General features: G+C 42.0%; 2 protein-coding genes and 1 pseudogene across 2 annotated transcripts; 1 reads left to right on the forward strand and 2 right to left on the reverse strand.

Annotated features, from left to right (window-relative positions):
- Positions 1–4,508: 4,508 nt before the first annotated feature.
- LOC104846978 (histo-blood group ABO system transferase-like) lies at positions 4,509–5,676 on the reverse strand. Its single transcript, XM_064293478.1, is given in 3 exon segments — positions 4,509–4,646; positions 4,648–5,229; positions 5,231–5,676. Coding segments are annotated over 3 exon segments (1,152 nt in total). The 5' UTR covers positions 5,663–5,676.
- Positions 5,677–22,232: 16,556 nt separating this feature from the next.
- On the reverse strand, positions 22,233–35,616 carry LOC100675325 (WD repeat-containing protein 87-like). Its single transcript, XM_023539828.2, has 7 exons — positions 35,334–35,616; positions 32,811–32,981; positions 29,540–32,406; positions 28,869–29,113; positions 28,257–28,511; positions 23,410–27,827; positions 22,233–23,124 (listed from the first exon to the last, which is right to left on the reverse strand). Exons 1-7 carry the CDS (start codon positions 35,439–35,441, stop codon positions 22,414–22,416), a joined length of 8,775 nt encoding a protein of 2,924 aa, XP_023395596.2. The 5' UTR covers positions 35,442–35,616; the 3' UTR covers positions 22,233–22,413.
- A 1,307-nt stretch (positions 35,617–36,923) lies between these two features.
- LOC100675608 (histone H2A.Z-like) lies at positions 36,924–37,925 on the forward strand (annotated as a pseudogene).
- Positions 37,926–72,089: the final 34,164 nt, after the last annotated feature.

Below are 72,089 nucleotides of genomic sequence, written 5' to 3' on the forward strand. Positions count from 1 at the left end.
ACCTACATCATCCTGAGACCAGAAGAACTAGTTGGTGCCCGGCCACAATCGATGACTGCCCTGACAGGGAGCACAGCAGAGAACCCCTGAGGGAGCAGGAGATCAGTGGGATGCAGACTCCAAATTCTCATAAAAAGACCAAACTTAATGGTCTGACTGAGACTAGAGGAATCCCGGCGGCCATGGTCCCCAGACCTTCTGTTGGCACAGGACAGGAACCATCCCCGAAGACAACCCATCAGACATGAAAGGGACTGGTCAGCAGATGGGAGAGAGACGCTGATGAAGAGTGAGCTAATTATATCAGGTGGACACTTGAGATTGTGTTGGCAACTCTTGTCTGGAGGGGGGATGGGAGGATAGAGAGAGAGGGAAGCCGGCAAAATTCTTACGAAAGGAGAGACTGAAATGGCTGACTCAAGAGGGGGAGAGCAAGTGGGAGTACAGAGTAAGATGTATGTAAACTTATATGTGACAGACTGATTGGATTTGTAAACGTTCACCTGAAGCTTAATAAAAGTTAAAAAAAAAAGAGATTGACTCAAGATACACTCTATACTAATCCTGCCTCATTAACATAACAAACAAACCCATTCCAAAATGGGATTATAACCACAGGCATTGTTGTTGTTAGGTGCCTTCCAGTCAGTTCTGATTCGTAGCGACCCTATGAACAACAGAACAAAACGCTGCTTGGTCCTCAGCCACTCTCACGATTATTGCTATGCTTGAGCCTATCATTGCAGCCACTGTTAATCCATCTCGTTGAGAGTCTTCCTCTCTTTCACTGATCCGCTACTTAGCATGCATGATGTCCTTCTCCAGGGACTGGTCCCACATGATAACATGTTCAAAGTACCTGAGACAAAGTCTTGCCATCCTTGCTTCTAAGGAGCATTCTGGCTGTACTTTTTCCAAAACAGATTTGTTCGTTCTTCTGGTAGCATATTCAATATTCTTTCCCAACATCATAATTCAAAGGCGTCAGCTCTTCTTCAGTCTTCCTTATACATTTTCTAGCTTTCATGTGCATATGAGGTGGTTGAAAATACCATGACTTGGGTCAGGCCCACCTTAGTCCTCAGAGTGACATCTTTGCTTTTTAAAGCTTTAAAGAGACCTTTCGCAGCAAATTTGCCCAATGTAATATGGGCATTTAATTTCTTGACTGCTGTTTCCATGGGCATTGATTGTGGATCCAAGTAAAAGGAAATCTTTGACAACTTCAATATTTTTGCCATTTATCATGATGTTGCTTATTGGTCCATTTGAGAGGATTTTGTTTTCTTTATGTTGAGGTGTGTAATCCATACTAAAGGCTGTAGTCTTTGAACTTCATCAGTAAGGCTTCAAGTCTTCTTCACTTTCAGCAAGCAGGTTGTGTCATCTGCCTATTGCAGGTGCTTAATGAGCCTTCCTCCAATTCTGATGCCGCATTCTTCTTCATACAGTTCAGCTTCTTAGATTATTTGCTCAGCATACAGGTTGGTGAAAGGATACAACCCTGACACACACCTTTTCCTTATTTTAAAACACATGGTATCCCCTTGTTCTGTTTGAACGACTGCCTCTTGATCTGTGTACAAGTTCCACATGAGTACAATTAAGTGTTCTGGAATTCCCATTCTTCCCAATGTTACTCATCATTTGTTGTGATTCACACAGTTGAGTGCCTTTGCATAGTCAATAAACACAGGTAGACATCTTTCTGGTATTCTCTGCTTATAGCCAAGATCCGTCTGATATCAGCAATGATATCCCTAGTTCCACATCCTCTTCTGAATCTGGTTTGAATTTCTGGCAGTTCCCTGTCAATGTACTGCTGCAGCCACCTTTGAATGACCTTAAGGAAAATTTTACTTGTGTGTAATATTAATAATACTGTTTGATAATTTCCACATTCTGTGGAGTCACCATTTTTTAGAATGGGCACAAATATGGATCTCTTCCAGTCGGTTGCCCAGGTAGCTGTCTTCTAAACTTCTTGACATAGATGAGTAAGCACTTCCAGCAGTGCATCCATTTCTTGAAACATCTTGGTTGGTATTTTGTCAATTCCTGGAGCCTTGTTTTTTGTCATTGCCTTCAGTGCAGTTTGGACTTCTTGATCATGTGCTACCTCTTGAAATGGTTGAATGTCAACCAATTCTTTTTGGTACCATGTCCCTGTATATTCCTTCCACCTGCTTTTGATGCTTCCTGCATCATTCAGTATTTTACCCACAGACTCCTTCAAAATTGCAACTCGAGGCTTGAATTTTTTCTTCAGGTCTTTCAACTTCATAAATGCTGAGCGTGTTTTTCCCTTTTGGTTTTCTAACTCCATGTCTTTGCACATATCCCTATAATACTTTACTTTGTCTACTGAAGCTGCCCGTTGAAATCTTCCATTCAGCTCTTTTACTCCATCATTTCCTTTTGCTTCAGCTACTCTACATTCATTCAATCAGAACAAGGGGATATTGCATGGTTTAAAGTCAGGAAAGGTGTGCGTCAGGGTTGTATCCTTTCACCATACTTATTTAATATGTATGCTGAGCAAATAATCCAAGAAGCTGAACTAAATGAAGAAGAACACAGCATCAAATTTGGAGGAAGACTCATTAACAACGTGCATTAGGCAGAAAGTGAAGAGGACTTGAAGCACTTACTGATGAAGATCAAAGAACACAGCCTTCAGTATGGATTACAGCTTAACACAAAGAAAACAAAAAGCCTCACAATGGACCAGTAAGCAACATGATAAACAAAGAAAAGATTGAAGTTGTCAAAGATTTTCTTTTACTTGGATCCACAGTGAACACCCGTGGAAGCAGCAGTCGAGAAATCAAAAGATGCATTGCCTTGGGCAAATCGGCTGCAAAAGACCTCTTTAAAGTGTTAAAAAGCAAAGATGTCACTTTGAAGATTACGGTGCACCTGACCCAAGCCATGGTGTTTTCAATCGCCTCATATGCATGCAAAACCTGGACAATGAATAAGGAAGACTAAAGAATTGACACCTTTGAATTGTGGTGTTGGTGAAGAATATTGAATATACAACGGACTGCCAAAAGAACAAACAAATCTGTCTTGGAAGAAGTACAACCAGAATGCTCCTTAGAGGAAAGGTAGGCGAGACTATGTCTCATATACTTTGAACATGTCGTCAGGAGGGATCAGTCCCTAGAGAAGGACATCATGCCTGGTAAAGTAGAGCGTCAGTGGAGAAGAGGAAGACCCTCAGTGAGATGGATTGACATGGTGGCTGCAACAATGGGCTTAAGCATAACAACGATTGTGAGGATATGGCGGGACTGGGCAGTGCTTCTTTCTGTTGTACTTAGGGTCTCTATGAGTTGGAACTGACTCGACAGCACCTAACAACAACAACAATCATTGAGGGGTGGGGTGGAGTGGGGCTTCATTGCTTTCAGTGCACAGCTGAAAATACTTTGGGTTGGACAAGAAGCCAAGTGCCAGGAAAGAGGGTTTTGATTTGGCACACGTGCTAGTTTGGGCGAACCTGGCTGTTAGAGAACTGGGTGGTCTGAAAATTGTAAAATTATCAAAGATAGCATATCCCCAGCCAGACCTGCATACACCCTCTAGGAAAGATATCCTTGTTTTGACCCCTTGGCTGGCTCCCGTTGTCTGGAAGGGGACCTTCAATATTGACATTCTGAACGAGCAGTTCCGACTCCAGAACGCTACCATTGGGTTAACTTGTATTAACTTGTGTCTTCCTCTTTTCCACTGATGCTCTACTTTACCAAGCATGATGTCCTTCTCTAGGGACTGATCCCTCCTGGTAACATGTCCAAAATATGTGAGACGTAGTCTCACCTACCTTTCTTCTAAGGAGCATTCTGGTTGTACTTCTTCCAAGACAGATTTGTTCTTTTGGCGGTCCGTTGTATTTTCAATATTCTTTGCCAACACACCACAATTCAAGAACACAATTCCAGAAGGCCAACATTGGGTTGACTGACTGCACGCTAAAGGGACCTCCCAACTTTGAAAAGGATTCTGGAAAGAGGAAGTAATTTGGCTTAAAGCTGAATACATGTATGCATCAGCTTGATTAAGTGCAACTGTGTGTCACAGAAGGCAGGAGACTGTGTGTCCAGGAGCTTCCTTCCTTGCTCTGGAAAAATTTTCATCTCTGATCCCTTGTTTGTCAGGACCGGCTGAGATCACCTGCCTCATCCATTGTGAATGAGTGTTAGGAGCACACTGTGAGAAGCTAAAGGTGGTGCCAACTCAAGGAACTTGTGCCTGAACCAAGGAATCAGGCCTGCCTAAATGTGCGAGGAGATGGGGTTGGGGGATGCTAGGCCTGCTACATTTGGGAGTGGGGAAGAGGAAGGGGCTAGGTCTCAGCAATTTTTCTCAACCATACAGGAAAAGGAAGCAGAGTTAAACCTTTTCTGCTAAAAGAGGCTTTAATTTATGATAGCATGCCAGGAGGAAGACTAGAGCTGCCTGTCCAGCATGCCTCTCTGAACCCTTTCTGGAAACCTCCGTCATCAGTACCACATTGCAGTGAGATTCTTTGGCAAGACCCTGAATCTCTTCTTCTTAAAGATTACGTGCCTGGCCAGCAGTGGCTTCTCCCAAGGATAGAATAGTGACACAACATCCCACATGTACTCTGGGGAGAGGACCTCTGGTAGGTTTGTAGTAAAGCAGGTACTTGTTCAAGTGGCTCTCCTCATGCCATATAGCTTCAATGTCATTGGCTTGGTCGACCATCATCACCTCGTGACAGGCCTTGGTGAGCCAGTAAACTTCCAGCACTGACCCCCCAAAAAGGGCCACTATATAGTAAAAGTCTCCTTCATCCTCGGAAATATAGGCTTGTGATTGAGGCCAGTGTTCATAGGTGAAGCCAAGCCTACTGATCCCAACGAAGCCAGGATGAAGGGTGCTGAACAAAGAGGAGAGGACCTCCACCCCCACGTGATCACTGGACTTCATGTCCACATCAGCACGCATCAGGTAGTCCACCTCACCAAGGAAGCGCTGCTTGGAGAAATTGCTAATCATTTCCATACGGTACATGGAGATGTCTTGCCAGCAGGTATAGCTCTGCACCTTGAGGATGACCACCTGTCTTCCTTCTTGGAGGGGAACTCGGAGCACACTGTCTGGCAGATCAGTGAAGATGTACTAGTTGACCCTGTGTCCCACCATGAAGTACTTCTCTGCCGTCTGCAGGAACAGCTTCAGAAAGATCACGTATTTTTTTTACGGCAAACACAGTTAACCCAATGGTGGCGTTCTGGAGTCGGAACTGCTCGTTCAGAATGTCAATATTGAAGGTCCCCTTCCAGACAACGGGAGCCAGCCAAGGGGTCAAAACGAGGTTATCTTTCCTAGAGGGTGTATGCAGGTCTGGCTGGGGATATGCTATCTTTGATAATTTTACAATTTTCAGACCACCCAGTTCTCTAACAGCCAGGTTCACCCAAACTAGCACGTTTTCCATTTTCTTGCTTCTTGGGTTCAGGTAACAATAGGTGAAGAAGGCCAAGACTAGACTTATAAGGAGGAAAAAGATCACATGAGGAAGTGGATAGCATTTTGGTTTCCTGGCTAGAGTTCCCAGTAGGTTGGCCATGGCTCTGCATGGGATGGAAGGGCTCCAGCCCCTCCTTGCCCTTTGGTCCCTTTCACCCATCCCAGTCGCTGGATGAGGCTGAATTCATGGCCAAAGACACTCACGCTCCTGCATACCCACCCACTTCTTCAGCCCCTGCTCTCAGGAGGCCTGACCCAGTGCAAGGGGGCAGCAGGGCACAGGGCTGCTCCAGGCTACCCCATGAAGGTAAACTCCAAATCCTATGGACACCAATAAATTCCTTTTCGGTATGAGGTGCTATCGAAGTAAGCAGGTGGCAGGACTCAGTAGACAGGCAGCTGTAACTTCAGGACCAGTGTGTTGGAGAGAAGTCAGGGCTTCAGAGAGTCAAGCTCAGGAGACTGGCTGAAGGAAGACCACTGAGCAGATCCAGGACAGGGATTGCCATGAAAACAGGGCAGGGCAGGGCAGGAGCCACTGGAGAGCGTGACCTAGATGTCAGAGGACTTGTGTCCTGGCTTTCCCCTTGAAACATACTAGCTGTGAGACCCTTGGCTAAGCATTAAGTTACCTAAAAATCGATAAAGTCAAGACCAGACTGTCCAAGTCACAGCCGGTGTGACAGGCAACAAGGACCATCATTCAGGGGGCCTGAGCTAGGAGCCCTGATAGAGGGGACAGAAAATACACAGATCAATTTTTGTTATCCTTTATTCCCCTAATAACCACTTAAAATCCACGGACTATTTACTAGTATTTACTAGTATCGAGCCTTATACCAAGGTAAGAATTAGGTCGACCGAGCCAATGACAGCCTTTATATGCCTTATCCTGTTCGATCCTCACAACAAGCCAGGAGATGGATGCTGCATCATCCTCATTTGACAGATGAGAAAGAGGCTCAGAGAGATGGGTGACTTGCCCATGACCACATGCTCGCTGGGAAGTACTGAAGCCAACTAGGCAGCCAGGCTCCAGGCTTGTCCTCCTGGCCTCCCGGTGTTCTAACCTGCTGTTCCACTTGCGCCTTTTTTGGAGTTCCTTTTCCTGGCCTCTTTTCTCAGTCAGGAGCCCTGGTAGCACAATGGTTAAGAGCTTGGATGCTAACCAAAAGGTCAGCAGTTTAAATCCACCAGCCACTCCTTGGAAACCCTATGGAGCAGTTCTACTCTGTCTTATAGGGTCACTATGAGTCAGAATCGACTCAATGGCAACAGGTTTTCTCAGTCAGGTTTCTTTGGTTCTCCTCTTTCGCCTTTCCATATCATCTATCTGTGGGACAGAGACCTCAAGATAAGGGAAGTGAATCCAGTGCCCTTTGTTGACTCAGGGACTTACCATCTTGCCAACACATACACCTTCTCCTTCTGCAGCTCCAGGGGTTTCCAAGCCGTGACCTCGGAGGGGCCTGGCTGTGCCTCGTGGAAAAGGAAACCTCCGACACAGGCTCCTCCTGCCCCACTGTGGGGCCAACAGCAGATACAAAGGGCCCACCACAGGTAGGGAGCATCTGATACCTGCACGGTGAAGCGGGCTGGTGCCCTTGTGCTGCTTTGTGCTGCCTTCCTTCTGTCCTCCCTGGAGGTGGGTGACTGGGGACGTGGGTGCCTGGGGACTGGATGTCTGGGGATATGGGCTCTCCAGGAGTTCTGAAACCTTCTGAGGACAGTCTGAGTGTGTTGGGAAGGGGAAGGGATGAGTATATTCTGCTGAACGTCTTTTAAGCAACTGCCTTGTCTTTGTGTTCCAGATTCTGACAGTTGTTCAGCCGCACTTAAGGATGTTAAGGTGTTCCTGGCTAGCGCTCCTGATCGATACGCTAACGTGGTGGCAAAGTACCAAGGCTGCTCTGTGGTGTGGCAACCGTCAGAAAACTGAAGAGCCGCCCTGATGAGAAAATGACGCTGGAGGATAAGGAGCACGCACGAGATGCGCCGATGAAGCTGTGGGCGTCTGTGCCACCAGTGCCTACTTATGGGAGTCTGCTCATTGTCTTCCCGAGTGTGGCCCTTCCCCAGAAACCTTGGAGGAGAAAGAACCTCACAGAATGAGGAGGTAGATAGGACGGGGAAGGACCAGGAAAGGAGACCCAGTTTAGGCCTTGAGCCCTGGGCAGGCCCTGATTGCTCAGCTTTGCTGCACCCCAGCCTGAGAGCCTCCAAGCTCTCCTGTCTCCATGGCACCACCTGGCCTCTCTGTCAGGCTCTGATCTCCTTGGCTCCTACCTGTTCAGCACACATACCTGGAACTTCTTTAAACCATTAACACCAGGTCCTTCCATTGTCCACACACCTGATCCTTTATCCTAACACCTCAAATCCTCTACCTCGTCCCTCCCCGAGACCCTCATTTTCCTCTTTCCCTGGTTCCAGAAAGTCATTCTATGGCTCACAAGCCAGGAAAAGAGGTAACCTCTAAAAGGGCCCCCTGCTTTCCCTAAGCCTGGAATGTCCAAGGTGAGAATCCACATGAATCCGTTCTCAGTTGTCCTCGTAGCTGGAGGGGATAAGCCCTACTTGAGTTACAAGTGTCCAAGAAGGCAGAGGTAGGAAGCAGACTGTGACCAATTCATTCCTGCAGGCTTGATCACAGCCCCTACCCTTTCCCACATGCCCACAGACTCATCTGAAAAACAACCAAACTCGCTGTTGAGTTGATTCCAACTTATAACAAACCTATAGGCCAGAGTAGAACTGCTTCATAAGGTTTCCAAGGAGTTACTGGTGGATTCAAACTACCAACATTTTGGTTAGTAGCTAAGCTCTTAACCACTATACCACCAGAACACTGGAAAGGCCTGCGGGAGAATGACCCAGCATTCTGCTTCCATAAACATTACAGCCAAGAAAACTCTATGGGGCAGTTCTACTCTGTCTCATGGGGTTGCTATGAGTCAAATGGACTCAACGGTACCCAAAACCAACAACAGCATTATCCTAATACCAAAGCCAGACAAAGACAACACAAAAAAAGAAAAGCACAGACTGAAATAGATTTAAAAAGATTAAAATAATCTTATGAATGTAGATGCAAAAATTCTCAACAAAATACTAGCAAACGAAATACGATAGCGTACTAAAAGGATTATACACCATGGTCAAGAGGGATTTCTCCCAGGAATGGGGGGCTAGTTCAACATTAGAAAATCAGTCAGTGTAATACACCACATTAATGGAACAAAGAAAAAGAACCACATGAGACAGAGACTGGAGAAACCCTGAGAGTATAGCCCCTGGACACCCTATCAGCCCAGTAATGAAGTCACTTCTGAGGTTCACCCTTCAGCCAAAGATTGGACAGGCCCATAAAACAAAACAAGACTAAAGGGGCACGCCAGCCCGGGGGCAAGGACTAGAAGGCAGGAAAGGACAGGAAAGCTGGTAACAGGGAACCTAAGATTGATAATGGAGAGTGTTGACATGTCTTGGGGTGGTTAACCAACGTCATAAAACAATATGTGTACTAACTGTTTAATGAGAAGCTAGTTTGTTCTGTAAACCTTCATCTAAAATACAACACAAAGAAAAAGATTTAAAAAAAAAAAAAAAACCACATGATCATTTCAATCAGTGCAGAGAAGGCATTGGACAAAATCCAACACTCTTTCATGGTAATAACACTCAAAAAGCTAGGAATAGAAAGAAATTTCCTCACTATGATAGAGGTCATTTATGAAAAACTCACAGTTAATATCATTCTCAACAGAGAAAGATCTTAAGCTTTCCCCTAGGATCAGAACAAGACAAGGGTGCCTGCTCTCACCACTACTGTTCAATATTGTCTTAGAAGTCCTAGCTAGAGAAATTTGGCAAGAAAAAGGGGGAAAAAAGGTATTCAATTGGGAAGGAAGTACTAAAACTGTCCCTTTTCACAGATGACATGATTCTATATAGAGAAAACTCCAAAGAATCCACAAGAAAGCTAATAGGGCTAATAAATGAATTTATCAAAGTCACAGAGTACGATATCAACACACAAAAATCAGATGAGTTTCTATACACAAGCAACGAACAATCTGAAAAGGAAATCAAGTGATCGATTCCATTTATGATAGCATGTAAGATAATAAAATACCTAGGAATAAATTTAGAAGACTTGTACACTGAAATCTATAAAACACTGCTGACAGACATTAACAACACCCACACAAATGGAAGGACATTCCATGTTTACGGATTGGAGGTAATATTGTTAAGATGGAAATACTACCCAAAGTGATCTAATAGATTTTATTCAATCCCTATCAAAATTCTAACAGTCTTCTTTGCAGAAATGGAAAAGTTCATTCTCAAATTTATATAGAGCTGGAAAACTTGTTGCCATCGAGTTGATTCCATATGTTTCACAGTAGAACTCTGCTCCCTAAGGTTTTCAAGGCTGTGAATTTTCGGGTGCAGATAATTAGGCTTTTCTTCTGAGTGGGTTTGAATCACCAACCTTTTGGTTAGTAGTTGAGCGCTTAACTGTTTGTGCCATCAAAGGACTACTATAGAACTGCAGGGAGCCCGTAAGAGCCGAAGAAATTTTGAAAAAGAATAGGAGGACTCACCTGATCTCAAAATACACTCTAAAGCTATAGTAATCAAAATGATCTGATACTGGTATAACGATAGACACATAGACCAATGGAATATAGAGTCCAGAAATAAAATCCATACAGCTATGGCAAATGATTTTTGACAAGGTGTCAAGTCCATTTAGTGGGGAAAGAAAAGTCTCTGCAATAAATGGTGTGAGAATAACTGGATTTCCACATGTAAAAGAATGAAGTTGGACCCATACATCACACCATATACAAAAATTAACTAAAAATTGATCAATGACCTAAATGTAAAAGCAAAAACCATAACATTTTTAGAAGAAAACAAATCCACCAGCTCCTCCTTGAAAACACTATGGGGCAACTCTACTCTGTCCTGTAGGGTCGCTATGAGTTGGAATCGACTCGACAGCAACAGGTTTGGTTTGGCTTGGTTTTAGTTACCTGGTGCTGCTATAACAAAAAATACCACAAGTGTGTGGCTTTAAAGAAGAGAATCTTATTTTCTCACAGTTTTGCAGGCTAAAATCCACTCTTCTCAGCTGCGTTGATGCCTTCTGTGGGCCTCTCTCCTAGTCTCTGATGTCCTCCAGCAATCCTTGACATTCCTTTCCTGATAGATGGGTCCTCACATGGTGTCTGTCTTCCTTGTGTGTGTGCGTCTCTGTGACCATTCTGCCCTTTTTATAAGACACCACTCAGACGTGATTAGGTTTGGGACCCATCCTACTCTGGTAAGACCTCATTAACATAAAAAAGAAAACCCCTGTATCCAAACAGGGTCATATTTGCAGATACAGGAGTTAGGACTTCAACACATATTTTGAGGGAACACAACTCAGTCCATGACAAGCATCTCCCCAACTCCAGGGAATGACTTCCCCTGTGCCCTCCAGCTTTCCAGGAACAGCTCACATGCCTTCTCTAAGAGGCCACCTTGAATCTGCCACAGGGTTAATCCCTCTTTTACCTGCACCTTTTATTTCCCCAGCCAGTATACAAGGTGAGGATAAAGATAACTGTGCTTCTAGTTTAACAGGGCAATATATTACATTAGTCACAGAATGGGCAGGTTGCTGCATTTTCAATTCTCCTTCAAATATTATAACCAGGTAAGAGAGAATTTCCATACAGGCACAGTGTTTAGTTACCTTTTTTTTAACACTCATCTCCCTTTGGTACCAGGCCTCTGCTAGGAGCATTATGGAACATAAAAGTGCAACAGTTTAATTACACAATGTTATGGATTGAATTATGCATCCCAAAATATGTGTTATAAATCCTAACCTTTATACCTGTGGTTATAATCCCATTTGGGATTGGGTTGTCCTTGTTGTTAATGAGGCAGGATTAGTGTAGGGTGTATATTGAGTCAATGTTTTTTGAGATATAAAAAGAGATTAAACAAGCGAGCAGAGCAGAGATGGGGTAAGACAAATGCCAAGCCACATGGAGATCTCCAAGAAACCAGAAGGCAGAAGCTGAAAAGACAAGGACCTTTCTCCAGAACCAACAGAAAGAGAAAGCCTTACCCTACAGCCAGCACCCTGAATTCTGACTTCTAGCTTCCTAAAGCATGAGAAAATAAATTTGTTTGTTAAAGCCACCCACTTGTGGTATTTCCGTTATAGCAGCACTAGATGACTAAGACACAGTGTTGTTTTCTTTGTATTTATTTGATAGTTGCTATGATTTTACAGGTGGCACAAACAGGTAAGCACTTGACTACCAGCCAAAAGATTGGTAATTTGCACCCACTGAGAGTCACCTCAGAAGACAGGCCTGGCGATCTGCTTCCGAAAAGTCACAGCCATGGAAACTCTGTGGAGCAGTTCTACTCTGCACACACTGGGTCACGTGAGATGGAATCAACTCGACAGCAACCAACAATAACAACATGATTTTGCAAATGATGCTGGATTTCCACTTGTAGTAATAATATAACATTTCCTTCTAAAAAGTGAATATATTTACATTTTAAAATGTTATTCTGAAGATGATATTATGGAAATAATGCTACAAATGTACATGGGTAGGTGGAAATTCCAAAGGTGGAACAGGAAGGACTTACTATTTTTGCAACACTGCCGTAAAGTAACAAGCAGAAGGTGGGGACATGGACTTCAAAGCCAGACATGTCTGGGCGTGGATTTCAGCTTGTGGTGTGTGTGGGGGTGTGTGTGTGCGTGCATGTGCTCACAGGCAAGTCATATATTATCATGCAGAGCCCACACATTTGTCTCTCAAATCCTCAATATATCTCTGTCTCTCCTCCTCACTCCTCTTTAGCACCAAGTACCACCCTGTAGAACAGATCTGTTTTGGAAGAAGGAGACAACCAGGATGCTCCCTAGAAGCAAGAATGACAAGATTTTGTCTCACATACTTTGGACATGTTACCAGGAGGGACCGACCAGGCCCTGAGAAGGACATCATGCTTGATAAAGTAGAGGGTCAGCGAAAAAGAAGAAGACCCTCAATGAGATGGACTGACACAGTGGTTGCAACAATGGGCTCAAGCATAACAGTGATTATGAGAATCGCGCAGACCGGGCAATGTTTCATTCTGTTGTACATAAGGTTGCCATGAGTTGGAACTGACTGGATGGCACCTAACAACAACAATGAAAACAACACTTTGTGGAGGGCAGACTCTTAAGATGGCTCCCAATATTCTATGTTGTTATGGACTGAATTGCATCCCCCCAAAATATGTGTTGTAAATGCTAACCTCTTTCCTGTGATTATAATTCCACGGAGGAATGGATTGTCTTTGTTATGTTTATAAGATAGGATTAGTATAGGGTCTGTCTTGAGTCAATCTCTTTTGAGATATAAAAGAGATTAAACAAGTGAACAAAGCAGAGATGGGGGAAGAGAGGTGCCACACCACATAAAGATCTCCAAGGACCAAAAGTTCAGAAGAGATAAGGAATTTCCTCCAGTGCCAGCAAAGAAAGCTTTGCCCTAGAGCTGGCACCCTGAATTTGGACTTGTAGCCTCCTAAACTGTGAGAAAATAACTTTCTGTCTGTTAAAGCCGTCCACTTGTGGTATTTCTGCAGCACGTGGTGACTAAGACAGAATTTGGCACCAGGAGAGGGGCGCTGCTCTAACAGATATCTAAAACGTGGAAGCAGATATGGAATTGGATAATGGGTAGAGGCTAGAAGAGTTTTAAAGTGCCTAATAGTAAAAGCCTAGATTGCTTTGAAGAGACTGTTGGTAGAATTATAGACATCAAAGGCAATTCCGGTGAGGGCTTGGAGGGAGCTGAGAGTTACAGAGAGAGCCTCTGTCATTTCGGAGAATACCTACGGCACCAGCAACAGAACGTTGCTAGAAACGTGAACATTAAATGTGCTTCTGGTGAGGCTTTAAAAGAAAACGGTGAACATGCGATTGAACAGTGGAGGAAGGGTGATACTCTTTATGCAGTGGCTAAGGACTTTTCTGAATTATGTTCAAATGTTTGGTGGAAGGTAGAACTGGTATGTGACGAACTTGGATATCTGGATGATGAGATTTCTAAGCAAGATCTTACAGGGGCCGTGTTACTTGTCCTTGCCACTTACAGTAAAATGCGAGAGGAAAGAGGTGGACTTAGAAACGAACTGCGCAAAATGAAAACAAAACTTCAAGATTTGGAAAATTCTGTTGTACAAACTAAGGACAAACCAAGGATGTGGCTACATAATCTTTTGTTAAAGAGATTAACTCTGTGATTTACGGAGCTAACCAACTGCCACAGCAGAAAACCCATCAGCTTAGACTAAGCGGACAGAGAAAGAACAAAAGGAAAGAACACTGTCTGCCTCTTGGAATTGTATAGGCAGGAAACAGGACAAATAAGCTACACCTGCTGTCCTCTAAGAAAAGAAAAGGACCTTCCCTGGAGCAGCTTGGAGGTCAGCAGAACTGTTGGAATGAGCATGGGAAGCAGGGCCTTCCTGGTTTCAAAGGGTGAGGCCATGGGCTCCTGGATCTTAAAGGGTAGAGCCACAGCCTCCCAGGTTTCAAAGAGTCAGATCTTTGCCAACTCGGTTCCAGAGTGTGGGGCTGCTGTTAAGGTGTGCAAGGGGGATGGGGCCGCTGCCCAAAGCTGAGGAGGTGGGGCTGCCATGCCGAAGGGGCAGAGGAATGGGGCCTGCCAGGACTGAGAAGTTGGGGTCGCCACTCAGATGGACTAGGAGAATGGGGCCGCCCAAAACAGAGGGAGCAGAGCTGCTGTCCTAGTGGGCCTGGAAGGTGAAGCTGAAACCCAAGACTGAGGGGCCTCCACCCAGAATCCAGAGAGCATGGCCAACACCCAGAGACTGAGAGCAGGACCAATGCCTAGATGGTCTCAGAAAGAGAGGATTATTTTCAAGCCTTGAGAACTATGTAGTTTATTCTGGGGGATTTCGAGCTTGCTTGGTGCTTATCCCTTCTTTTCCTCCAGTTTCTCCAGTTTGTAATGAAAATGTCTACCTTGTGCCTGTTCCACCATTGTACTTTGGAAAAAGATAACTTGTATTCTAGACTTCGCAAGTTCACAGACGAAGAGGAATTTTGCCCCAGGATGGGATATGCCTAACGTCTCACACATATTTGGTTTAGATGATTCAGAAGTCGAGGTTTTGGACTTGGAGTTGATTTAAGATTTTTGGTATGATGTGATGGGGTGACTGTGTTTTGCATGTGACAAGGACAGGAATCTTTAGGGGCCGAAAGGTAGAATGTTATGAATTGAATTATGTCACCCAAAAACACATGTTATAAATCCTAACCTCTAAACCTGTGGTTATAATCCCATTTGGGATTGTTTTGTTATGTTAATGAGGCAAGATTAGTATAGGGTGTGTCTTGAGTCAATCTCTTTTGAGATATAAAAGAGATTAAACAAGTGGAATAGAGAGAGAGAGATGGGGTAAGATAGATACCAAGACATGTGAAGATCTCCCAGGAACCTGGAAGAAGAAGCTGAAGAGACGAGAACCTTCCTCCAGAGCCAACAGAGAGAGAAAGCCTTCCCCTAGAGCCAGTGCTCTGAATTCAGACTTCTAGCCTCTTAAACTGTAAGAAAATAATTTCCTGTGTTTTAAAGCCATTCACTTATGGTATTTCTGTTACAGCAGCAACTAGGTAACTAAGACAGCATGTTACAAACATAAAAAGAGCTAAGCACATTATTTAACACAGAAAGCACTGTACAGAGTATTTCTCCCAACTTGGTGAGTTAAACACAAATTTTCAACTTTTGCCCGAGTGTTACAGGAAAAAAGTGCTAATCCCATTATTTGACTTGGAAAACAGTATGTGACATCTCTTAAGAATGAGGTGAATTAAGCACAATTTTTTGACTTTTTCAAATTGATAGTGTGTACAACCATAAAAAATTTCTAAACACATTATTTGACCAAGAAAACACTATATCTAGTCCTCCCTCTCACAACTGGGTAAGTCTCACTTGCAACTAGAAGAGTTAATTAAAATTCTCAACTTTTGTCAATAAATAGTGTGCTATGAGCATGAGGAACTGCTAAACATATTATTTGACTGGAAAAACACTATGAAATCTCATATGCAACTAAATGAGTTAAATAGATTTTAAAATTTTACACACTCACAGTGTGTTACAACCATATAGATAGACAAACATATCATTTGTCCAAAATATATTACATGAAGTCCCCATCTCAACTAGGTATGTTAAAACCACTTTTTCCTCTTTTATTACAGATAGTGTGTTACAACCACGAAAAGATGCCAAACACTTATTTGACTCCCAACCCACCCCAAAAAAAACACTGTAAGAATTCTTTTTTGAAACTAGGTGACATAAACACAATTTTTCCATGTTTGCCAGGAAATACATCCAGGAAAATTTGCAAAGCACATTATTTGACTAAGACAACTTGGTATGAAATCTACTTCACAACTAGGTGAGTTATAAATACAATTTTCAAACAAGAAAAAGTGCTAACACATAATCTGACCCAGAAAACACTATATGAACTCTCTCTCATAGTAGCTAGGTGAGTTCAACACATTTTTTTTTTTCAACTATGCCAGCAAATACTGTTTTACAAGCACAAAAAACCATGAAACACATTATTTGACAGAGAAAACAGTACATAAAATGTCCCTTGCAGCTAGGTTATTTAAAGACAGTTTTACAACTTTTGACATATTCGTTATTGTATTACAAGCATAAAAAAATTCAAATACATTATTTGACTGAGAATACTATACTCAGTAACCCAACAACTGGGTGAGTTAAAGACAGTTGCTCAGATTTTTTTCTGTACAGAGTGTGTAACAAGCAGGAAAAATTGTTAAATGTATTATTTGAGAAAATGCTACAGGGATTATTATCCTTTGATGCTTGGTGAGTTAAGGACAGTTGTTTCAGGCCCCACTAGGAGAGAGTGTGTTACAAGTGCAAAAACTTCCTAAACACATCATTAGACTGAGAAAACACTACAAGGAATCTCCTCTACAGCTCAGTGTGTTAAAGATGATTTCACAACTTTTCCCACTGCATAGTGTGTTACAAGCACAAAAAAGTGCTAACACATTTTTTGACTGACAAATGCTGGTTCTCCTATCAACTACTTGAGTTAAAGACAGTTCTTCAGGTTTTACCAGTAGATAGTGTAGGAGACTTCTAAACACATGACTTGACTGAAAAACACCATACTGATTCTCCTATGAAACTAGGAGATGCATCAATTGGTCTCAACCCACCTGGAGCAAAGGAAAATGAAGAACACCAAGGCCACACGACAACTAAGAGCCCATGAGACAGAAAGGGCCACATGAACCAGAGACCTACATCATCCTGAGACCAGAAGAACTAGTTGGTGCCCGGCCACAATCGATGACTGCCCTGACAGGGAGCACAGCAGAGAACCCCTGAGGGAGCAGGAGATCAGTGGGATGCAGACCCCAAATTCTCATAAAAAGACCAAACTTAATGGTCTGACTGAGACTGGAGGAATCCCGGCGGCCATGCTCTCCAGACCTTCTGTTGACACTGGACAGGAACCATCCCCGAAGACAACTCATCAGAAATGAAAGGGACTGGTCAGCGGGTGGGAGAGAGACGCTGATGAAGAGTGAGCTAATTATATCAGGTGGACACTTGAGATTGTGTTGGCAACTCTTGTCTGGAGAGGGGATGTGAGGATAGAGAGAGAGGGAAGCCAGCAAAATTGTCAAGAAAGGAGAGACTGAAAGGGTTGACTCAAGACGGGGAGAGTAGGGAGTGAGATGTATGTAAACTTATATGTGACAGACTGATTGGATTTGTAAACGTTCACTTGAAGCTTAATAAAAGTTATTAAAAAAAAAAAAAAAAGTTTTTCAACTTGTACCACTATGTAGTGTATTACAAGCACGGAAAAGTTCTAAACACATTAACTGACCAAGCAAATGCAATGGGGCATCTCTCTAGCAACTGGATAAGTTAAAGACAGTTATTCAGGTTTTTCCACTACATACTGTGTTACCTGCTACCATTGAACCAATTCTGACTCATAGCAACTCTATAACTTGGTGACACAGTGCTTAAGTGCTCGGCTGCTAACTCAAAGTTCAGTGGGTCAAACCCACTTGTCGATCCTTGGGAGAAAGATATGGCGGTCTGCTTCCGTAAAGATTATAGCCTTGGAAAACTTATGGGGCAGTTCCACTCTGTCCTATAGGTCACTATGAGTCTGAATCCACTTGAACGCAACGGGTTTGGTTTGGTACTGGTTACAGAGCATCATGGATTGAATTGCGTCCCCCCAAAAATATGTGTCAACTTGGTTAGGCCATGATTCCCAGTATTGTGTGGTTGTCCTCCATTTTCCTATGTGTTATAAATCATAATCTCTGCCGGTGTTTAAAGACGATTAGGGTGGGGCATAACACCTTTGCCCAGGTCACATCCCTGATCCAGTGTAAAGGGAGTTTTCCCAGGGCATGGGCTGCACTACCTTTTATCTTACAAGAGATAAAAGGAAAAGGAAGCAAGCAGAGAGTTGGGGACCTCATACCACCATGAAAGCAATGCCTGGAGCAGAGCATGTCCTTTCGACCTGGGCTCCCTGTGCTGACAACCAGGGGTAGATTGATGACAAGGACCTTCCTCCAGAGCCAACAGACAAAGAAAGCCTTCCTCTGGAGCTGATGCCCTGAATTTGGACTTGTGGCCTACTAGAATATGAGAGAATAAATTTCTCTTTGTTAAATCCATCACTTGTGGTATTTCTCTTATTGCAGCACTAGATGAACAAGACACAGGCATAAAAAATTGCTAACCACATTCTTTGACCTGACTTTCTTATATAGACTCAGAGCAGGTACTGACTTGCTAGAGGCAATTGTGCACATCCCTTTCTAACTCTGGTTCAATTACATTATGTTGATAACTTGAAATTGCTCATGGTGGGAGTATTTAAACCATAGACATCGACAAACACTACAAATCAGAGGTTTATGTTTGTGTGTCTGAGTACAGAGCTGGTTGTTAAAGATTTACTAGAACTTCTTTGAACGAACTTATCATTTTTCTGAGATCTCCTTTCACACTTTGAAATTGTATAACTATGTTTTATTTTAGAGTTCTCTAAATCGTTATCTCTAACATGTTATATTTTCAAATTTCTTTTAATTCTATTATAGAACAGCTACTTTCTCTGGTCCAAAAAACAATGTTTTTTTATTTCTTTTAGATTTGTAGTCAAGCTATTGAATAATCAGCTGTGTAAAAATGAGCGTTTATTTTTAAAAATTCATCTCTAACTCTACATCAGAGAATTTATAATAAATGGAAACTCAACGAATGTAATGAATTTGAGAAGGCCTTTAGTCATCATAAAGACCTTGCAGTACATCAGAGAATTCATACTGGTGTGAAAATCTGTGTATGTCATGAATGTAGGAAGGTTTTTGGTCAAGGTGGAAGACTTAGAATGCATCAGAAAATTCATACTGGTGAGAAACCCTATGAATGTAGGAAGGCCTTTAGTGCTCGTACAGACCTTACAGTCCATCAAAGAATTCATACTGGTGAGCAATCTTATGTATGTCATGAATGTGGGGAGGTCTTTAGTCAAGGTGTAAGACTTAGAATACATCAGACAACTCATACCGGTGAGCAACTCTACGAATGTAAGGAAGGTCAGGAGGCCTATAGTGAAGCCTCTTACCTTATGCAACATGAGAGAATTCATACTGGTGAAAAACCCTATGAATGTAAATAATGTGGTAAGGCCTTTAGTCCTGTCTCAAACCTAGACATGACTGGATTCATACAGGTGAGAAACCCTGTGAAAGTAAGGAATGTGGGAGAGCATTTAGTCGTGTTGAAAGCCTTAGAATGGATCGTATAATTCATACTAGTGAGAAACCCCGTGAATGTCAAGAGAGTAGGAAGGCTTTTAGTAGCAGCCAGCAACATACTATATAGATTTCATAATGGTGAGAAACCCTATGAATATAAGGAATGTAGGAAGGCCTTTAGTTATGTATGGACAACTTACTTGACATCAGAGTATTCATGGTGTTAAGAAGCCCTTTGAATGTAATAAATGCAGGAAGTCTTTTAGGCTTATTCCTAGTCTTAAAGTACATCAGAGAACTATATTAGAGAGAAATCTTATGAATTTAAGGACTATAGGAAGGCGTATATATGCAGTAGACAATGTACATTAGTGGATTTATACCACTGATAAACAATTTGATTTAAAAAAAATGTGGGAAAGTTTTCACATATTCAGATTTTATAGCCTTAGAACTTAAATAACATACTAGTGTAAACCCCTCGGAATGTAAATAACACTTAAAGTTTTTTAGTTATGACTCAAATGTTTAGATTCAGAGATTTTATAATGTATTTTATATAAGAAAGTATTCACTAGCAATTTTTATTTACGAGTTATCAGGATATTCATAATAAAGGAAAAATTCAGAGAATATGGTAATCCCTTTTCATATATTTTTATGTATAAAAGCCCTCCAGCACTAATCAATTATTGTTAAATTTGAGGAGATTCATACCACAGAAAATTCCTGTTTATCTAACAAATGTGGAAAACCCTTTAGCCATAGTACATACCTTACCCATCAAGATTTTACAATTACACTCTTTACAGTCTGTATGACATTAGATAAGATATTTATCCCCTCTTTCAGGCTCTCTCCTTGAGCCCTGTCCTCTCTCCCAGGGTACCATGAACCCCTTGCGGTCCTAGGTCCCTCCCTTAGCCTTTAGTTCATCTCCCACGCTCCCAGTACACTCAATTGTCAGAGCCAGAATCTCATTTGAAATAGCCTCACAATGAGCTCCAATTTGCACATGATAAAACCAAGGCCGGTTGCAAAACCAAACAACTGAATACCACTACATGTACATTAAAAAAAAAAAGAATGGCGAAAATCCCCAACACTGACACCACCAAATGCTGGCGAGGATGTGGAGCACCAGGAATTCTAAATCATTGCTGGTGGAAATGCAAAATGGTGTGGCTACTTCAGAAGACAGTCCGGCGGTTTCTTATAAAGCTAAACATAGGCTTACCATTCGAACCAGCAATCACTCCTAGCTATTTACTTAAATGAGATGAAAACGTGTGTGACTGTCCACCATTTTATGTGATTTTCCTATACGTTGCAAATCCTATCACTATGATGTAATAAGAGAGATTAGTGGCAGTTATATTGATGAAATCTACAAGATTAGTGTCTTAAGCCAATCTCTTTTGAGACATAAAAGAGAGAAGAAAGCAGAGAGACGTGGGGACTTCAGACCACCAAGAAAGCAGTGCCAGAAGCAGAGTGCATCCTTTGGACCTGAGGTTCCTGCACCGAGATGTTTCCAGACCAAGGAGCACTGATGACAAGGACCTTCCCCCAGAGCAGTCAGAGAGAGAAAGCCTGCCCTTGGAGCTGATGCCCTGAATTTGGACTTGTGAGAAAACAAATTTCTCTTTGTTAAAGCCATCACTTGTGGTATTTCTGTTACAGCAGCACTGGATGACTAAGACAGATTTTAATGAGGCAGGATTAGAGGCAGTTATGTTAACGAGGCAGGACTCAATCTACAAGATTAGACTGTATCTTTAACCAATCTGAGACATAAAAGAGAGAAGTGAGTGGAGACAGAGCGGAACCTCATACCACCAAGGAAGAAGTGCTGGGAGCAGTGCATGTCCTTTGGAACCAGGTCCCTCTGCTGAGAAGCTCCTTGACCAGGGGAAGATTGAGGACAAAGACCGTCCCCCAGAGCCAACAGAGAAAGTCTGGCACTCTGGATTTGGACTTCTAGCCTCCTAAACTGTGAGAGAATAAACTTCTGTTTCTTAAAGGCATACACTTGTGGGATTTCTGTTATAGCAGCACTAGATAACTAAGACAACCCTCAATGAGATGGAGTAACATAGTGGCTGCAATGATGGGCTGAAGCATAGCAACAACTGTGAGGATGGCACAGGACCAGGCAATGTTTTGTTCTGTTGTACAAAGGACGGCTATGAGTAGGAACCAACTAGATGGCACCTAACAACAACAACATTTTCCATTGGAATAGCTAGCCATTAGGAACAGAACTATATTCAAGCACTGTGCTAAACATTTCAATAAAGCAGGTATTATTATCACCATTTTACTTTGAGGGACCCAAAAGTGGAGTTCAAAGAGCTAATAAATGAGCTAATAAAATCAAACAGCTAAATAAAATCAAACAGTAAATGGCAGAGTAATGACTGGAGAGTTCTTCTGAATTCAAAGTTGGCATTCTTAACCACTATATCACTGTATATCCCAATTATGTAGATGAGGATACTTAGTCAAGATCAAAGTTTGTAAGGGGGCAAAATTATGGGTCATCTCTGTTTCCTTTTACATTAGTGCTAAAAACAAGCTCCACTGTGCCAGATACTCTCCCTCTCAGACCCTGTGAGGAAAGGAGATAGGAGCCAAGAGAAAAAAGTACTAGGACAGGATTTGATGATCAGGTACCAGCCCCTGTCCTTCAGAAGATGTACACCCACTGACTGAAAAAACTGTCCCTCTCTTAGGACAAAGGGTATCTGTTTCCTCTGGCCACTTTCCAGAGGATTCTAGGTTTGGGGAGGAAGAGCAACAGGCCAGCATACCTGTTACAAATGAGAAACATCATTTTATTCAATACACAGGTTAAGTAGGAGGTTTCTGGAGATGAATGAAGACATGCCATCACCTAGTCCCACCTCTAAGTTGGCACCAGGTAAGAAGGCTTAAAATCTGTGATCCAGGTTCATTTTCCACCAGGACTTCAAAATTCTAATATTAGTTAAGCCAAATCAGAGAGTTGGGATGTTAGACAACGTCTTAATAAGGTAAGGGTTAACTTGTGGTAGGCTTTTCCAGGCAAGTTCTAGGAACCCATACTGGGCAATGCCCACAGGTTGGAGAGTATGCACCCTGTTCTTCTCAGGAAGGGGTACCACATCCTGGAATTTTAGGGGACCTCCAGGGGCATGAGAACCACCACAAAACAGACAGCAAAACAACCGCTCGCCAAGTACCAGCTCCTTGGTCTTCAGGGCCTCTTTGTAGATGGTCTCTTGGGGGTGAGGTTTCTTTCTCTGTAGCAACTCTAATAGAAGCCCCTGGATCCGAGGGGACTTAAGTTGGTACAGGTCCATGAGCTGGTAGAACTGTTCCATCCAAGTAGTGCTGTCTTTTCCATATTGCTCCTGCAACCTCTGCAAGACATAGTATAGGGCCACAAATGTCTCCCATTGAGGTATCTCTTCCCTTTTTTTGGAGATGGGCTGTGCCTTCTTCTCCAACTTGGGCAATTTAGGGGGCCTACTCTTACACTTAAGAGCCCAGAAGTCCTTCTGAAACATGAGTGCTAGTGTTTGTTTGTTCACAGAATTATGGGCATCTGTGAAAATGTCTCTCGTGGCAGGATAAAAAGGTCGCATCTCCATCTCTTTGAGAGCATTGGCTAACCGCTGTGCCCGCTCACTCCTGTAAGGTTCTCCTAAAAGGTGCCAATTTGCAGCCTTGGGGGCTTGAATCCTCTTGGTGGCTGATGGTAACATTGGTGCAGGTATGGGCAGTGCTGTCGTCTTTGCCTTGGGAAATTTGGGGAGTTCACCCCTACCCCTCAAGGCCCAGATATCCTTCTGGAATATCAAGGCAGGGGATTTTTTGTCCACAGAGGGACAGACAGCTGTAGAAACATCTCTTCTCATTGGATAAAGGTGCTTTATCTCCTTGACAGCAGTGGATAACTGTTGTGCCTGCTTCTTCCTGTAGGAATCAGCTAAGAGATGCCAGTTGAGAACCTGTGGGGCTTGAATCCTCTTAGTGGCTGGTGGTAACACTCGTTCTGGGATAGGAAATGGTTCAAGCCAGCTCTCCTTTTCTCTTTTTCTAATTGGAGGGATCACTTTTAAGTGCACTGGACTCAAAACGTCCTTATATGGTTGAGATACTTTAGTGTGACTTAACTCTAGGTTCTGCCTGAGGTGCTTAACAACGGCCTTAAGATTGGCCTCATGCATCCACTTCGAGTGTCGCTTTGAACTGAAGTCTCCAAGGATCTGGTTCAGTCGACGGAAACTGTCCCTGGAAAGTTGCTCTCCTGCTTCCAACCTTATTAAGGTGCTGTTAATCCAACCCTCATCTGAGAGGCTTGCTTCTGAGTAACCTGGCTTAGGGTATTTTTTAGTTGGCATTTCAGGTGAAGAGGCTAGGGCTGAGGCTGGGGCTGGGGCCTGGCCCTCAGATTTCCTCCTCTGGGAATCCTGATACTTCAGGACCCACTTCCACCTGTCACCTATGGGCCTGTGTTCAGGTGTCTGTGGTTCCACAATAACATGAGATAACTGGGACTCTGGTCTATGGAGTCTTTCTGGGGTATGAGTCTCTAAGTTTGTTCCCATGACTTGCAAAAACATGCCCCTGGCTTTCTCCAAGAGTATATCCTCTTGTCTTGCCCATGAACTTGTCATGGGGTGTACTCGAAGAAGTTGACTGTCCTGTCCTTCAAAACCCAAATGATCCTCTAAGACTTCCAGATCCATTCCCTCTTTTTTCCCCCGGGCTACCTGGAGTGGTATTTTGAAGGGGCCCTTCAGAACTGTTGGCCACATAGCCTTGTCCATAGGTCTGAGGTCTCTCTTTTTATCAAGCCATCTCTCTCTTTTAATAAGCATTTCCCTTTTAGCTGTACCCTCCCGTTTCTCAGCAAGCTCCTTCCCTTCCATCACTACCTTGAATAAGCTCACTTTTTCCTCCGAGAGCTCTCTTTTCAATACTCTGTTCACATCCTTCTCTCTTTCCTCCTTTTCTTCATCTTTTTTCTCTAACTTCTCCATCTCCCCTTCCTCCTTGCTCAGGCACTTCTGTTCTTTCAGGCTCTCCACCCCCTCCCCCTCCCTCAGGCTCTCCTCCTCCTCCTCCCTCAGGCTCTTCTCCTCCTCCTCCTCCCTCAGGCTCTCCTCCTCCTCGTCCTCCTCCCTCATGCTTTTCTCCTCCTCCTTCCTCAGGCTCTCCTCCCCCTTGTCCCTCAGGCTCTCCTCTTCCTCACTCAGGCTCTCCTCCTCTTCCTCACTCAGGCTCTCCTCCTCTTCCTCGCTCAGGCTCTCTTCCTCCTCACTGAGATGCACCTCCTCACACAGGAGCTGTTCCTCACTTGAGCCCTCCTTTTTTTTCTTAGTCAGCCTTTGTTTTTCCTTAGTTAACCTCTTTTCCTTTTCCCTCTTTTGAGCCAAGGTCTTTTGTTTACCTTTTTTAGCCAAGTTCCCCAGTTTCTCTTCACTTTGGCTGACGTTCTGCTCCCACTTCTCTATTGAATATTTCCTTTTCTTCCTCACGGACAGGATCTCCCCCTCTTTCCCCTCTTCAGTCAGGCTCTCCTCCTCTTTCCCCTGCTTAGTGAAACCTTCCTCTATTCCCTTCTCAATCAAGCTCTCATATAATTTCTCAAACATTGTATCTCTGGTATTCTCTAATAACCACTTCACCTGGATCTTTTCTGGTTCATTCTCCTCAATCCTCTTCAGAAGCTCCTCTAGATGCCTCTTTTCTAAGATATTTTGCTCCTGGACCTCCTTTAATATTCTCTCTACCTGGGTTTTATCTAATAGTGCCTTTTCCTGGACCCTTTCTACTAACCTTCGGTCCTCCTCCAAGCTCTCTTCATCGGTCAGTGTTCTCCTTTGGCTGGCCATTCTGCTATCATCTTCTAATTGTCTCTCTTCCAGAGACAGTTCTTTATCTTCTTTGGCTATTTCCTCTTGTTCCTTAAAAAATTCCCACCCGTGGCCATCAATTTCAATTCCTTCCAAAGGCTCTTTACTCGTTTCTCTAATTGTCCTAGCCAGAATCTTCAACAATGCGCTCTCTTCCACCCATATATTCTTTTCCCTGGAACTAGCCTCATTTTCTTCTAAATGAATCCCCTTTTCCATATCCAGTTTCCTCAATGCCTGTATTCTCTCCTCTTTGGTCATTTTCTTTTTTTTCTTGGTGACATCCCTCTCTTTGCTACTATTATCATAGACCAATTCCCTCTCTTCCTGAGACAATGTATCCTTTTGTGTCATAATTTCTTTCTCATCTTGGGGTATTTTTTCCTTTCTCTTGATTATGGCAATATCTTCCTTGGTTGTTGTCTTTTCTTTCTCAGCAATATGCCTCTCTTCCTTGGCCAGTTTGCTGTCTTTCTGGGTTGGTCTCTTCTTCAATGCCCTTTCCTTTTCTTCCTTGGCCTCTTCCTCTTGTTCCTGGGATTGTTTCTCCATTTCACCAGCCTGTTCCTTCTCTTCTAAGGACAATTTCTCTTTTTCCCAAGTCCGTTGTTTTATCTGCTCAACCTTTGTCTCCTCTTTCTGGGACCATTTCTCCTCTTTCTTACCCCATATTCTCTCTTTCTCTGTCTGTTTCTCTTTTTCCCTGGGCCACTGTTTTTGTTTCTCAATTGCTTTTTCATCTTTTCCAATCCATTTCTCCTTTTTCTTGGCCCATTTCTCTTTTTCCATGGCCTGTTTCTCTTCTTTTTGGGACCCTTTCTCAGTTTCCTCCATCTTTTTCTCCTCTTCTGGGCCCAGTTTCACCTTTATTCTGGACCGTTGTTCTTTTTCCTCAGCCTCTTTCTTTACTTCTCGAGCCAATTTCTCCTCTTTCTGACCCCATCTCTTTTCCTCCCGGACCTGTTTCTCTTCTTCTAGTGACCATTCCTCCATTTCTCTAGCTTGTTCCTCCTTTTCCAAGTCCATCTTCTCTTTTTCCCAAGTCTGTTGTTTCGTTTCCTCAGTTGTCTTTTTCTGTTTCTGTGACCTTCTTTTCTCTATCCAAGCTTTCCTCTCCTCTTTCTGGGCCTGTTTATCTTTTTGTTTTGATAACTTCTCCATTGTTCCAAACTTTTCCTTTTCTTCTAGGTCCATTTTCTGTCTTTCCCAAGCTCGTTGTTTATTATCCTTAGCCTCTTTCTCTTTCTGAGCGTGCCTCTCTTTCTGGTCTTGTTTTTTCTGTTCATCTTCTTCCCTAACTTGTTTTTTCTCTTCTTTGATTTTTTTCTTCCTTTTATGAGCCTCTTTTTCCTTTTTTCCTAACCAGTTCTCCTTTTCTTGGGCCAACTTATTCTCTTGTTCTGTCATGCTCTTCTTTTCTAATACCATTTTCCTCTTCTCCTCAGATAGTTCTTTTTCTTCTTTAGACAACTGTTCCTCTTTGTGGGCCAATTTGCTCCTTTTCCAGGCCCGTTTCTCCTCATCCTCAACATCTTTCTCCTTTTCTTGTATGTATTTCTCCTTTTTGTGGAACTTTTTCTTCTCTTCTCTAAGTTGTTTCTCCATGTTCAGGATTAGTTCCTCCTCTTCCCAGGCCGATTCCTCTTCCTGCCAGGCCAGTTCTCCCTCTTCCCAGGCCAGTTCTTCCTCTTTCCAGGCCAGTTCCTCCTCTTTCCCAGTCTGTTCCTCCTCTCTCCCAGTCTGTTTCTCCTCTTCCTCAGCCAGTTCCTCCTCTTCCTCAGCCAGTTCCTCCTCTTCCTCAGCCAGTTCCTCCTCTTCCTCAGCCAGTTCCTCCCCTTCCTCACCCAGTTTCTCCTCTTCCTCACCCAGTTCCTCCTCTTCCTCACCCAGTTCCATCTCTGCCTGGGCCAACGTTCTGTCTTTCCAGACCAGCAGCCCCTCTTCCTTGGTCCACATGCCTTCTTTCTGGGCCAGCATCCTCTTTTCCCAGGCCAGCTTCTTCCTTCCCAGGTTTGGCTTCTCTTCTTTCCAGGTCATTTTTTTTCCTTTCCCCAGTTTTCCCTTTTCTCCAGTCAGTCTCTTTTCTTTTAGGGCTAACTTCTGCTCATCCTTGGTTAGTTTCTTTTGTGGGAAAGCTGGTATTTCTCCTTCCCAGGGCATTTCTCCTTCTTGATGGGTGACGTTTTTTTTATGCTTGGTCAGTTTCTCCTTTACCTGCCTTGATTTTTTCTCTGGTTTATTCAATTCCCTCTCTTCCTCAGGTATTTTCCCCTCTTGCTTGGCCAGTTTCCTTACTTCCCCTCGAACTATACTTTTCCCTAAGACTAGGTCACCTTCTAAAAGAGAAAACTGCTTTTTCTTGACTTTTTGAGAAAATTTCTTGCTCTTATTTAATACTTTTTTATGCTCTTGTTCCCTCAATTCTACTGTCTCTTCTTCCTTGACAGCCTCTTCAACCACTTTTTCTGTTATGATAGCTGGCTCTTCCAGTACGCTCTCATCCAATTCTGATGAGAATGAGCTTGTGTCCTTTAACAGGGGGCAGATCTCTTGGAAGAGATCCCAGCTGGGCTGTCGATCAGCAAGTATCACCTGAGCTAGGTCCACCAATTCTTTACCGAGATCCCTTAATATTCCTGGATGGGAACTTGCTATCCTTGAGGTAACAAGATGGCAAATGTCATCCCGCCAAGACTTGGTGTCTGATCTACTTGTGTATGCTGAGGTTCCAGCCAAACCACGGCCACTCTTTTTACGTGTCGTCCTTATATCTTTTTCTTTCTCAGAAACCTCTTCTTCCTTGGGCTTTTCTGTAGCCACTACTGAAATGTCCTTCAAGTCTTTTTTCTCTAACATCTTCTCATCTGCTTTTCCAAGACTTATTTTCACTGCCATTTTCAAAAGCCCTTTTACATGTGCTTGTCTTTTCACCTTACGGATCACCTCTCCATTATCTTTCATGTTAAGTTGACCTGTGGCCTCCATGGCTTCTGTGGCCTCCGGCATGACCTCCTTTGCTTCAATATCATCCTGTGACTGGACTGGGCTGAAGGTAACATGCTTGGTGTCAATTTTCCCTGATTTCTTGGCCTCTCTTTGTACCCCTTCATCCTCTGCAGACACTAGCTCAGAGTTTAACTTTCCCAATTCTTTCTCTCTGTCCTTCCTGGAAGCTCTCAGGTCCTTTTTAACTGCAGAGATATTGGGATAAAAATAGTTAAGAAAAACATACATGTAGTGGGTGAGACTTTTTTGTAATATCTAGTTCAGCAACTGACAAAAGAGATATAAAGACAAAGGCAACTGAGGCTTTATGATATAGAAATGCTCACTGTTTCATCCCAGCTCCCAGACCCTGAAGAAGTAAGACCCTAATATTTGTTATAGGGTGGACCTTTCCCAGCCAGGTTGTTTTTCTGTAAAAAAGATCCTCCCATTTACCTCTATTCCCACTGGTATCTTTTGACGTACCTTCACCTTACTGGCCCTGCCTTTTGGGGCTCTTGAGGAGGGCCCTAAAAATACCCCATATATCATCCCATACATACTAAGTATTTTGCTCTTTACTTGAACACGTCTCCTGCTTTTCTTTTTCGGTATGAGTGTTGGTTTGGCAAGGGCCTCAAATTCATCAGCCCTTGATATATCAAAAGAGAAACAAAATGGTTGCTCTTTATGTGACAGGGTCAGATTTTCATTAAGCAGCTCCTCCACATTAGTAAGCAGGAACTGGATATCTGCAGCCTGAATCCCAAGCAGCTGGGTCATAGAGTCTTCCCCGATAATTTCCTGCCTATAAAAGTCAAATAAGAAGAAGGACAATGCTGAGTCAGTGATAAAAACAAAATTCAAAAATGAAAAAGAAGAAGCTACGGTGGAAGAGGCAGGAATAAAGTAGCTATTTAGGACAGAGTAGGATGAAGTAAAAAATTAAATAAAGAAGAAAGACTCATGGGTAGCAAGGAATAGAGTAATCAGGGTGACATAAGATGTTTCTTTGGTTGGGGGATTTGGGGGCTTGAGTCTTGAGGAATCTTAAGTGAGAAAATGATGGAATGACAGGTTGCTCAAGGGTCAGAAGAAAAGGGCTAGGTGCTGGGTTAAAAACCAAATAAAAGCATAGAACAAAGGAAAAGGGCTGTGGAAAGAGGGAAGAGACAGATTCTGGAGGCTAGGAGCCAGAAAGAGTCAGAAGAGAAGATGGTACCATCCAACTTACTGCATTTCCTGCAAAGTTTCTCGTTTCTGCAGCAGGTGTACCAGCGTGGTCTTAGTTTGGATGCCTGCAACTCTTGTCATAAGGTATAAGGCCTTAGTCCGCACATTTTTATCACTGTCCATCAATCCCATAGCCAGTGGAATAGCAAAGAGATGGTTCATGAGGCCTAGCCTATCCAGCCCCTCCCAGGCTAGCGTGCGGATACTTGGATTATAATGGGTTGTATCATCCAGGAGGCGATGGGCAGCCTCAGAACGCAACCTTGGACGTACCTGGTAAGTGGCAAAAATTTGTGCCAGGGCACTAAGATATTTCTTGTAGTTCTCGACAGAACAGTATATTGTGAGGTTGAGGATAGCCTCAATTAAATTATCCATAAGACCTTCACTAAATTTTCTTCCCATCCAATTTCGGTTTTTCATGTTTAGGAAGGCATTATAGGAAGTTCTTTCCAGATCCTTGCATTTGTCCACCTGTTCACTCACTGAGGTTTTCTCTTCTTCCAGACCCATAGGTACATGTGCCTTGGGTCTAAAGGGTTCAGTCATGTCCCAGGCCTTATCTCGGCAGGGTGGACGCAGATCACAGCACAAGAAGATTGGCGTACCCTCAGGCCAAAGACGGGCACGGATCACTGAGTTGGGGATGTAACCATCGGGGGCAAAGAGCCACTGCCGCCCTTGACCAAAGAAGTGCTGTAATACATGGTAGGGGTTGAGTCCGTCCCAGCCAGACAGCAGTAACTGGGCAGGCACCACATGTGGGGGACGATTATGCTCAGGGTTGAGATTAGACAAATCGATATCCTTTTCCTCCAAGAAATGCAGCTTGAGTTCTTGATTCTCAGGGGGCCTACTCTCTTCCTCAACTACGTGGGGCACAGTGTTGTCAAAGGCAATGACCCGCCTATTGACAAGGGTCTCTAGCCCCTGTAATTCCTGCAGCCCTTGTCCAAGGTAAACAAATTTGGGCACAAATACTATTTCAAAAGAAAAAAAAAAGCTAGGCACGAAGGGCTTAGGGAGTTCTTGTATTTCATCTGCAATGTTTAGGATAGCTAGGTGAGTCAGCAAAGCTGGAGGAAGCAGTTTTAAGCAGGATACCAGGTAGAGACTCTGATTCAAAGTCAAAAGCAGGTCACCCCGATTATTGGCAAAGCAGAGTGGGCCAAAATGAAATGCCGAGTTCAACTCAGCTATTAGTCTACCATGGAAGTTCCATATCCGAACTGAGCCATCAATGCCCCCCGTGACAAAAAGTTCCAGGGAAAGGCAGACATCAAATGAAGTGATGGCACACTTGTGCAGGCATTTTGTCTCTCTGAACGTAGAGCTTTGTTCTGATGCTGAAGCCGTCAGAATGTCCTGATAGTGCCAGAGGTGCCAGCAGTGGTTCTCAGTGATGGCACCCACGGAACCCGGCAAGAGTATCACATGTTTGAGGGGGCAACTACTGAGAATTTTGCTGAGAGGCTGTAGGATTACCTTGTTCCCCTGGAGCATAGCCTCTGTCAGGTGGACAAAGCTATCCATGCCATACGAACAGAGCAAGGAGTTTTGATGGGGACCTTCCAGGGTAGACAGTGCCAATACCGCCCCCGAGTGAATAGTCTTCTCTATTCGGGCACAGCTGTAGTGCGAAAGGGTTCTCACAATCCCACTCTGGTGCCCACAGAACATCAGCCCTTGTAGGCCCTTACCCAAACTGGACTTCCCATAGGCCAGGCATGTTATACTATCGCCAGAGTTTACTGAAGTGCACACAAGATACTTGGCTGTGCAAGGAGATCGAGTTGCATCAAACACCAGCACATCTGAACTGCCCGTTGCCACAAAGAGCTCCTCCCTGTCTGAGTCATAGGCCCAATCCACAGCCTTGTCCATGAGAAGGAGAGGCCAGGTGATAACCAGGAGATCTCCTGTTACTGGAGACAGGAAGCGCAACAAGCCATCCTCAGTGGCACACAGGATCCGAGTCCAATTATGGCTGCAGCAGACCCGCTGCACTCGCTGAGGAGCAGAACCACACACGTGGAAGAGGGTATAAAAGTAGGGAAGGTGGTACAATGAGAAAGTGTAGGTTGTCTGGCAGAAAAAAGTCATGTTATCGATAAACTGCAGTTGCTGCAGATTCTCATCAACATCCAGCTGCCGCAGCAAGTTCCCAGAAGTAAGATTCCACTCCCTGACTACGCCTTCACTGCCGGCCGTTAGTAAGGTGTGGATGTCTGGCCGGCTGTGGATACATATCACGGATGAGGAGTGGGCCTGGAAGCTGTGGAGGAAGTTATCCTGGTCTAGACCCCAAGCATGGATCTCCCCAGCCCTATTTCCGGCATAAAGATAGCCCTGAGGGACACAGGTGAAGGCGCAGGTGATGGAGGAGCCACTGGCTATGGGAGTAAACCTCTTTACCTCTTCCAGCTGACCCTGATCCTGGTGGGTGAAGACCTTCACTGTATTCTCACACAGAACCAGGAGGGAGCCCTGGGGGCCATTCAGGGAAAAACCCTGTACAAGCTCATGACTAGGCATGGACACTGTCTGAGCCACCTGGAGGCCCTTGCCATTTGGCAAAATGAACCAGGTAACCACGGCCCCCAAGGTGCCAGACAACAACATCTCAGTTTCTGAGTCATAGCAGAGGCAGTTGATGGAGAAATGGCAGGGCACCGTACTCAGGGATCTGAATGCTTGATGGTGATCTCCAAAGAGCCGCAGGCACATGTCACCGCAGTAAGCAATTAACATGTGGTAGGAACCTGTGTGGACCATTGCTTGGATGGGGGGCACTTGATCCATCATGGGAAATGTCTTCTTTATCATTCTGCCCAGTTCTTTATCTTTTTTCTGGGTCCAAAGTACTGTCTAGAAGAGGGTGAGAGAAAAAAGCCTGACCATAGATGAAGATCTCCCAAAAACGCAGGATAGGGAAGCCCTGAATATTTAGATCCATGTTCCCTCTTGTGAAACTAAGAAAAGACTGGATAGCTTGATTGTGGGAGTTTCCTGGTACTAGGATTTGGGTACGTGATAGAAATACCATGCTTAAGGCCCTGTCCTTGGCCTTCGGTCTACCTTATGGGGAGTATGAATTCTGCCTGATGACTGGAGGTGAAGAAGGATCACTGCATCAGGTCAAATCGGGACATGGAGATGGGCCCCAAAATAAGCTAACTCAGAATCGCCCCTATCATCCTGAGATGAGGACAGTTTTTGTATGATACATGTAAGCTGGATTAAGGAGAAGGAAAAGGACTAGATAACTTTACCTGCATTTGTTTTTTACACGGATCCATCCAGTTTAAGGAGACAAAATAGTTGTCATTGATGGAGTAGAAGCAGACCAGAGGCTTATTCTGGGGATGGTGGGACTCTTCATATAGAGTCTCAGGCCAGTCGCTCAGTACAACCAAATCATTCTTTTGTGCTTCTGGGTCAACCTAAGGGAGAGGAGCGGCCTGAGCCAAAAGGCTTTAGTCCCCACTCATTCATTTATTTAGTAAATATTTACTGAGGGATTAGCGGATGTTTGTTGTTGTTGTTGTTGTTTTTAACACACCCTACTACTGGAAAGTGTCGTTTAGGAACTCTTCTATCCACATACTCACTTTACAACAGAATGCAACCTACTCAATCAAATACCTCCAGCCTTTCCCAGCCAAGCTCCCGTAGCAGAATTAAGCCCTCAGGCCTTAAGGTGTCCATTCTACCTAATGGACTCATTTCCCTCCTATGTATCCAGAATGCTACTAGGTATGTACTATCCTTGTGAGAACTGAGAAAACAGCTCCTCAAATCATTTTCTGTGTTCCGTGGTTCAGAGGAGGAACCCCAGTTGAGAAGGGCTGGTAAGTTCTATGACATACAAGGGGGACACAATATTGAGCAAAACAGATGTTGTCTTAGCTGTCAAGAACACAAGAGTCCAGTGGGGGAAACAGGCATTAAACAACAACTAACAACTGACTGTAGTAAAAGCCAGCACAAAATGAAAAAGTACTCTGAAAGAAAAGAATACAGTCCTATATGCGTATGCAAAGAAGCCCAGCCTTGATAAAATATCTGTACTTGTCACCGTTGGAACAGCTCAAAGTTCCTGCCTAGATTCAGGACCACACTTGTCACAATCACACATGAATGATATACAGACTATAGGTAACTCATATTTCAGAGGTATGTGATGGAATGCCGACTACATGTGACAGCTAGACCCCGTGGCATGCATTTCCTTCATTCCTACAGGCATCCAAGGGAAAATCCTGATAATCCCAACATGGAGTTAGCTGTGGTTCAGCTTTACCATTTTTTTTTTTTACTATGCCTCAGTGTGTGTGTGCTCACGCGCATATGTGCGTGCGTAGACTTATATATATATGTCCCTGGGTGGTGCAAATGGTGAACGCACTCAGCTCCTAAAATGTTGGTGGTTCAAGTCCACCCAGAGGCATCTCAAAAGGAAGGCCTGGCAATCTACTTCTGAAAAGTCAGTCACTGAAAACCCTATAGAGCAGAGTTCTAATCTGACACACATGGGGTTGCCATGGATTTGAAATCGACTTGACAGCAACTGGTTTTATATACACATCACTACCAGCTGCCACCAAGTTCATACACATACAGAGAGAGGGAGAGAGAGAGCTTTCAACACGTCCCACAGTAGAGCACATACAATACACACTCCCTTCCAGTGAGTATCATATGTTTGTGATGTTCGTACTTGGACTCCTTATAGTGATCAACTAAAACTAAGGCGCATAAAATTTACCTTTGGGGTTTCCCTTCTCAGGAAACAGTATTATACCTGCGTCCTGAATAACGCTCCACACATTTAACCCTCCAAGCTTCTCTGCATCGAAATTTCTGCTATGACCACAGAAGTTGGAAAGTAAAATACTGAATTAAAGCATCGATACTTCTTTACTTACAATGTCCATCATGCCCGCTTCCTACATCCACAAAGGATTTGACACGACACTGAGGCTGAGATCTGCAACTCTGAATCTTATCCCTACATTCCTCATTTTCAGATCTTTTCAGAGATTCCAGCGCCAATTATCACTGCTGAGTCAGTGGCAGCAGCAGAGTTGAGAGGAAAAACCCTGGTGTCTGAGCTCCCAATCCCCCATCCGTCTTAACTGAATCAGAAAGCTCTTTTACATCCCCCTCATCGCATTGCACCGGTTAATCAGCATTTCTTTTCTCCTTTCCAGCATTCATGTATAAACAATTCATTAACTCAAGCAACAATGTCAGTGCTTTTCCACGGAAGATTCTAAGAGACTAAAGAATATCTTGGAGCCGAGTGACGGGCCTGACACTACCGCTGCTTACTCCGTGTCAATCCCTTCCCTTCCTCCCACTCCTTCCATCCTAGTAACTCTGCTCTTATTCAGAACCTAGAAACTCGGCAGCAGCCCTGTGCTCTCTGCCCTCCCCTTTTCTTCTCACAATCTGAAGTTTATACCTGGAAACGCAACAAATGCATTTAAGTCAATAAGCTAACATATGAAGGATGGTGGAAAGTAAAGAAAAAGACCTTGGGATGCTGACGACACTTAAGACAAACATGCCCCCTAGTTGTTCCAGCCCCTGTGGCTGCATTTTCTGTTACTTGCCGCAGAATGTGTTCTAGTTGTACCTATCGCTATTGTCTTAACGGAGGAGGTAGAGTAATTTTGGGGTGTGCGGGGGCCTTTCTAAAGCTGCTCGCATCTTGCCCATGTGTAGTCTGTCCTGGCAGAGACAGAGAATTAGTCCAAACCCACCGTGTGCATATCTCCCATAAGCATCACCTTAGTATTCTTCAGGATATTATTTATGAGGAGTTTCAAGTCCTTCCTCTCAGGAATCAGTCTGGATGATGATGCTATCCTAGTCGTATTCCATCTCTTTACAGACATCGTGGAGTACAGAACCTGTGGAAGGTAAGAATGGCTTAACCACAGCTGATGTTAGGCTGAAAACTAGAGGAACTGAGAAACAGGGAGGAGCAACAGGACAAGCTTGACAAGGGGAGGAGCAGAAATGCCACTTTAGAAACACAGGAAACGACTTTATTTCAAAAGGATAGGGGTGAGAACGAACTACCGATACACACAACATGGATGAACCTCGAAAACATTATACTGAGTGGAAGAAGCTACATACAGTAGAGTACATATGGTATGCTTTCATTTATAGGTTCCAAACACTAACCTTCCAGTTAGCAGCCTTGTGCATAGCCACTGCGTCGCCAAGGCTCCTATATGAAATTCTAGAAAAGATTAATCTAACTTATAGGGACAGAAAGCAAATCACTGGTTACCTGGGGCCAAGAGTTAGAAGGAATTGCTTGGGAAGGGGTAAAAGGGAACTTTTTGTGCCGATGGCAATGTCTTCCACCATAACTGTGGTATGGTTGTTGTTGTTTGGTGCCGTCGAGTCAGTTCTGATTCACAGCAACCCTATGTACAATAGAACAAAACATCCTCACAATCGTTGTCATGCTTGAGCCCGTTGTTGCAGCCACTGTGTCAATCCATCTTGTTGAAGGTCTTCCTCTTTTTTGCTGATCTTCTACTTTACCAAGCATGATGTCCTTCTCCAGGGACTGATCCAACCTGATAACATGTCCAAAGTATATGAGACGTAGTCTCACCATCCTCACTTCTAAGGAGCATTCTGGCTGTACTTCTTCCAAGACAGACCTGTTCGTTCTTTTGGCAGTCCATGGTATATTCAATATTCTTCACCAACACCATAATTCAAAGGCATCAATTCTTCTTTGGCCTTCATGGGTATAAAAATTTGTCAGAATTCATCCAAATGTATTTTATTGCATGTAAATTATATCTAAATAAATTTTATTTTTAAAGAAGGATAAGAGTGAAATGGGATGAACAAGGGAAAATGCAGCATGAGAAAGCTGTCAAGTGAATTAGACGAGTCAGTTGTAGCACAGCTGAAATAATACAGAGGCCTGGCTTCCCTTAACTTTCTTCATTGAGAAGCTTGTTTTTCTATGCATAATTATATCTATTAACAATCATTCTTCTTCCCTCCCTAAGCCTTCGTGTGTGTGAAAGTCACTTACTTGTTCAAGAAATATTTACTCAGTGCTCATTATGTGCCAGGCTCTGTGCTGAGAGATGGAGATAAAACAGTGAACGATTATCTGTGCACATAGAGTTTACCGTCCCGTGTGGCAGCAGATGCTGAACAAGTTAATATAGATATCCAGTTCTGACAAGAGACCAGATTAAACCTGAAAACCTTCCACTACAAATTCCTAGAAAGTCTGGGTAAATAACAAGTAGCTGAGCTCTAAGAACCAGAAATGAAAAAAAACAAAAACAAGAAAATCCAGAAACAAGTGCAAATTGTTGCTGTGATGGTCCTGGGGGTGAGCGGAGGGGTGTAGTTTTCAGAGTCCAAAACTGACCATAATGGCTAGGGGCTTGACATTATCTTAATAAACACAGATTAAGCTCATGAGATAAAAGACAGATTCTCAGACTGGATATTTTTAAATGGAGAAAGTGCAGGCAGTTTGAACTACAGTGCAACGGAGTAGCTGGTGGGATCTCTTTGGGTGTTTGACTAGCCCTTTCTCTGCCTTGCATGTTTGAGCTTCAGCAGAATTCAAAATGGCTGCCAGTAAGGCTGGGAAGGACTCCAGAAAGGTCAAGACAAAGGCAGTTTCCCACTGGCAGAGAGCCGGCTTCTAGTTTCTGGTCGGCTGTATTCATCAACACACGAAATCTAGAACGACCAGCCATGGACATATGGGCGCAACTGCCACTGTGTAGAGGGCAGCAACTCTGCAGCACCTCACCAAAGAGGTACTTGAACTGGCAGGAAATGCATCAAAAGACTTAAAGGTAAAATTTATTACCCCTTATCACTTGCAACTTGCTATTTGAGGAGATGAAGAATTGGACTCTGTCATAAAAGCTACAATTGCTGGTGGTGGTGTCATTCCACACAACCACAAATCTCTGACTGGGAAGAAAGGACAACAGAAGATGGTCTAAAAGGTGCCTGGATTTCTTATTATCTCAGGACTCTAAATACTCTAACAGCTGTCCAGTGTTGGTGATTCCAGTGGACTGTATGTCTGTGAAAAACACAATTTTGCCTTTTTGTAATTCTATTTGAGTAAGCTGGAAGTTAAATGAGCTTTAATGCAACCAATCAAATGTTTGCATTTGAGTCTTAACCACATTTAAGTGTTACTGTGGCTTCAAAGAAGCTACCAATTCTGAAGTAGTGGGTTTTGAGTAAGTTGACTGTTTTAAAAAAACTTTTTGAATTTTAATTGTGATGCAGAAGTTATAGTAACAAACATTTGGTTTTGTATAGGCACTATTTCCACTCTGCTACGTAAGTTCAGTAAAGGTCGTATAAAAGGTAAATAAATAAAATAAAATAGATAGACAAATGGATAAAGAACAGTTGCATGCTGTTTATAAGAGACAAATTTAAAAGCATAGAAATTTTAAAGTATCATTATTATTAAGGCCTTCTGTTCCTGAAAATCATCAAAAGGAGAATGAAAATCTTTGCAAACTCAATATTCACCAACACCAGGAGGTAAATAGACTCTATAGAGGAAAAGTTAATGTAAGGGCTGAAGGAAGGTGAAATCAGGGACAGGAAGCTATAAAGAATTTGAGCAAAAATAGGAACCAATGGAGGTGGATCTAAGAAAACACCGGAAAAATTAAATTTCCTAAAAGTGAGGAGCCCACTGTCAGGAATATGAAGAGACAGGAATCACCCCTATGGAAGCCCGGATAATGGGCAAAATAAACCAAAAAGCCAAACCCATTGCCATCAAGTCAATTCTGACTAATAACAACCACATGCGACAGAGTTGAACTGCTTCACAAGGTTTCCAAGGAGCGGGTGGTAGATTCAAACTGCCGACCTTTTGATTAGCAGCTATAGCATGCCATAGCTCTTAACCACTGTGCCACAAGGGCCCCATGGGCAAAATAGAGGACTTTAAAATAATAACATTAAATATACTCAAGGAATTTAAAGAAAACACAGACAACAAACTAAAGCCAATCAGGAAACAAAATGAAAATTTCAATAAGGAGAAAGAAATTATAAAAAAGAATCAACCAGAAATATTGGAGGTGAAGAAGACAATTACTGAAATTAAAAAATTCATGGGAGGGATTCAACAATAGATTATATCTGGCAGAAGAAAGAATAAATGAACTAGAGGGCAAGGCTATCAAAATTATTGAGTCTCATGAGAAACAGGAGAAAAGAATAAAGAAAAATTAGCAGACCCAAATGGAATTATGGGACACCATCAAACAAACCAACATACACGTCATGGGAATCCCAGAAAGAGAAGACAGAAAAGGACAGAAAGAATATTTGAAGAAATAATGGCAGACAGCTTTTCAGACTTGAAGAAGGAGTTTAATCTACAAATCCAGAAAACTCAATGAACTCCAAGTAGATAAACTGAAAAAAGATCCACACCAAGACATATTATAACAAAATTCTTGAAAACCAAAAATAAAAAGAATACTAAAAGCAACAAGAGAGAAGAGAAATATAACATACAAGAGATCCTCAATAAGACTAAGTGCCTATTTCTCCTTAGACTTAGGAGGCCAGAAGGCAATGGGATGACATAAAGTGCTTAAAGAACTGTCAACCAAAAATTCTTTATTCAGAAAAACTATCCATCAAAAATGAGGGTAAAATTAAGGCATTCCCAGATAAACAAAGGCTAAAGGAGGTGATTATCACAAGGCCTGCCTTGCAAGAAACGCTAAAGAGAGTTCTTCAGCCAGAAAGGAAAGGACACTAGACAACTACTCGATATCATACGTGGGGGGCGGGGAGGGAGGCAGAGGAAGACATCCAGTAAAGGTAATGCCACGGGCAAATAAAAGGCTCAGTCTTATGGTACTTTCGATTGGTAACTTTAGTTGTTATGTTCCACAAGCTGTATAACAACAAGTGTACAAGAAATAAGTATTAGTCTGTTATTGGGCACAAGATGTATAAAGATGTAACTGGTGACAACAACAGAGGTGTGGGGAGAAGCAATATAAGGATAGAGTTTTTGTATGTTACTTAAGTTGGTATCAAGTTAAATTAGGTTGTAAGTTTAAAATTTTAAAAGTAGTACTGTGGTAACCACAAAGAAAATATCTAAAAAATATACACAGAAGGTAAGAAGAAGGAAACCAAAGGGGTTTAATACCAAAAGTATCAGCTAAACACAAATAACGACAAAACTGTAGGAAAAAAGGGGCAAAGAAGGTGTAAGACAAGCAAAAAAAAATGACTACAAAAGAAAGCCCTTTCTTACCGGTAATTTCCATAAATGTAAATAGATTAACTGTCCCAAGAAAAAGGTATTGAATGTCAGAATAGATAATAAAACATGATCCACATATATGCTGTCTACAAGAGACACATCTTAGGCCCAAGGACACAAACATAGTGAAAGGATGGGAATAGAATAAGCCATGCAATAGTACCCAAAAGAGAATAAGGGTGGCCATGCTGATATCAGACAAAATAGATATTAAGTCAAAATCTCTTATAAGAAACAAAGAAGGACAATATATAATGGTTAAAGGGTCAGTTAATCAAGAGGATACAACATTTGTAAACCTATATGCACCTAACACAGGTGCCCCAAACACTGCTAGAATTGAAGGGAGAACGAGACAGCTCTACAATAGTAGTTGGAGACTTCAATACCAAAATACCACTTCCAATAATGGTCAGAACATCTGGAAAGAAGATCAGTAAGGAAACAGAGGACTTGAACAACACTGTAAACCAATTAGACCTATATATAGAACATTCCACCCCAAAACAGAACAATACACAACCTTCTCCAGTGCACATGGATCATTCACCAGGATAGAATATATGCTAGGTCACAAAACAAGTCTGAATAAATTCTAAAAGACTGAAATCATACAAATTTCTTCTCCAACCACAAGAAAATAAAACTAGAAATTAACAGTAGTAGAAAACAGAAAGCACACAAGTGTGTGTAAATTAGCACCACAGTATTAAACAACCAATGGGTCAAGGAAGAAATCAGGAAAGAAATTTTAGAGAATGCTTGAAGTCGAATGAAAATACAACATACCAAAGCCTATGGGATACAGAAAAGGCAGTGCTCAGAGGGAAAATTATAGCAATGAACACCTACATTAAACAAAGAAGAAAGAGCTCAAATCAATAGCCTGACTCTACAACTAGAGGAACTAGAAATAGAAGAGAAAACGAAGCCTCAAGCTACTAGGGAGAAGGAAATAACAAAGATCAGAGCAGAAAATAAACAAAATAGAGAATAGAAAAACAATATAGAGACTCAACAAAGTTGAGTGGTTCCTCAAAGTTGAACACAGAACTATCATTTGACCCAGCAATTCCACTCCTAGGTACCAAGAGACTTGAGAGCAGTGATGCAAACAGACACATGTACACTGAAGTTCATTACAGCACTTTTCACAATAGCCGAAAGTGGAAAAAACTGAAATGTCCATCAACAGATGGATGCATATACAAAATGCGGTATACGCATACAGTGGAATATTAAACTCAGCCATAAAGAGAAATGAAGTCCTGAAGCATGCCACAACGTGGATGAACCCACAAAACACTATGCTTGGTGAAATAAGTCACAGAAGGACCAATGCTGTGCGATCTCACGAGGTACGGAGATCAAAGCTTAGTAGAGGTTATTGGGGGTGGGAGGAAGGAGGAAACAGGAGTTGTGGCTTAGGGGGCAGTGAGTTTGTGTTGTAGGATAATTTGAAAAAGGATAGGGAGAATGGTTTTACAACTTAAAGAGTGTAATTAATGTCACTGAATTATACATGTAGAAATTGTTGAATAAATTGTATGTTTTGCTGTGTATATTTTTACAATAAAACAAAAAAGACTACAGCCAAGAAATATGGAGCAATTCTACTCTAATACATGGGGTCTCCACGAGTCAAATTGGCTTGACAGCAATGGCCTTGTTTTTTTTTTTTTTGTTTTGTTTTTTAGAGTGACCAAAGTTTATTAGTGGGTGCCGGGGCAGGCAGGAGGGAGAGGGAAGGAGAGACTCTCATTGCTTAGGGAACATTAAGCTTCTGTTAGGGGTGATGGAAAAAATGGGAAACAGATAACAGTGAAGGCTGTACAACATGATGACTGTAATTAATCTCACGGAATTGTATGTGCCTGAAGAATGTTGAAAGGGCAAATGTTTTGTTATATGTATCTTTACCACAATAAAAAAAATAATTTTTAAAGTTAAGTAGAGATATGGAAAATGTAAGAAAAACCCAAATTAAATGGCTGAAGATAAAAATCTATACTGTCTGAGATGAAAAATACACTGGAATATTAAGACATTGCAGAAGAAAGTATTAGTGAACTTGATGATATGGCAACAGAAACTATCTAAAATGAAACCCATGGAGAAAAAATAATTTTTAAATGAAAAAAATTGAAATGATTAAAAAAATACCAGAGGTATATGGGTCAGGTTCGGGCTGCCTAATGTACATATAATTTGAGTTTCAAACGACAGCAGAGAGAAAGGGAACAGAAAAAAAAACCTGAAGAAATAATGTCCCCAAATTCTCCATATTTAATGAAAACTATAAATTTTTTTATAAACCACAAAACTAAGAAGCTCAATAAAACCCAAGCACAAGAAACCTAAAGAAACTATGGAACACCACAATCAAATTTCTCAAACTAATGATAAAGAGAAAATCTTAAAAGCAGCAAAGGAAAAATGCACACACTGAATACAGGACAATAGCAATTCTAGCGGATTTCCAGTGGCAGAGGGCACTAGTGGTCCACAGCACGATATTGCAACAGAGATACACTCAATGTTGCCACTGGATACTTCTAAACAAATACCTATACAGGGCAAGATTCTGGGTGACCATGTATTTGTTACCTTAGAATATTTTAGTCAAACTGAGGCGTATAATGGGATTTGCTGGTTGCTCGTAACTGAACAGAAGAAAGTGGGGAAAAGAAAAGGATGAGCTCAGGGATACAAATTCTCAGCTCCAAGCTCCCTGGAAGTTTCTATATTTGCCCTGAAAAAAAAAAAACCCTTACCTCCTATAGCCACAGGGCCAAGGTCTCTGAAAACCAAACCCAGAATCTTATCCCGTGAGTGGTTGAATTACAACGTAAATTTAACTCCCAACCTCACTGAGTATCTGCTGTTAAAGTGAGGTAATTGACTGAGAAGGAATGGGATCCTGAAAATTGGAATGAGGACATATGGCCAGATCCCAGTGAGGCTGGGAACAAAGAATCCCTAAATTCTACTGAGTCTTCTTTGCCAATAAAAGCAGCCCTTCTATCTCTGCCTGAGGAGGTTAACCCTCCTTTGTCTGAAGAAGCTGTAATGCCCTCCCCTGAAGGAACTGCCTTGCAAGGCACTTATGATTCTCCTCAGACCTACTCCCACCACTCTTCTTTGCTTCTAAGCCTGTAACTAGACTTAGATCGCAGCAGGCCCCAAAAAGTGAGGTACAAAATGTGACTCATTAGGAGGTGCACTACACACCAACAGAAATGCAAGATTTTTCAAATTTATACAGACAGAAATCAGGGGAATATGTGTGGGAATGGATCTTATGGCGGTGGGATCCTGGCTGAAAAAATGTAAAGTTGGATCATGCCAAATTAATTGATATGGGCCCACTAAACAGAGATTCTGGATTCAGTGGTTTAGCTCAAGGGGTTACAAAGGGCTCTAACAATGTGATTGATTGAATGAAAGGGTGGCCTACACTAAATGAAGTTGAAATGCCAAAACTTCCTCGGTATACTTTAGAGGAAGGTATCCAAAGGCTTAAGAAGATTGTAATGTTCAAACAGATTTATCATGTAAGAACTGGTCTCTCACCATGGCACACACCTTTCACCACCACTGTGAGATACACATTTGTGAGGGAAGCCCCAGCATCCTTGAATACCTCTGTGGTCACTCTTCTCTTTAGATCTGAAATTAGAGTGGTAACTGCTACCATTAAACTGAGATCCATAAATTCAGTGGGGATAATGGGATCCCAGGGTGGCAGTGGCCAAATCACCAAAGACAATGTGGGTATGGGTACTATAAAAGATAGTAGAGCCAAGCAGTAATCAGAATAGCCTGACTCCCAAAGACCTGTGGCATTGGCTGGTTGATCACGGTATGCCTAGAAAAGAAATAGATGGGCAGCTGACTAAATTCTTACTTAACCTGTATAAGCAGAAGAGTTCTAGGTCAAATGAACAGAAATTTAACTTGAATCACCAAAACAGAGTCACTGACCCTCAGTGAATTCTCAGACTTGAGCTGGTTTACAGACCCAGAGCCCCTTGAATGAAGGGGAGGCAGGTACTCTTGAGGAAGGACCCTGCTACACTGTCAGAAATTTATACTGTCAATCTTTCTCCCAGTCTTTCCCCCAAGGGACTTACAGCTATTTACCAGGGTGACTGGGCATCAAGGAAAGGAAAATAATCAGGCTTTTGGGAGATTAACGAACATTGGCTCTGAACTGGCACTAATTCCTGGAGACCCAAAACAACACTGGTCCACCAGGGTAGGGGCTTACGAAGGCCAGACGATTAACGGAATTTTAGCTCAGGTCCATCTCACAGCAGACCCAGTGGGTCCCTGAGCTCATCCTATGGTTATATCCCTAGCTCCACAATGCATAATTAGAATAGACATATTTATTAACTGGCAGAATCCCCACAGTGGTCGCTGAAATCTGTGTTTGTTTCCTATTGTTCATGTAACAAACTATCACAAACCTAGTGGCTTAATAAGGAAGACTGAAGAATAGTTGACCCTTTTGAATTATGGTGTTGGGGAAGAATATTGAATATACCATGGACTGACAGAAGAACAAACAAATCGGTCTTGGAAGAAGTACAGTCAGAATGCTCCTTAGAAGCAAGGATGGCCACATACTTTGGACATGTTATCAGAAGAGATCAGTCCCTGGAGAAAGAAATCATGCTTGGTGAAGTAGAGGGTCAGCAAAAGAGAGAAAGACCCTTAATGAGATGGATTGACACAGTGGCTGCAATAATGGGCTCAAGCATAACAACCATTGTGAGGATGGTGCAGGGCCGGCAGTGTTTTGTTCTGTTGTACATAGGGTCACTGTGAGTTGGAAGTGCCTGGACGGCACAGAGTAGAACTGCCCCATAGTGTTTCCAAGGAGCGGCTGGGGGATTCAAACTGCTGACCTTTTGGTTAGCAGCCATAGCTCTTAACCACTGTGCCACCAGGGTTCAAATGTATTATCTTACAGTTCTGAAGGCCAGAAAGGCCAGAAGTTCAGTATAAATCTCACCAGACTAAAATCAAGGCCTCAGCAGATTGTGTTCCTTCCTGGAGACTCTAGGGGAGAATCTATTTCCTGCTCATTTGGGTTGTTGGCAGAATTCAGTTCTTTGGGGTCGTAAGGTGAGGTTGATGTTTTCTTACTGGCTGTAAAATGAGGGCTATTCCCGGCTTTTAGAGGCTGCCACCACTTGATTCATAGTCTTGTTCCTCCATCTTCAAAGCCAGCAATGGCAGGTCAAGTCATCTACATTTCACCTCTCTCCAGCCCAGGTGGGGAAGTTTCTCTGCTTTTAAAGATTCATGAGATTAGATTCAGCCCACCCAGATAATCCAGGATAATCTCCCCATCTCAAGGTCCATATCCTTAACCATATCTGTAAAGTCCCTTTGCCAGGTAAAATGAAAGAAAGAAAGGAGAGAAGGAAGGCAGGAAGGAAAGAAAGAAAGAAAGAAGAAAAAAAAAAAGGCATATAGAGCAGATACAACAAAGCACAAACAATATAGCGTATTTAAATGCAAAAAGATTGTCAGTTAATATTAACGCAAACAGACTAAAGATCCAGAAAAAGAGTGTGAAATAAAAACTAAAATACATATTATGCTCTTCACATTATGCTAGTTTCAAGAGTATATTCATAAAGGTAGGAAGTAAAATAATGAAAAAATACATACCACCTAAATACTGACTAAAACAAAGCCGGTATGGCCATATTACTACCAGACAAAATACATTTTAAGGCATTAAAGTATAACCAAAGATAAGAAATTACTATAGAACAATGAAAACAGATTTAATTCACTGAGAACTCACAGTTTTATATTTCCATGTGCCCAATATTACAGCCACAAACTATATAAGCAAAAACGAACAGAACTAAAAGGTGAAAGAGAGAAATCTAGAGCCACAGTGGGAGATGTGAATGCATCTCCACTATTAATTGAGCAGTTAGGGGTAACAGTTTGATGGTTCCTCAAAAAGTTAAACTACCACACGACCCAGCAATCCCAGCCCTAAGTATATACCCAAAAGAACAGGACGCAGAACACAAACAGAATCAATGTTTACACCAATGTTTACCGCAGCATTACTCACGATAGCCAAAAGGTGGAAGAACCTAAATGTCCAACAACAGATGATCAGATAAACAAAATGGGGTATACACATACTTAGAACAGAATACTACTCAGTCATAAAGAGAAACGAAGTCCTGATACACGCCACAATATGGACTACCCTTGAAAACATTATGTTGACTAAAATAAGTCAGTCACAAAAGGACAAATACTGTATGATCCCATTTATATGAAATAGGCAAATTTATAGAGACCAAAGCTTATTAGTGGTTACAAGGGGTAGCCAGAAGGGAGAAACAGGGAGTTATTGCTGACAGGGCACTTTCTTTTAATGGTGGTGGAACAGTTGGGAAAAGGATAGTGGTAATGGCTGTATGACAAGAGGAGCATAATCGAAGTCAATGAATTATACAGGTAAAAATTGTTGAATTGGCAAATGTTTTGTTAAATATATTTTTACCATAATAAAAAAATAGCAGTAAGGATAAAGCCCATTTAAACTACACAATTCCAACCCTGACCTAATTAGCATGTATAGTAATACTACATGTGACAATTGCACATTCTTTTCAAGCACACAGTGAACATACATGAAAACATTACATGCGGTCCATAAAACAAGTCTCAATTTCAGTGATAAAATCATTCAGACTATGCTCTCTGACTAAAAGGCAGCTATGGAGGGAACTGGGCCCCACTTACTGTAAGGTTCTTTGCCTTCTTGGGCTCCCTTTTAGTTCTTTCACTTATCATCAACAAATATTTGAATTGGGCTTGTTGTTGTTGTTAGGCACCAACGAGTGGGTTTCAACCCACGACGACTCCCTAGGAGTTATATACTCTTCCTGTGCAAAGTTCAGGAGGGCAGTAGAAGAAGACATGACTGACCAGGTAGATGGGCATCAATATTAAGTGCCATACTAAGGAGTTCAATTTTTATCTTGAGTAGGTGGTAGAGAACCAACTGGAAACAAATTGAGCAGGAGAGTGATGTTGTCAGATTAACCTTTCAGAATGTTCACTGACATAGGAGTCTAGGGGCTGGATTGGGGGTCAGGAGGAAAACCAACAAGGAAGCTATTTCCACAGTAGAGGCTAAAGATAATTAGATGTTTTCATTCGGAACAGTAGGAAAGGGAAAGCAAATGATGAGAGCAATATAAAATATTTAGGGAATAGAATACAAGGGTCTTGATGATTGAGCATGCAGAATCAGGAAAAGCGAAATCTATAATAGCTCCTGGGTTTCTGGTCTAGGCTCTTGAATGGAAGTTGATGCCATAAAAAGGGACTTTCTTAAGAACAAAGGTTTGGAGGAGAGATGCTGATCAGTTTGATTCTGGATTTGTTGAGGTGGTTATGTTGTTGTTGTTGTTAGGTGCCGTCAAGTCAATTCTGACTCATAGCAACCCTGTGCACAATAGAATGAAACACTGCCCAGTTCTGCACCATCCTCACAATTGTTGCTAGGTTTGAGCTCACTGTTGCAGTCACTGTGTCAATCCACCTCGTTCATGGTCTTCTTCTTTTTCACTGACCCTCTCTACCTTACCAAACATAATGCCCTTCTCCACAGGTTGGTCTCTTCTGATAACATGTCCAAAGCACATGAGATGAAGTCTCGCCATCCTCACTGTCAAGGAGCCCTCCGGCTGTATTTCTTCGAAGACAGCCTTGTTCATTCTTCAGGCAGTCCGTAGTGTATTCAATATTCTTCACCAACACCATGATTCAAAGGCTTCAATTCTTCTTTGGTCTTCCTTATTCATTGTCCAGCTTTCACATGCATATGAGGTGACTGAAAATACCATGGCTAAGATCAGGTGCACCTTAGTCCTCAAGGTGACATCTTTGCTTTTCAACACTTTAAAGAGGTCTTTTGCAGCAAATTTGCCCAATGTAATACATCATTTGATTTCCTGACTGCTGCTTCCATGGGCATTGATTGCGGATCCAAGTAAAATGAAATCCTTGACAACTTCAGTATTGTCTCTCTTTATCATGATGTTGGTCCATGATTTTTGTTTTATGTTGAGGTATAATTCATATTGAAGGCTGTAGTCTTTGATCTTCATCAGTAAGTGCTTCAAGTCCTCTTTGCTCTCAGAAAACAAGGTTGTTGTCATCTGCATATTGCAGGTCGTTAATGAGTCTTCCACCAATCCTGATGGCATTTTCTTCTTCATATAGTCCAGCTTCTTGGTTTATTTCCTCAGCATATAGGCTGAGTAAGTATAGTGAAAGGATACAACCTTGATGCACACCTTTCCTGACTTTAAACCATGTATTATTTCCTTGTTCTGTTTGAATGACTGCCTCTTGGTCCATGTACAGCTTCTGAGTGAGCACAATTTAGTGTTCCGGAATTCTCATTCTTTGCAATGTTATCCATCATCTGTTATGATACACACAGTCTAATGCCTTTGCATAGTCAATAAAACATAGGTGAACATCTTTCTGGCATTCTCCGTTTTCAGCCAAGATCCATGTGACATCAGCAATGATATCCCTTGTTCCACGTCCTCTTCTGAATCCGGCTTGAATTTCTGGCAGTTCCCTGTCGTATACAGCTGCAGCTATTTTGGAATTGTCTTCAGCAAAATCTTACTTGTCTGTGATATTAATGATATTGTTTGATAATTTCTGCATTCTATTGAATCACCTTTCTTTGGAACAGGCACAAATATGGATCTCTTCAGTTGGTTGGCCAGGTAGCTGGCTTCCAAATTTCTTGGCAGAGACGAGCAAGCACCTCCAGTGTTGCATCTGTTGAAACATCTTAATTGTTATTCTGTCACTTCCTGGAGCCTGTTTTTTGGCCAATGTCTTCAGTGCAGCTTGAATTTCTTCCTTCAGTATCATCAGTTCTTGATCATATGCTACCTCCTAAAATGGTTGAACGTTGACCAATTCTTTTTGGTATAGTGACTCTGTGTATTCCTTCCATCTTCTTTTGATGCTTCCTGCAAAGTTCCATATTTTGCCCAGAAAACCAAACCTGTTACCATCGAGTCGCTTCCAACTCATAACAACCTTATAGAACAGAGTAGAACTGCCCCATGGGGTTTCTAAGGAGCAACTGCTAGATTTGAACTGCCGACCTTTTAGTTAGCAGTCAAGCTCTTAACCACCACACCATTTTGCCCAAAGAATCCTTCAAAATTGCAACTTGAGGCTTGAATTTTTTCTTCAGTTCTTTCAGCTTGAGAAATGCTGAATGTGTTCTTTGCTTTCGGTTTTCTAACTCCAGGTCTTTGCACATGTCATTATAATACCTGATTGTCTTCTCGAGTTGCCCTTTGAAGTCTTCTGTTCAGCTCCTTTACTACATCATTTCTTCCATTTGCTTTAGCTACTCTATGTTCTTCATGTATAATGTCCTTGAAGAAAACTGAATCTGTAGGTCTGGAGCTCAGGAGAAAGGTCTGGGTTGGCAACAAATAGAGAATATGAAAATTACCAGTCTATAAGGACAGCTGAAGCCATGTGCCCTAAGAGGAGAATGTCCATGGGAGAGTATGCAGCTTGAGAAGGAGACTCCATAACTAGATAATTATTGGAAGCATCCTGAGAACGAGCCTCTACTGTGATGGGAAATTTTCCCAGAAACCAGGGGAGGAGAGTTTCATGAAGGTAGGTCAACTGGCACAGAAAGGTCAAGTAAGATGAACCTGAGTGGATGTGACAGAGTATTGGTATCCTTAATGAGAACAGTCTCAACAGGGAAGTGGTTTCTGAAGTCTGAATGGAGGGAGCTGAGTAAATGCAAGGTAAGGGACTGAAGACTACTGAAGTGTAGACCAATCTTTTCAGAATGAATAAGGAAGACGGAAGAAGAATAGACACATTTGAATCACAGTGTTGGTGAAGAATACTGAATGTACCATGAACTGCCAGAAGAATAAACAAACCTGTCTTGGAAGCAGTACAGCCAGAATGTTCCTTACAAGTAAGGATGGTGAGACTCTGGCTTATATACTTTGGACAGGCTACCAGGAGGGACTAGTCCCTGGAGAAGATCATCATGCTTGGTAAAGTAGAGGGTCAGTGAAAAAGAGTAAGACCCTGGACAAGATGGATTGACACAGTGGCTGCAACAATGGGTTCAAGCATAAGAACGATTACGAAGATGATGCAGGACCAGGCAGTGTTTCATTCTGTTGTATATAGGGTTGCTATGAGTTGGAAATGACTCGATGGCACCTAACAACAACAGTCTTTCAGAAGCTTGAGGATGAGGGGAGAATAGCGGAAAGGAAAGAAGCTAGAAGAGGATTTAAGGTCAAAGATGAATTTTTTTAAATAAGAAAATTAAACACGTTTAAACGTTGGAAAGAAGTCATCAAGAAGAACGAAGATACAGGTGAGATTAGGCTGCTACACCAAGCTGATGTAAAGAGGAATGAGTGTTAGATACCACATTCTCAGAGGCTCCCTAAAGTTTCTTCTGGTAATTTAAAATTAGGAGCTCTGACTGGGAAAATGGAGGTTGTCTGAGCTTCTGCCTAAATCCTGGGCTAGGACTCCCCTAGATTTGCAGTGAGAGTCAGGCATTTTGCTTTAACAGATCTTGACCTCAGGGAGAAATGCCCCTCCTTTTTCCTCCCTAAAGCCTTTAAAAAAAAAAATTAGAAACATAAAATGAGGTAACGAAATAAAAAAGCCTTCACAACGAAAAAGTGCGATGCAAAGTGCATTATTGTGATAGGGTCGCTATGAGTCGGAATCTACTTGATGGCAGTGGGTGGTTTTTATTGTGAGAGAGGTGAAGGAGCATGCTGAGACTGAGGGAAAATAGGAGAGATGAAACAGAAACTTTAGAGTTAAACAGACTTAACATTTATAATCCTAGGTTGCGTGTCACTTTGGTGTTTCTTTTTTTTTTTCCTTTAGACTTCTCAGACTGAACGTCTTATCTCACATTATGCCTGAATGAGCTCAGTGGGACCGATGCCACTCAGTCAGCATACATTCTCCAAGCTAGGAAAACCTGGTACTAACCTCAACAGCTAAGTTTCCCCATTCATTCCCCATTCTCTCCTAGCTCAGACACCTTCACCCTCACAGAGGATACCAGGCCCCCAATTCTGGAACGGTATCACTGGCTCCAACATCATAATACATCAGACTCCCCTACCTCACCCCACCCCCCCACACACACCCACATCCAGGGCCACAACACTAACATTATTAAGAGCTTGAAAATCCCCACATGACTGTACCAAGTGCTAGGAGACAGGGGAGATCTGGACCTTTGTGACAGTGGAGCTGGGTCACTCAAGTGTAGGGTGGGGAGAAGAAATTTGAACTGAGCTTTTATAACAGAGTGGCTTTCTGCGGGCTAGCCATTCTGGTTAATACAGCCAGATGACTAGAGACACCAATGTGTTGGGAGGTGGGGGCGGGCTGTCTGTTACAGTGGGTGGGAGGAGTTTGGCCTTTTCATGGCAATAAGATTTGTGTGTTTACCTGGGCCAGGTACTGTTCTACGGACTGTTCAGGCATTGTCTCTTAACGATGCCTTAACGTTGGGCTGCCAGATAAAATACAAGACTCCCAAATAAATTTGAATTTCAAGTGAACACTATTTGGGGCATATTTATGCTAAAAAAAATTCATTTAACAAATTAAAATTTAACTGAATGGCCTCCATTTGTATTTACTAAACATGGCAATCCTGCTTAAAGGCACTATTGCCCCCTTTCTCCGGGTGAGGAAAACCCCAGCACACAGCTAGAACGTGGCTGGGCCAGAGTCAAATTCCACGCAGGTTGTTAGATATCACACCATTGTCACCGGACAAGCTCAAGGGTGTGAGTGAGGCGTCAGCCTTTATGACAGAGGCCCTGCATCACGGTTGAGAGGTTGAGCGAGGGCAGCCTTTACGATGGCAGTGCCTGAGTCCCACCAAGCCCAAAGAAGCCACAAAGGAAAACCTATAGAAAAACAACTGTGACAGAACACAGAACGGACAGTGCCCAAACGTTTCTCTGGCTTCTTCCTGCACCACCCCCGACCGAGGCAAAGAGGCGGGGCAGGGAGGCCACTGAGGGGCAAACCTGAGGAGAGGACGCCTGGCCCGTCGGGCCTCTCTCCCTTTTCCCCTGGCCTGTGGCGTAGAGAACCTGAGGGAAACCGATGTCTGGAAGAGGTTGCTGGGGGCAGGACCGGGTGTCTGGGCCCGATCAGCCGCTCCCAGGAAGGCGTGCCGGCCTGGCCCTCCGGGAGGGCCTCATCTCTGCCTTGCTTGGGCTAGGAAACATTGCCACTGCGCTTTGGCGACAAGGACCTTGAGGCCCATCGACTACGCTTGCGTGCAGGCACGCCTGACTGAGCTAAGACGCGCGCAGCAACACCGGGCCTGCGAAGAGAGCGCCTTCCGAAGAGCCCCGCCCCGCCACACCCCGCTACCCGCCCCGGGGCCCCGCCCCTCGCCACACCCAGCTACGCCGAGCCCCGCCCCAGCCACACCCCCTCCCCGCCCTGCCACACCCCCTACCGGCCCCGGGGCCCCGCCCCGCCACACCCCGCTAAGTCGAGCCCCGCCCCCAGCCACACCCTGCTATCCTCCCCATAGCCCCGCCCCGCCACACCCCGCTAAGTCGAGCCCCGCCCCCAGCCACACCCTGCTATCCTCCCCATAGCCCCGCCCCTCGCCACACCCCGCTACGCCGAGTCCCGCCCCTCGTCACACCCCCCCGTCCGTCCCGGGAGCCCCGCTCCTTCCGTTCCACAGGTGAAAGGCCTGTTTTCTCAGTCGCCCTTCGACCTTGTTCCAAAGAAATCGCAGGTCTTTCGGTCTCCCGTTCGGAGCAGTGCCTGGCTCCCAGCGTTCCGAGACAGACACACGAAGGGAGGGACAGGGAGAACGGCGTGAAACGGCGGCTAGGCGGGCGTCGGAAGAAGCCCGTAGGAGTGCCAGCGTTCGAGATCTCACTCAGGTGGAGACTTTGCCCCTCCGGGCTTGGGGCTTGAGCCGGCGCTCCGCGACGACTAGCGAACTACCGACAAGTCCCTGTCAGGACCGCGGAGGCGGGACTACACTTCCCAGCGTCCATGGCGCGGCACTTTCCAGACCGTGCCTTCTCTCCAGGGGGCGCGACGGCAGGAGGACTAGATTTTCCAATACGCTTCTATGTTCCGCGTTGGGAAAACTGCGGTTTCCAGTACGACTCCCCCTGAGTTCCGTGCCTTTCGCCTTTCCCTGCATCTGCTGTTTTCCAGCGTCCCCTGGCGATAGCAGATAGGGGTCGTGACAGGGACTGCAGTGACCAATATGCCCGCCTTGGAACTCTAATTCCCGGTATGCCCACGGGGAAGCTCCCTGGACTTCACCTCCCCATCTTTTCAACCCGCTTCTCAGTGTTGCCTGTGACAAGTAAAATGGAGTGGAGACTATTTGGGGAGGTAACAGGGACTACAGCTCCTAGCGTACGCGGCGTTTGGACACTACAATTCCCAATATGCCCTGCCTGTAACTCCTTGTTACACTCCCTCTCCCACTACCCAATGTTCCTGAGATTCCTGACAAGGTGAAGACGACAGGTGGGCTATAGCTCCCAGGAAGTCCCATGAAGAGGAGCCTACGTTTCCAGCATTCCCATCTCCCATTCAGCCTACCTACACCCCAACCCCAAATGTGGCCGGAGAAAGGTACATTGCAACTCTGGTCCGGGTTTAGGTTATAACCATGAATCTCGAATGGTTCTTAATGTAGCCGGCAAACGCACTGTACGTTTTCTAGGCCGTTCACTCTGCCGTACACAATTTTCAGACGTACAACATATGCTCCCACTCCCTTGCTTCAACTAATAACCCTGACTCCTACTTCACTGAGAAAATAGAAGCTTTTGGAAGTGAATCTCCGCAGATTCCCATCACGTCTACCAACTAACCTACCTACCTGCATCTGTGCCCGTATACTTTTCTTTTCACCTAACAACTGAGCTAATCAGGATATCACCTAAGGCTAGTTCCTCCACTTGGTCATGTGAAAGAAAAATACTAACAACAGACATCTCACTTTAATTTTAACAAGTTTTTCTTAACCCTCAAAACCAGAAATTAGTCATAAAATGCCTGATCCAAACTAGAAAAGTATTTTTTTGTTGTTGTTGTTGTTTTTTACCCTCCACCAGAAACTGTACTTCAGCATTGTAAATTTGTCCACTCTGGCAAGAATAGGGTTGTTGTTGTTGTTAGGTGCGTTCAAGTAGGTTCCAACTCATAAGAGCCCCTATGTACAACAGAATGAAACACTGCCCGGTCCTGCACCATCCTCACAATTGTTGTTATGCTTGAGTCCATTGTTGCACTCACTACGTCAGTACATCTTGTCCAGGGTCTTCCTGCTTTTGCCAACCCTCTACTTTACCAAGCATGACGTCCTTCTCCAGGGCCCAGTCTCAACCGATAACATATCCAAAGTATGTGAGAGACAGTCTTGCCATCCTTGATTCCAAAGAGCATTCTGGCTGTACTTCTAAGACAGATTTGTTCGTTCTTTTGGCAGTCCATGGTATATGCAATATCCTTCAACAACACCAAAATTCAAATGCATCAATTCTCATTTGGTCTTCTGTACTTATTATCCAGCTATCGCATGTATACAAGGTGATTGAAAATATCATGGCTTGGGACAGGTGCATCTTACTCCTAAAAGTGACATTTTTACTTTCTAACACTTTAAAGAGGTCCTTTGCAGCAGATTTGCCCGATGCAATGCATCCTTTGATTTCCTGACTGCTGCTTCCATGGCTGTTGATTGTGGATCCAAGTAAAATGAAACCCTTGGCAACTTCAATCTTTTCAGTGTTTATCATGATGTTGCCCATTGGTCCAGTTGTGAGGATTTTTGTTTTCTTTATGTTGAGGTGCAATCCATACTGAAGGCTGTGGTCTTTGATCTTCATCAGTAAGTGCTTCAAGTCCTCTTCACTTTCAGCATGCAAGGCTGTGTCATCTGAATCTTGCAGATTGTTAATAAGTCTTCCTCCAATCCTGATGCCCCGTTCTTCTTCATATAGTCCAGTCTCTTGGATTACTTACTCAACATTCAGATTGAATAAGTGATTTAGGAAATAATATTGGAGTCATTATTCCCTGTCCTTGAGCATACAGAATGAGACCCAGCTGGAGCTGGGCTCACAAGGACTCACAAGGACACATCAACTGGGCCCTGAGGTATGAAGACAATAGGTAGAATAATCTTGGAAAATATCTTTTAGGGACCTTTCACAGAAGCTAGGACACAGAAGACTTCCCACTCTTATCTTTTTTATTAACATTTAGTGAATAGAAATGTGTTGGACCAATGAAGACCCTCCTGACTGTCATTACTGAAGCCTGTACCAATGATTGTCATCAAAGACAATTCAAAATGTAGGATGTCAGTTTCTAGCCAATCTGTGAAAAGGTGAAGCTTTCAATGGTTTTGCCCATTTCTAATGTTAAAATATACTAATGACTCTGTATTTTGCTGAAGATCAAAAACAGCTGCAGCAGTATATTCACAGGGAACTTTCAGAAATTCAGGCCTGTTTCAGAAGAGGACTTGGAGTCAGGGATACCATTGATGATGTCAGATGGATCCTGGCTAAAAGCAGAGAACACCAGAAGGATGTTTACCTGTGTTCTATTGACTATGCAAAGGCATTCGACTGTGTGGATCATAACAAACTATGGATAACATTGTGGAGAATGGGAATTCCAGAACACTTAATGTTGCTCAAGAGAAACCTTTACATAGATCAAGAGGTGGTTGTTCGGACAGAACAAGGGGATACTGATTGGTTTAAAGTCAGGAAAGGTGTGCGTCAGGGTTGTATTCTTTCGCCATACTTATTCAGTCTGTATGCTGACCAAATAATCCGAAAAGCTGGACTATATGAAGAAGAACGGGGCATCGGGATTGGAAGAAGACTCAATAACAACCTGCGTTATGCAGATGACACAACCTTGCTTGCTGAAAGTGAAGAGGACTTGAATCACTTACTGATGAAGATCAAAGACAACAGGCTTCAGTATGGATTACACCTCAACATGAAGAAAACAAAAATCCTCACAACTGGACCAGTGAGCAACATCATGATAAATGGAGAAAAGACTGAAGTTGTCAAAGATTTCATTTTACTTGGATCCACAATCAACAGCCATGGAAGCAGCAGTCAAGAAATCAGAAGACGCATTGCACCGGGTAAATCTGCTGCAAAGGACCTCTTTAAAGTGTTGAAGAGCAAAGATGTCACCTTGAAGACTAAGGTGCGCCTGACCCAAGCCTTAGTATTTTCAATTGCATCACATGCATGTGAAAGCTGGACAATGAATAAGGAAGACCGAAGAAGAGTTGACGCCTTTGAATTGTGGTGTTGGCAAAGAATATTGAATATACCATGGACTGCCAAAAGAACGAACAAATCTCTCTTAGAAGAAGTACAGCCAGAATGCTCCTTAGAGGCAAAGATAGCGAAACTGCGTCTTACATACTTTGGACATGTTGTCAGGAGGGATCAGTCCCTGGAAAAGGACATGCTTGGCAGAGTACAGGGTCAGCGGAAAAGAGGAAGACACTCAATGAGGTGGACTGACACAGTGGCTGCAACAATGAGCTCAAGCATTACAACGATTGTAAGGATGTCTCAGGATGGGGCAGTATTTCGTTCTGTTGTGCATGGGGCCACTATGAGTCGGAACCGACTCGACAGCACCTAACAACAACAACAATGACTCTGTAACCTTCCTTGCACTCAGGCAGACATGCCTGTGGCAGCATGATTGTCCATTTTCCCACTTTTGTCTATTCTGTAATTTCTTTGGACTCGAACAGACATGGCTGTGGTACCATATTTGTCAGTTTTCCCATTCTTGCTTACTCTGTAATATTTCCTTGGACTCAGACAGACATAGCTCTGGCAACATGCTTTGTCCGCTTCTCAACTTTCGTGCTTTTGAATATATGCCGAATAAAACTTTCTTTTTGCTTTACTAAACTTGGAGATGTTTTTTCCCCACGACATAAGTACGGTGAGAGGATACAACCCTGACGCACACCTTTCCTGATTTTAAACCACGTAGTATCCCCTTGTTCTGTTCGAAAGACTGCTTCTTGGTCTATGTACAGGTTCCACATGAGCATAATTAAGTGTTCTGGAATTCCCATTCTTCATAATGTTATTCATAATTTGTTATGATTCACACAGTTGAATGCCTTTTCATAGTCAATAAAACAGGCAAACATCTTTCTGGTATTCTCTGCTTTCAGCCAAGATCCATCTGATCCATCTGGTCTTTTCTTTCTTTCCTGTCTTTATAATGACCTCTTCCTTTCTTCATGTATGATGTCCTTGATGTCATCCCACAACTCATCTGTTCTTCAAAATCTATTCTTGAGATGGTCTCTAAATTCAGGTAGAGCATACTCAATGTTATACTTTGGGTCTTATGGACTTGTTCTTTCTCTCCCACCACATCCAATCTGTCAGTAAATCAAGATGCTGCCACCTCTAATTAAATTCAGATCTGCCCAATTCTCCCCATTTCCACTGCTTTTCCCTGGTTCAAACCCACTGTCCTCTCTCTCCTGGCTTATCCATTCCCAAATTTTTCCATCACCCTTAGTAGAGGGTCAGTGTTCCCTCAGAAATGAGTCTCCCTTTCCCTGTCCTTCCTGCCTGCCCCCGGTATCCAATAATAAACTTTGGCCTCTCTAAAAACAAATAAACAAACAAAAACCAAATTCATTGCCTTTTTATAGGCCTGAAGCTCATAACACTTACTATTGCCAACAAGTCCATTTCAAGTCTTACTAATCCTATAGGACAAAGTAGAGCTGCCCCATAGGGTTTCCAAGGAGCAGCTGGTAGGCTCGAACTGCTGACCTTTTGGTTAGCAGTCGAGCTCTTAACCACTGCACCACTGACCATAATAACATGAATAAAGCTTTTGGGACCTTCATTTCCTGATGTGGCATGACTCAAAATGAGAAGAAACAGCTGCAAACATCCATTAATAATCAGAACATGGAATGTATGAGTATGAATCTAGCAAACTGGAAGTCATCAAAAATGAAATGAGATGCATAAAGACTGATATCCTAGGCATTAGTGAGCTAAAATGGACTGGTATTAGCATTTTTAATTGGACAATCACATGGTCTACAATGCTGGGAATGACAAATTGAAGAGGAATGGTGCCACATTCATCATCAAAAAGAACATTTCAGGATCTATCCTGAAGCACAATGCTGTCAGTGATAGGATAATATACACAGGCATACAAGGACAACCAGTTAATACCAACTGTTAACCAAATTTACACACCAACCACTAATGCCAAAGATGAGGAAATTGAAGATTTTTACCAACTTCTGAAGTCTAAAATTGACCAAACATGCAATCAAGGTGCATTGATAATTACTGTTGATTGGAACGCAGAAGTTGTAAACTAAGAAGAAGGATGGCTAGTTGGAAAACATGGCCAGGGTGATAGAAACAATGCCAGAGATCAAATGAAAGAATTTTGCAGGACCAGCAACTTACTCATTGCAACTACCTTTTTTCAATAACATAAACGGAGACTATACACATGGACCTCATCAGATGGAAAACACAAAATTCAGTGCATCTATGGAAAAAGACAACAGAAAAGTTCAGTATCATTAGTTAGAACAAGGCCAGGGGCTGACTGCAGAACAGACCATGAATTGCTCACATGCAAGTTAAAACTGCTGCAGGAAATTAAAACAAGTCCATGAAAACCAAAATATGACCTACAGTGTAAAAAAATATACCACCTAAATTTGGAGACCATCTCAAGAATAGATTTGACACATTGAACACTAATGACTGAAGACCACATGAGTTGTGGGATGACATCAAGGACATTCCATACACAAAAAAAGCAAAATGTCATCAAAAAGAAAGAAAAGACTAAAACGGATATCAGAAGTGACACTGAAAGTTGCTCTTGAAAGTAGAATAACTAAAGCAAATGGAAGAATCAATACAGTAAAAGAGCTAAACAGAAGATTTCAAAGGAGGGCCCAAAAAGACAAAGTAAAGTATTATAATAAAATAGGCAAAGATCTGAAGTTAGAAAACCAAAAATAAAGAACGTCTTCAGCATTTCTCAAGCTGAAAGAAATGAGGAAAAAGTTCAAGCCTGGAGTTACAATATTGAAGGATTCTATGGGCAAAATACTGAACGATGCAGGAAGGCTCAAAAGAAGATGGAAGGAATACACAGTCACTGTACCAAAAAGAATTGGTGGACATTCAACCACTTCAGGAGGTAGCACATGATCAAGAACCGATGGTATTGAATGAAAAAGTCCAAGCCGCACTGAAGAAAGACACTGGCCAAAAAACAAGGCTCCAGGAATCGATAGAATACCAACTGAGATGTTTCAACAAACAAATGCAGTGCTAGAAGTGCCCGCTCATCTATGCCAAGAACTTTGGAAGAAAGCTACCTGGTCAACCAAGTGGAAGAAATCCATATTTATGCCTATCTCCAAAAAACTTTGTCCAACAGAATGCAGAAATTATTTTTAAAAATCATTAGCATCACATACAAATAAAATTTTGGTGAAGAAAATTCAAAAACGGTTGCAGCAGTACATCCACAGAAATTCAAGCCAGATTCGGAAGAGGAAGTGGAACCAGGGACATCATTGCTGATGTCAGATGGACCTTGGCTGAAAGCAGAGAATACCAGAAGGATGTTTACCTGTGTTTTATTGACTGTGCAAAGGCATTTGATTGTGTGGATCATAACAAATGATGGATAACAACACAAAGAATGGGAACTCCAGAATACTTAATTGTGCTTATGAAGAACCTGTACATAGAACAAGAGACAGCCTTTCAAACAGAACAAGGGGATACTCTGTGGTTTAAAATCAGGGAAGATGTGTATCAGGGTTGTATCCTTTCACCATACTTATTCAGCCTCTGTGCTGAGCAAATAATCAGAGAAGCTGGACTATATGAAGAAGAACGAGGCATCAGGACTGGAGGAAGACTCCTCAACAACCTGTAACCTGCAGATGACACAACCTTGCTTGTTGAAAATGAAGAGGACTTGAAGCCCTTACTGATGACGATCAAAGACCACGGCCTTCAGTATGGATTACACTTCCACATAAAGAAAACGAAAATCTCACAACTGGACCAATAAGCAACATCAAAATAAAGGGAGAAAAGATTGATGTTGTCAAGGGTTTCATTTTACTTGCATCCACAGTCAACGCCCATGGAAGCAGCAGTCAAGAAGTCAAAGGATGCATTGCATCGGGGAAATCTGCTGCAAAAGACCTCTCTAAAGTGTTAGAAAGCAAAAATGTCATTTTTCGGACTAATACGCACCTGTCCCAAGCCATGATATTTTCAGCCACCTCGTATACATGCGATAGCTGGATAATGACTAAAGAAGACAGAATGAGAATTGATGCGTTTGAATTGTGGTGCTGGTGAAGAATATTGAATATACCATAGACTACCAGAAGAATGACCAAATCTGTCTTGGAAGAAATACAGCCAGAATGACCCCTGGAAGCGAGGATGGTGAGATTTCATCTCACATACTTTGGATATGTTATCAGTTGAGGCCAGTCCCTGGAGAAGGACATCATGCTTGTTAAAGTAGAGGGTCAGCAAAAAAGAGGAAGACCCTGGATGAGATGGAGTGACACAGTGGTGGCAACAATGGGCTCAAGCATAACAATGATTGTGAGGATGGTGCAGGACTGGGCAGGGTTTCTTTCAGTTGTACATGAGGTCACTATGAGTAGGAAGTGACTTGACAGCACCTAACAACGATAAATGATGAGTGTTGTGAAATAATAAAACAGGAACTATCTCCTCAAAAAGCCTTTCCCCAATCACCTTATCTAAAATAATACCCCACCATCATTGTTTTTTTTATCAATGCATCTTGATTGCATGTTTGATCAATTTCAGACTGCAGGAGTTGGTAAAAATCTTCAATTTCTTCATCTTTGGCACTGTGCCCTTTTTTACCCTTTGCCTTGGCATGACTAAACTTAAGTCAGGTGGGCTTCTCTCCTTCCCAAAGACCCCTGAAATTTTGGCTTGCCCTAAAGTCTGACCAAATCCTAAAATACAAAATATCCCATTCTGAGAATTGGCTGACCACAGCTAGAAATATTTTCTGTCAGTCAACCCCATTCATGCTGTCTGCTCACCCCCTTTCTTGGCCAATTACCCCTTAAAGGTTCATGTTAATGACTGCCCTGACAGGGAACACAACAGAGAATCCCTGATGGAGCAGGAGAGAAGTGGGATGCAGACCTCAAATTCTAGTAAAAAGACCGGACTTAATGGTCTGACTGACACTGGAGAGATCCCAGAGGTCATGGCCCCTGGACTCTCTGTTAGCCCAAAACTAAAACCATTCCCAAAGCCAACTCTTCAGGTAAAGATTGGACTGGACTATAACACGTAAAATGATACTGGTGAGAAGTATGCTTCCTAGCTCAAGCAGACACATGAGACTATGCCCAGAGGCAAGATGAGAAGGCAGAGAAGGACAGGAGCAGGTTGAATGGACAAGGGAAATAGAGGGTGGAGAGGAGGAGTGTGCTGTCACATTATAGGGAGAACAACTAGGGTCACATAACCATGTGTGCATAAGTTTTTGTATGAGAGACTGTCTTGAACTGTAAACTTTCACTTAAAGCACAATTACAAAAAAAAAAAAATTTCTGCTAGCCCTGCTTACCCCTCCTTATAAAAGAAAAGCGTTTGTGTGTTTATTTTGAGATACTTAAATACCCCTATTGCAATAGTCTTTTTGAGTAAAGTAGTTGCTTATTTAAGTGCAAATTTGTTTTTTGTTTAACAACATTCACCGCTCTTGTACCCAGATTTCTGGAGAATATTGCACATCTTGGTATGTTTGTTTGTCTCTTTTAGAGAAATGTCTATTCAAGTTTTTTGCCCATTTTCTAATTAGGTTGTTTTGTTGTTGAATTGTAAGAGTTCTCGATATATTCTGGATATATCAGATACATGACTACCAAATATTTTCTCATGTTCCGTAGGTTGTCTCTTCACATTGTTGGTAAAATTCTTTGATGCATAATGGTTCTTAAGTTTGATGAAGTCCTGTTTGTCTATTTTGTCTTTTATTACATGTGATTTTGGTGTCATATTTAAAAATCCAGTGTCAAAACTAAGTCACAATATTGTGTGATTGTCTTCCATTTTTTGATCTGATGTGATTATCCTATGTGCTGTAAATCCTAATCTGTATGGTGTTAATGAGGCAGGATTACAAGCAGTTACGTTAATGAGGCAGGATTAAATCTACAAGATTAGGATGTATCTTGAGTCAATCTCTTTTGAGATATAACAGACAGAAGTGAGCAGAGAGGAGAGGGACCTGATACCACCAAGAAAGAAGAGCCAGGAGCAGAGTGCATCCTTTGGACCTGGGATCACTGTGCCGAGAAGCTCTTACACCAGGGGAGGATTGATGACAAGGACCTTCGCCCGGAGCTGACAAAGAGAGAAAGCCTTCCCCTGGAGCTGGTGCCCTGAATTCAGGTATCTAGCCTCCTAAATTGTGAGAATAAATTTCTGTTAAAGCCAAAAAAAAACTAAGTCACAAAGCACTACCCCTATGTTTTCTTCTAAGTGTTTTATGGTTTTAGTTTTTATATTTAGATATTTGATCCATTTTGAGTTAAATTTCATTAATCGTGTGAAGTAAGGGTCCAACTTCATTCTTTTGCATGTGGAGATCCAATTGTCCCAGACCATTTATTGAAGATGATATTCTTTCTCCATTGAACCAACTTGGCACCTTTATCGAAAATCAATTGACAGTCAATGTATGACTTTATTTCTGGATTCTCAATTTTATTCTGTTGGTCTATATGTCTATCCTTATACCAGCCACACTGTTTTGATTACTGTAGCTTTGAAATATTTTAAAATCAAGAAGTGTTAAGTCTTCCTACCTCATTCGTCTCTTTTAAGGTTATTTTGGCTATTTGGGGTCCCTTACAATTTCATATGAATTTGAGAATTAATTTTTCCATTTCTGCAGAGAAGGTTGTTGAAATTTTGGTAGGGATTGCCTTAAATCTGTATATGGCTTTGGATAGTGTGGACATCTTAATAACGTTCAGCCTTCCAATCTATCAACTTGAGATGTCTTTGCATTTATTTGGGTCTTCTTTAATTTCTTTCAGAAATGTTTTATAGTTTTCAGTGTACAAATCTTTCACTTTCTTTGTTCAGTCTAGTCATAAGTGTTTATTCTTTTTAAAGCTATTGTAAGTGGAATTGTTGTATTACTCTCCTTTTCATGTTGCTGTTGTATACAAGCCCAGCCGATTTTTGCACGTTGACTTTGAATCCTGCAACTATGCCAAATTCATTTCTTAGCTCTAATAGTTTCTTTTAGTGTGGATTCTTTAAGGTCTTCTACATATGAGATCATGTCATCTGAGAACAAAGATAATTTTACTTCTTTTTTTTTCAGTTTGGATGACTTTTATTTCCTTCTCTTGCCTAATTGCTCTAGCTAGAACTTCCAGTACTACTTTGAATAAAAATGGTGAAAACATGCATCCTAGTTTCATTCCTGATCTTTTGGGAAAAGTTCTCAGTGTTTCACCATTTAGTATGATATTAGCTCTGGTTTTTTTCATATATGGCCTTTATCATGTTGAGGAACTTTCTATTCCTAGTTTATTGAGTGTTTTTATCGTGAAAGGGTGTTGGATCTTGTCAAATTTTTTTTTCTGTATCAATTTAAATTATTATTATTATTTTTTCATTCTATTACTGTGATGTATTACACTGATTGATTTTTCTGATGTCAAATTGCCCTAGCATTCCTGGGGTAAATCCCACTTGGTCATGATGTACAATCCTTTTAATATGCTGCTGAATTTGGTTTGCTTATATTTTAGTTGAGAATTTTTTCTTCTATATTTATAAGGGATACTGGCCTGTAGTTTTTTTTTCTTTTTTCATTGTCATTTCTCTGGCTCAGGTAACATGGTAATACTGACCTCATAAAATGAGTTAGAAAAGTGTTCCTTCCTCTCAAATTTTTTGGAAGAGTTTGAGAAGGATTGCATTAGTTCCTCTTTAAATGTTTGGTAGAAGATTTTTATCACCTGTTGCAGCCTGAAATTGATCGAACATACAATCAAGATGCATTGATAATTACTGGCGATTGGAATGCGAAAGTTGAAAACAAAGAAGATTAAACAGTTGGAAAATAATGGCCTTGGTGATAGAAACAATGCTGGAGATCAAATGATAGAATTTTGCAAGATCAACCACTTGTTCGTTGCAAATACCTTCTTTCACCAACATGAACGGTGACTATACACATGGTCACTATGAGTCGGAATTGACTCGACAGCAGTGGGGTTTTTGGTTTTATACACATGGACCTCGCCAGATGCAACACACAGAAATCAAACTGACTACATCTGTGGAAAGAGACGATGGAAAAGCTTAATATTATCAGTCAGAACTAGGCCAGGGGCCGACTGTGGAAAGACCATCAATTGCTCATATGCAAATTCAAGCGGAAACTGAAGAAAATCAGAGTAAGTCCACCAGAGCCAAAAATATGACCTTGAGCATACCCTGCCTGAATTTAGAGACCTTGGGCATGTGGCCTGCATTAAATATAAAGGGATATTCTGGCAAGGCTTGTGGGCTTTTGCTCATTCTGGATCCTGCAGCTGGCTTCTGTTCATCTGGCCTCTGGTTCTTGGGATTTGAGCTAGGAGCTTACCTGGAGTCTTGACTGTTGAGCTTTGGAATTCATCAGTCTTCACAACCCGTGAACAACAGCCCTGCTCTCTGGCCTGCTGACGGTGGGTTCACCAGCCCCTGTGGCTATCCGCATCAGGAGAAGCCTCTATCCTGACTGACTGACTTGGGACATTCCAGCCTCTACAACTACATGAGCCATTTCCTTGGTATAAATCTCAAGGGTTGGCAGTTCAAGTCCACCAGGCGCTCCTTGGAAACTCTACGGGGCAGTTCTACTCTGTCCTGTAGGGTCGCTATGAGTCGGAATCGACTCGACGGCACTGGGTTTTGTTTTTTGGGTTTATTTATATTTATATGCTTTACTGATTTTTGGAAACCCTGGTGGCATAGTGGTTAAGTGCTGTGGCTGCTAACCAAAAGGTCGGCAGTTCGAATCCACCAGGCGCTCCTTGGAAACTCTATGGGGGAGTTCTGCCCTGTCCTATAGGGTCGTTATGAGTCGGAATCGACTCGACGGCAGTGGGTTTGGGTTTTTAGTGGTTTACTGATTTTATTTCTCTAGAGAACCCAGCCTAAGGCAGGTCTGTTCAGATTTTCTGTTTCTTTTTGAGTGAGTTCTGGTTGTGTGTGTTTCTAGAAATTTGTCTATTTCTTCTAAGTTGTCCAATTTGTTGGTGTACAATTGTTCTTAGTATTTCTCTTACAGTTTTATTACAGTAAATTCAGTAGTGATGTCATCACGTTCATTTCTGGTTGTAGTAATTTGAGGTTTTTTTTTTTTTAGTCTACCTAAAGATTTACCAATTTTGTTGATCTTTTCAAAGAATCAACTTTTGGTTTTATTTATATTTTCTTTTGTCTTTCTATTCTCTATTTCATTATCTCTGCTCTGGTCTTTATTATTTCCTTTCTTCTTCTAGCTTTAAGTTTAATTTGTTCTTCTTTTTCTAGTTCCTTAAGCTGTAACACTGTTGTTGTTTTTCAGTGCCGTCGAGTCAGCTCCTACTCATAGTGGCCCTATGTACAACAGAACAAAACACTGCCCGATCCTACCCCATCCTCACAATCATCATTATGCTTGAGCCCATTGTTGCAGCCACTGTGTCAATGCATCTCACTGAGGGTCTTCCCCTCTTTCCCTGACCCTCTCTTTTCTTTACCAAGCATGATGTCCTTCTCCAGGGACTGGTCCCTCCTGATAACATGTCCAAAATATGTGAGACGAAATCTCACCATCCTTGCTTCTAAAGAGCATTCTGGCTGTACTTCTTCCAAGACAGATTTGTTTGATCTTTTGGCAGTCCATGGTATATTCAATATTCTTTGCCAACGCCATAATTCAAAGGCATCAATTCTTCTTCGGGCTTGCTATTCCCTGGCCAGCTTTCGCATTCATATGAGACAATTGAAAACACCATAGCTTGGGTCAGGTGCACCTTAGTCCTCAAAGTGACATCTTTGCTTTTTAACACTTTAAAATGGTGTTTTGCAGCAGATTTTCCCAGTGCAACATGTTCTTTGATTTCTTGACTGCTGCTTCCTTGGGTGCTGATTGTGGATCCCAGTAAAAATGGAATAGTTGACAACTTCAATTTTTTCTCCATTTATCAAGTTGCTTATTGGTCCAGTTGTGAGTATTTTTGTTTTTTTTATGTTGAAGTGTAATCCATACTGAAGGTTGTAGTCCTTGACCTTCATCAGTAAGTGCTTGAAGTCCTCCCCATTTTCAACAAGCAAGGTTGTGTCATCTGCATAAAGCAGTTTGTTAATGAGTCTTTCCCCAATCCTGATGCCCCGTTCTTCTTCATATAGTCCAGCTTCTCGGATTATTTGTTCAGCATACGGATTGAATAAGTGTGGCAAGAGGATACAGCCCTGACACACACTTTTCCTGACTTTAAACCATGCAGTATCCTCTTGTTTTGTCTGAACGATTACCTCTTGGTCTATGTGCAGGTTCCTCAGGAGCACAACTAAGTGTTCTGGAATTCCCATTCTTCACCATGTTATCCATGATTTCTTATGATCCACACAGTCAAATACATTTTCGTAGTCAATGAACCACAGGTAAACAACTTTCTGGTATTCTCTGCTTTCAGCCAGGATCCATCCGGCATCAGCAGTGATATCCCTCATTCCATGTCCTCCTCTGAATCCAGCTTGAATTTCTGGCAGTTCCCTGTTGATGTACTGCTGCAGCCGCTTTTGGATGATCTTCAGCAAAATTTTACTTGCATGTGCTAAAAATGATATTGTTCAATAATTTCTGCATTCTGTTGGATAATGTTTCTTTGGGATAAGCATAAATATGGATCTCTTCCAGATGGTTGGCCAGGTAGCTGTCTTCCAAAATTCTTGGCATAGAAGAATGAGCACTTCCAGCACTGCATCTGTTTGTTGAAACATCTCAATTGGTATTCCATCAATTCCTGGAGCCTTGTTTATCGCCAATGCCTTCAGAGCAGCTTGGACTTCTTCCTTCAGTACCATTGGTCTTGGTCATATGCTACCTCCTGAAATGTTCAAATGTCAACCAATTCTTTTTGGTACAGTAACTTCATCTTCTTTTGATGCTTCCTGTGTCTTTCAGTATTTTGCCCATAGAATTCGTCAATATCGCAACCCAAGGTTTGAATTTTTTCTTCAGTTCTTTCAGCTTGAGAAAAGCGGAGTGTGTTTTTCACTTTCAGTTTTCTAACTCCAGGTCTTTGCACAGGTCATTATAATACTTTGTCTTTTTGGGCCGCCCTTTGAAATCTTCTGTTCAGCTCTTTTACATCATCATTTCTTCCATTTGCTTTAGCCACTCTATGTTGCAGAGCAAGTTTCAGAGTGTCTTCTGACACCCGTTTTGGTCTCTTGTTTCTTTCCTGTCTTTTTTAGTGACCTCTTGCTCTCTTCATGTATGATGTCCTTCATGTCATTCCACAATTTGTCTTGTTTTCGATCATTAGTGTTCAATGCATCAAATCTATTCTTGACGTGTTCTCTAAATTTAGGTGGGATACACGCAGGGTCATACTTTGACTCTCACGGACTTGTTGCTAATTTTCTTCAGCTTCAACTTGAACTTGTGTATGAGCAATTGATGGTCCGTTTCGCAGCTGGACCCTGGTCTTGTTCTGATTGATGATGTTGAGCTTTTCCATCATCTCTTTCCGCAGATGTAGTCGATTTGATTCCTATGCATTCCATCCTGTGAGGTCCACATATATAGTCTCCGTTTTATGTTGGTGAAAAAAGGCATTTCCAATGAAGAAGTTGTTGGTCTTGGAAAATTCTGTCATGTGATCTCTGGCATTGTTTCTATCACCAAGACTGTATTTTCCAACTACCTATCCTTCTTGTTTCCAACTTTCACATTTCAATCACAGTAATTATCAACACATTTTGATTGCATGTTTGATCAATCTCAGACTCCAGAAGTTAGTAAAAACTTTCAATTTCTTCATCTTTGGCCTAGTGGTGCATAAATTTGAATAATAATCAGAAAATCGTATGGTCTACTATGCCAGGAATGACAAATTGAAGAGGAATGGCATTGTAGGCATCATCAGAAAGAATATTTCAAGATCTATCCTGAAATACAACACTGTCAGTGATAGGATAATATTCATATGCCTACAAGAAAATGTAACATCGGGTTATTGATTTGAGATTTTATTCTTTTCTAATGTAGACATTTACAGCTATAAATTTCCCTTTATTACTGCTTTCCCTGCATCCTATAAATTTTGGTATGTTGTGTTTTCATTTTAATTCTTCTCAAGGTATTTTCTTATTCAACTTTTGTTACTTTTTGTGCTTTTCTTTTTCTAGTTCCTCAAGGTGTAAAGTTAGGTTATTGATTTGAGATCTTTCTTCTTTCTTAATGTAGGCATTTGCTAGTATAAATCTCCCTCTGAGCACTACTATTACTGCATCCCATAGGTTTTGTGCTTTCATTTTCATTCATCTCTAAGTATTTTAATTTCTCTCGTTATTTTTTCTTTGGACCATTGGTTGTTTAAGAGTGCTTTGTTTAATTTTCATGTATTAGTGAATTTCCCAGTTTCCCTTCTGTATTGATTTCTAATTCTATTCCATTATGATTGGAGAAGATACTTTGCATGATTTCGATCTTTTTCATTTTTTAAGACTTGTTTTGTGGTCTAACATATGGTCTGTCCTGAAGAATTTTCCATGTGTACTTGAGAAGAACGTGAATACTCCTGTTGTTGGGTGGAGAATTCCATTCGTATGTTAAGTTTAATTGGTTTATAGTGTTGTTCAAATCCTCCTCTGCCTTATTGCTCTTCTGTGTTGTTGTTTTATGTATTGTTGAAAGTGGGGTTTTGAAGTCTCCAACTATTATTGTGGAACTGTTTACTCTTCCTTCAATTCTGTCAAATTTTACTTCATATATTTTGGTGCATATATGTTTATATTGTGATATCTTCTTGCTGAATGGAACCTTTTATCAATATGCAATGTCCTTCTTTGTCTCTTGTAACCCTTTTTAGGTTATAGTCTATTGTGTTTGATAATAATATAGCCATGCCAGCTCTTTTTTGGTTACTATATGCAAGGAAGACCTTCTTTCATTCTTTTACTTTCAACCTTTTTCTATCTTTGTATCTAAAGTGAGTGTCTTGTAGACAACATACAAATAGATTTTTTTTAAAAATTAAATCCACCAATCTTTGCCCTGTAATAAAAACAAAAAACCAAACCCAGTGCCGTCAAGTCGATTCCAACTTATAGTGACCGTATAGGACAGAGTAGAACTGCCCCATAGAGTTTCCAAGGAGTGCCTGGCAGATTCGAACTGCTGACCCTTTGGTTAGCAGCTGTAGCACTTAACCACTACGCCACCAGGGTTTCCCTGCCCCGTAAGAGGAGTGTTTAGTCTATTTATATTTAAAGTAATTAATGATAAGGAAAGATTACTTGTGCCAATTTGATATTTATTTTCTGCATGTCTTATATGTTTTTTATTCCTCCATTTGTGCCTTATATATATATGTATATATATATATATAGTTGAATTTTTGTAGTGTACTGTTTTGATTCTCTCTTACCTTTTCTGTATATTTTTAGTTATTTTCTTAGTGATTACTTCGGGAATTACAATTAACACCTTAAACTTAAACAGCCTAGCTTGAATTATTTTTAGTTGCAATGGTATACATGCACTGTGCCCCTAAACATCTTAATCCCTCCCCCTTTATATTATTATTGTCACAAATCACATTTTTATGCATTGTGTGCCCATTACTACAGATTTATAATTGTTGTTTTATGCATTTGGCTTTTAAATCATATACAAAAAAAGGAGTTACCAACCAAAAATGCAATAATACTAGCTTTTTTTTTTTATGTAGTTACATTTACCAGTGTTTTTATTTCTTCTTACGGCTTTGAGTTACTATCTAGTTTCCTTTCATTTCAGCCTGAAGAACTCCCTTTAGCATTTCTTGTAGGGCAAGTCTACTTGTAGTAAACTCCCTCCGCTTTTTCTTTTTTCTTGAAATATCTAATTTCTCCTTCATTTTTGAAGGACAGATATAAAATTCTCGGTTGACAGTTTTTTCTTTCAGTACTTTAAATATGTCATCCCACTCCCTCTGGCCTCCATGGTTTCTGATGAGAAATCAGCTTTTAATCTTACTGAATATCCCTTCTACATGATACTTCACTTCTCTCTTATTGCTTTCCAGATTCTCTCTTTGCCTTCGGTTTTTGACAACTTGGCTATAATGTGCCTCTGTGTGGCTCTCTTTTAGTTTATCCTGCTTGGAATTCACTGAGCTTCTTGGATGCATAGATTCATATCTTTTATCAGATTTGGGAAGTTTTCGGCTATTACATCTTCAATTATTTTTTCTGCCCCTATCTTTCTCTCTCTTCTGTTTCTGAAACTCCTATGATATGCGTGTTGGAATTCCAAAGGTCTCTCAAGCTCTGTTCATTTTTCCTTCATTCTTTTTTCTTTCTGCTCCTCAGACTCAATAATTTCCATTGTTCTATTTCAAGTCCATTGACCCTTTCTTCTGCCTGCCCTAATCTGCTGTTGAACACACCTAGTGAATTTTTCTTTTCAGTTATTTTACTTTTAAGCTGTAGGACTTGTGTTTGGTTCCTTTTTATAATGACTATTTTATTGATATTCTCATTTTCTTCATGCATTATTCTCCTAATTTCCTTTAATTTTTGTCTATGGTTTCAACCTTTTTGTTAGCAGCCATAACTCTTAACCACTATGCCACCAGGGTTTCCTTATAAAGAAAAAAGGAGGGACAAAAATAGAAGATCAACAGTTGGCTAATCTTAACATGATTGATTAAACACTGTCTCCCCTTTTTACTGAGATTAGCTTATCAGGTTACTAGTGTCAAAAACCTAAATGCACAAAGAAACACAAGAAATAAGTGTCAGAGGATATATTTATTGTGAGAGAATATGACTGGAATCAGGCAACGTCAACCCAAACATATTGGGAAGGCGCTCCAAAGAGGGGAGAATGAAAGAGAGTTATATAGGTCATTGTTATGGCAATTTCTCAGAAGACAGTACCAAAGCAAAGAGCAGAGTTTCAGGGCCCTTTGGTTACAGAAACAGAATCACCGAGGACATGCACCCTAAAACACAGTCTGTAGTCAGACCCTGCCTTTTTAATGATCTCTTGCTTTCCTTCATGTATGATATCATTTCACAACTTGTCTTGTCTTTGGTCATTAGCGTTCAATGCGTCAAATCTATTCTGGAGATGGTCTCTAAATTCAGGCGGGATATACTCAAGGTTGTACTTTGGCTTTTGTGGACTTGTTCTAATTTTCTTCAGCTTCGACATGAACTTGCATATGAGCAATTGATGGTCTGTTCCGCAGCTGGCCCCGGCCTTTTTCTGATGATATTGAGCTTTTCCATCATCTCTTTCAACAGATGTAGTTGATTTGCTTCCTGTGTACTCCATCCTGCAAGGTCCACATGTATAGTTTCTGTATATGTTGGTGAAAAAAGGTATTTGCAATGAAGAAGTTGTTGGTCTTGCAAAATTCTAGCATGCGATCTCTGTCATTTTTTCTATCACCAAGGCCATATTTTCCAACTACCTATCCTTCTTTGTTTCTAACTTTCACATTCCAATAACCAGTAATTATCAATGCATCTTGATTGCATGTTTGATCAATATCATACTGCAGAAGTTGGTAAAATCTTCTTTGGCCTTATTGTTTGGTGCATAAATTTAAATAATAGTCATATTAAATGGTATTCCTTGTAAGCCTATGGATATTATCCTATCACTGACAGTGTTGTACTTCAGGATAGATCTTGAAATGTTCATTTTGATGATGAATGCAATGCCATTCCTCTTTATCATTCCC

The sequence above is a fragment of the Loxodonta africana genome, chromosome 11 (assembly GCF_030014295.1).
Source record: "Loxodonta africana isolate mLoxAfr1 chromosome 11, mLoxAfr1.hap2, whole genome shotgun sequence".
Classification (NCBI taxonomy): Eukaryota; Metazoa; Chordata; class Mammalia; order Proboscidea; family Elephantidae; genus Loxodonta; species Loxodonta africana.

Bases quoted from the DNA above. Each gene is read 5' to 3' on its own strand.
- LOC100675325 (XM_023539828.2), bottom strand. From the start codon at position 35,441: ATGTCTGTAAAGAGATGGAATACGACTAGGATAGCATCATCATCCAGA. The intron at 29,114-29,539 runs GTAAGTTGGATG...TGACTTTTATAG, and splicing joins GAAACTTTGCAGGAAATGCA to GCAGGAAATTATCGGGGAAG. The intron at 23,125-23,409 runs GTTCTCAACTGG...CAAGCCCCCAAG, and splicing joins AGAGGATTCAAGCCCCACAG to GCTGCAAATTGGCACCTTTT.